The sequence below is a fragment of the Salarias fasciatus genome, chromosome 14 (assembly GCF_902148845.1).
Source record: "Salarias fasciatus chromosome 14, fSalaFa1.1, whole genome shotgun sequence".
NCBI lineage: Eukaryota > Metazoa > Chordata > Actinopteri > Blenniiformes > Blenniidae > Salarias > Salarias fasciatus.
The window spans coordinates 31866076-31938164 of NC_043758.1; the positions used below are offsets into that span (position 1 = coordinate 31866076).

Genomic DNA, 72089 nt, shown 5'->3' on the forward strand with positions numbered 1-72089 from the left:
GAGCACCTTGGCACCTGGACAGACCGGACCGTCTTTCCGCCGATCCTCCCGGGGCGCGGATCAGCCCAGACGGTCGACCCACACCTGCCAGCAAACATGCAAATAAAGGCCGTCAGGCCCGTTACATCTTCCAAAGAGCAGCAGTCCCTCCTCTCCCCCGTGTTAGCATGATCGAAAAGTGCAAAACCCGGCTGGGCCCTTCTCCCTCCCTCCTCCCGCTCCGCGATAAGGCGGCTGAGGATGGTGAGCGGAATGCGCACGGAACCGCCTCTTCACCGGCGCTTTCTTCGCGCTCTGGCCGCAATGCGGCTGCGGACGCGGGGCATAGCAGCGTGCTGGAGCCGCTAGCTTTCCCGCTGTGTGCGTCACGCAAGCGGTGCGCTGCTGATGTCTTTTCAGCGCCCCGCAAACGCTTCAGGCTGCACTCTCCACCGGCTTCGGCTCGAGTGAGCATTTTGAAGCGTCAGAGCGACGGCTCCGTCCCAGCCCGGCTCCCCGCCGTTGGGTATCCCAGCCCCGGCCGCACCCATAGCGCTCTCAGCAGCGTTTGTCCGCCGACCTCCGCTCGTGTTAGCATGACGAGGCGTCAGAGCGGCGGTGCCGTTACGCCCCGGGCTGCCGACATACAGCGCCCCAGCCCCGGCGCCACTCATGCCGCTCCCAGCGGAGTTTCTCCGCCGAGCGGCGGACTCACGCCAGCCCGGGTGTCCACCGTAAAGCGCCCCGATCCCGGCCTTATTCGTGTTGCTCCCGGCAGCGCTCCCTTGGCTTCCCCGTGTGTTGTCACGGCGGAGCCTCGGAGCAGCGGAGCTCTGCCGTCCCGGGCTCCCGCTATTGAGCGTCCCGGCTCCAGCTTCAGCATCACGGCCAGCGATCCGGAAGGCTCCGACATCAGCACCGAGGACAGCGACCCGGAAAACTCCGGGATCGCGCTGCCTCTGCTCGGGTTGTCCCCAGCAAAGCGCCGGTCCGCAGCCCCCTGGCGGCCGCCCGCTCTCATTCAGGGGACGCCTGCTCCACAGCCCTTTCGCTGGGGGCCCCTCGTCTCCCGAGGCTGGGAGGACGGGTGGGCCGTCCCCGCTGGCCGTGGTACAGCCACTCACGCTCCGGTTTCACACGTGGCGTGTTATGTTGGGACCGCTTTCTCCCTGGCTGTCCAGGACACTGAGAAATGGTTATGCCCTGCAGTTCGCCTGTCGTCCGCCTCTCTTCAACGGCATCCTTCGTACGCGGCTTGCATGCCCTGCGGGGACGGCCGCTCTCGAGGCAGAAGTAGCCTCACTCCTCCGCTGGGGTGCGGTCACGGAGCTGAGCGCGACAGAGGCACACTCAGGTTTTTATTCCCCCTACTTCTTGGTCCCCAAGAAAAGCGGGGGTGTAAGACCCATTCTGGACCTGAGGGTCCTCAACACTCACATAGCCACCAGGAGGTTCCGCATGCTGACGGTCAAACACCTCCTGGAGAGCATTCGACCTGGGGACTGGATGACTTCGATCGACCTGACGGACGCCTACTTCCACATCCCCATTCTCAGAAGGCACAGAGCCTTCCTCCGCTTTGCCGTGGGGACCAGGTATTTTCAATACAACCGGCTCCCCTTCGGCTACTCTCTCGCCCCTCGCACCTTTACCAAGTGTGTCGAAGCAGCGTTGGAGCCCCTCCGTCGTCATGGTCTGAGGATCCTCACTTACATCGACGACTGGCTCATACTGGCGTCCTCTCATCAGGAGGCTGTGCTGCACACGACCCAGGTCCTGCACCACATCGAGCTCCTGGGGTTCATGGTGAACCGACACAAGAGCGCGCTCACCCCAGCTCAGAGCATGGCTTATCTGGGGTTGGAGCTGGACTCGCTCTCTATGACTGCCCGCCTCTCCGAGGAGAGACGGACCTCCCTTCTCTCGACCCTGAGGTCTGCAGTGACCACACCCCTGGTCGGGGTTCGTCTGATCAGGACCGTCCTGGGTTTAATGGCCGCGGCCCACCCAGTGGTCCGGCTGGGACTTCTACACATGCGCAGGCTGCAACGGTGGTTTGCACGCCTCCGCTGCGTGGGGAAGTGGGACGGATGCAAACGGTTCCCGATCCCGCCCCAAGCACGCCAGGATCTCCTTTATTGGATGGATCCTGCTCTCCTAATGCAAGGAGTTCCCCTGGGCTGCGTGTCGCATCACGTCGAAGTGTTCACCGATGCGTCTCTCGTGGGATGGGGAGGCACCCTAGACCACCACGCGGTGGGCGGTGCTTGGGATTTGACTCCCACTCACATCAATGTGCTGGAAATGACGGCGGTGCAGAGGGTCATGCTCCATTTCCAAGCCAGGCTGAAGGACAGCCATGTGCTCATCAGGACGGACAACACTACGGTGGTCGCGTACCTGAACAGGCAGGGGGGGACCCGGTCTCCCCATCTTCATCGCATAGCGGCGGAGATCCTCCAGTGGGCGGACCGGCACCTCGCGTCTCTCAGAGCGCGTCACGTGCCCGGAGTCCTCAACGTCGGTGCAGACAAAATGTCCCGGGGACAGGGCCGGCCCGGGCTTCAGAGGCGCCCTAGGCGAGCCCGAGACGACCGCCCCCAAGTTTTTCGAGCGGTCCCGACATTTGTTGAGCGGGGGGGGGGGGTGGGGGGGGGGGGGGGGGGGGGTGTGTGGGGGGGGGGGGGGGGGGGGGTGCGCTGAGGAGTGATGCCGAACAACACCGATCAGTGCCGGGCAGCGCCGAGGACGAGGAGCGCGGTGCGTCGGACCGCTGCACAGCGGGGCACACGGAACACAAAGCGTCGTGGCGCCCCTTGTACGACCGCGGCGCCCCCCTCGGGACGTGGCGCCCTAGGCCCGGCCCACTCCACGATGAGTGGGGCTTGTCCCTGTGGGTCGCAGCCCGACTCTGGCGCAGGTTCGGATGCCCAGTGGCAGACCTTTTCGCCAGTGCAGGGAACGCACAGTGCCCACTCTGGTTCTCGCTCAGGTCAACAGACGCCCCCCCTCTAGGGGTAGACGCCTTCGCACACAGGAGCTGGCCGTCGGGCATCCTGTACGCGTTCCCTCCAGTCCACCTCTTGACCCCGCTGCTGCGCAGAGTGAGGTTGCACAATCTTCACGTGATCGTGGTGGCTCCGGACACCCTGAGTGCGCGGTGGTTCCCGGACCTGGTTCAGTTGGCAGTCGGGGACCCGTGGCCGATTCCCGACGGGCCCGACGCACTGCAGCAGGCAGGAGGCGCCCTTCGGTCCCGGCCCTTCCTGGGCGGGAGGCTCCTGGCTTGGAGGCTGAGCGGGTGAGGCTGGTGGAACTAGACCTCCCCCCAGCGGTGGTGTCCACCATCCAGAGTGCCAGGGCCCCCTCTACTGTGAAGGCCTACAGGTCTCGGTGGAAGCTCTTCACGTCGTGGTGCTCGGAGAGGGGCTTGGACCCGGTCTCCTGCACCATTGGTGGAGTTTTGGAGTTCCTCCAGGCCCTGCTGGACAGCGGTCGCGCTGCATCCACCCTGGCGATGTTTGCATCGGCCATCACAGCGGGCCACGGCGGTTTCGGCCGCTTTTCTGCACGCAGCCACCCACTTGTGAAGCGGTTTCTGCGCGGGGCGTGTCGGTTGCGACCGCCCCCCAGGCATGTGGTCTCTCCATGGGACCTCCATGTGGTGTTGGAGGGCCTTAAGGGACCTCCTTTCGAGCCTTTGGAGCAGGCGGAGGACCGCTTTCTCTCCTTTAAGGCCGCCATCTTGTTGGCGCTAGCATCCGCCAAGAGAGTTGGGGATCTCTGCGCATTGTCAGTCCACCCATCCTGCATGGTGTTCAGCCAGGATGGGGGACTCGTGCACCTCTGGCCTAACCCGGCCTTTCATCCCAAGGTGATCACTTCGGACTTCTGGTCGCGAGTGATCCGGATCAGGACGCTTGACTCCATGCCTGGTTCGTCTGGGGACGACCCACGCCTGCGGTCACTGTGCCCGGTCAGGGCTCTGCGTCTTTATGTCCAGCGCACAGCTGGCTTTCGCACCACGGACCAGCTGTTTGTGAGGTTTGGAGCCCGGGGGCGTGGTTCCCCGCTGACCTCTTAGCGTCTCGCCCACTGGGTGGGGGGCGCTATTGCAGCTGCCTACGAGGCACAGAATCTCTCGCCACCAGCAGTGATTCGTGCTCATTCCACACGACGTGTGGCTGCCTCTGCGGCCCTGTGCAGAGGGGTCACGGTGAGTGACATCTGCCAGGCTGCCTCCTGGGCCTCTGCGTCCACCTTCGTGCGTTCATATCTGTTGGATATGTGCACTGACTCTGTGGCCATGTCGGTTTTCGGCGAGAACAGGAGTTCGGTCGTCTAACCGTTTCGGTCCTTCTGGCCCGGCTGCCGCGTCCCGGGTGGCCTCGCGGACCAGGGGTTCCCCGCCTGCCGCTCGGCTCTGCCGCGGTCTACGGATGTTGTTTACGGTGTTGCAGGGGCAGGAGTTCTGCCGCTTGCCGTTTTTGGGTTCGCTGCCGCTCCCCGTGCGTGGAACGCGGGCCAAGGGTCCCCCCCTTCACCGCCTGCCGCTGTGGTTTCCCGGCCGGCGTGTGTGTGTGTGTCGCTGTGGCGATGCTTTGTACGTCGTGGGCCGCACTACGTCGCCAGGTGCCCGCCTCATCCTTCGGGAGTTCTACGGCCGTTCTGGACGTACGGTTTGTTTACTTCCATCTTACGCACCAATCCCGTCAGCAGGCCAGCTGGGAGTACATTCATCGACCTACAGCCTTCGCCTTGGTGAGTACCACTAGCGAAGCCCGTAGGCGGGCTAAGCACTTACGAAGTAGAATTAGTAGTTACTGGATGTAACTCCAGTTCTACGAGTAAGTGCCTACCTGCTGGCCCAGCTGTCTGCTTTCCTTGTTTTTGCTACGTCAGAAGAAGGGTTTGCTTAGCGCCATCCGAGGTTATGTACCCTCGGTGTGGGGCGTGGCGCTGCGCCATCGCGTGCGGGGGATTGGTGCGTCGAGCTTTGTATAGTCTCAGTGGATTGGACAGAGATTGGAGGTGTGCCACTAGCGAAGCCCGTAGGCGGGCATGCACTTACTCGTAGAACTGGAGTTACATCCAGTAACTACTAATTATTGTTATTTCCAGAAACTGATTTGTGATCACGGGCATCAAGAATAAACACATCTGAAGAGCCAAACCTCTGCCTCCTCCTGTGTTCTGACCGACACTCATCTTGAATGCTGGATCAACCCAAAGAACGGCGCCTCACCCTTATCTCACTTACAATATTTGTATATGAATTAATGAGCTATGGGGTCCTTTTTGAAGGATTCTCCGTGAGGTGAAAGTAATGAGGAGCATGCAGTCCACTGCCAGAGTAAAGTACACATTTATTTTATCAGAAATAAACAACAGCTAAGAACCATAATGTTGTAATCACTTCCAGATGATCCAGAATCGCCTCTTGACTCCAGCGTCTTGAGATCAAGACGCACAGTGCAGCATCGGAGAAGCTCCAGCTGTCTTCTCTGGTGGCAGATCACGTTGGACCCGGTCTGAAAAAATAAAAACAGGTATGTTAGAAATATATCAGGACGGTATTATTAGCTCCAAAACAGCCCTCGTCTGAATCGGGGTGAAAACGGCGACTGGCGAAGCCTTCCGCTGAAGCCCATGGGTCCTCTCGAATAAAACAAATATTTATTTCCTGGTCCCGGTCATTATATATCCTGGATTACACGGGATTAAATGATCCGTTTTCACATTGAGAGTTTGAAGTTTGCTTCTCCGATCGCTTTGTAAAAGGCTGTGGGGAAAAGCCAAATTCCAAGCGGCATGTGTGACGTCATGCTGCGGTCGTCCTGCACCGAGCGCGAGCGACTGGAGGAAAACAATCGGAGCAACAAACCATCAAACTCTCAACACGACAAATTATCATTTCATTCCACGAACATCATATGTGTAATTCAGAACATACCTGGACCGGGAAATAAATGTTTCGCTCTCTTTCTGTCACCACCCTAAGCGGATAAGCCGACAGCGTTACCTAGGCAACGGGAAACGCCAGTGTTTTTCAGATTTTAAAAAAAGAACATTTTACTCATTGAATTAGAAAATGAAAATTCAATGTTGAAAACAAAAAGGACCAAGGGAATATGATAAAAGCTTAATTTTTTTGTTTTGTTTTTTTTTTTAACTGCTGGTGGACCAATCAGACACGTTGCTGTTAAACATGAGGATTATGGGTATTGTAGTCCTTCTCCGTGATGTTACATTGACAATAAAACGTGTTTTCTTAAAATAGAGTTGATATTTCACGGTGCTTTTTGACTCAGCAGAAGCACATACCACTGCTACACAGTCTGCCTCGGATGGCTGCACTGGTTTGGATAATAATCACATCTTTCTTCAGAATATCGATCAGTCTACATTTGCACTTCCGGGATCTCTGAAACGACACCCACGGAGCGACATCGTTGAAGCTGAGAATGCGTGTCTCCACCACGCCACAGATTCTAAATGACTTTTAGTGGAGACTGTTTGCGTGGTGACAGCACGCAATTTCAGCACTTTTCGTGAAATGAGCACGCAATCTGGGACCCTCTGGTTCTGACAATGCGTGCTCATTTCACGCATTTCTGTGAGATCAGGTTGGAAGATAAACTTATTTCGCCTAACCCAGTACTTAAATCAAGTAAGCTCCTGCACTTAAAGCAATGTCATTTTATGTAAATAGAGACAACAACAAAGGAAAAGAAAAATACAACAGAAGGAGAAAAAAAGTGAAGATTTTACAACATTATCAATATGTATAAGTATGCTATTATTTAGCTGAGCGTCTTAAATTTTTAATGACTCTGAAACAGGGTTACAGAGATAAGTATTTTCCAAGTACAAATACTTTATACTGCTGTTTAAATGTGTAACCGAGTGGGTTACTGAACTGTTCTGTGAGCGGAGGGGCCTTGAACGCACCGCCCGGTCCCCTCCCTTGATTCACGCTACTTAGGCTGAATCCCATTTCACCCCTTAGCCCTTCCCCTTGGCCCTTCCCCTTAGCCCTCCGCCTATGAAACGGAGTGCTAAGGGGTAGGGGAGAAAGTCAACCCCTCCGAATTGGGACACCCCTCCGACAATCGCGTACGTCATCAGTAGTCGCCGCTGCCGATGACGTAGGCAGATGCGACAATTATCTGCCGAAGAAGAATGTTTTTCTTACATTTTTAAACTTTATTAATTGACAAAATACTGACATTTATGAACGTCTTTCGTTGCGGACGCCGCCATCTTGCCGATCTTGGAAGGCTTTCTGAGAAATCTGTCATCCAGTGGCGATGGTGGCGAGGGGCGCTTGTTTTGTTCGCCTGGACCGTGGGGTTAGTTCACTTCCGCATTGGCGGGGGCGCTCGTTTCCCACCCGCGCATTCCAGGCGGGCCGTGTTGAAGAAACCAGTTTATTGAAAATAATCGTCTATCTGTTGTGTTTGGAATGCGCCTAGAATGCGCGGGTGTGGAAACGATCACTCCAGTCAATGCGGAAGTGAATTAACCCCGCCCGCCAGGCATGATCTAGGCTGAAAGAACAAGCGCCCCTCGCCATCGGCCGATACCCCTCCGTTTGGAGTGTGCCTCTCGAGAATCTCCTTTTGGAGGGGTGACTGGCCCTCTTTCTTGGCCCTACCCCTCCGTCATAATGACAATTGGGACACTCCTACCCCTCCACGTGAACGCGCAAAACGAGGGGTAGGGCCAAGGGGAAGGGCTAAGGGGTGAAATGGGATTCAGCCTTAATCAGCTGATTGACCACTGGTGGGTTAGGTTCGGCTTCTGAGAGCTCGGGTGCAGGGTGCTGTCATGTTGAGCTGAACGTAAGTTTGCTTATAAACAAATTAAATTTACAAAAACACGGATGTTTAGGCAATCGGCTGGTTTTTCATAAACATTTTTCTGTTTATAGCTGGCCGCTGCTGTTCTTTAAGCTCTATAGGCTGTATGATTTCATTAAGCTCTCTAATTCCAGTACTGTCCTAAGAAAGTATCTTTTTTTTAAAAAAAAAAAGATATGTCTAAATTTAATTGCCTCCTCCCCCTTAACACTGTTAGCTTGTCCCAATTATGTAGTGTTTAGTGTTTTCTTTGAGTTAATAAAGGGATTGCTTTTGGGTTTTGTGGTTTAGTGTTTATTTCACCAACTACCTCAAACTAAAAGCACTTTACCCTTTGCCCATTTGCACAGCAATTGCACTTTACACACAAAGCACTTCTCAAGCACTTTAAGCACTACAGCACTTTAAAATCAAAGAAGATATGGGTTTTGGAAGTCTTTTGGTTTGCCATTACTAATTGTTTGATTTGGAATTTCTTCACTAATTTTGTGTATTAAATGTTTAACTTCTGAATTGCATATTTACATTTCGATTATTGGGCTACTGTGTTTACTAAAAGATTTTATCTCAATTGTTAAACTTCAGCAAAAGTCTAAAATAAAAGTACTATATTTTGCCATCACTGCCTTGGTTTTTTTAATGCCGGATCATGTACCTGTGCATGTGAAATGTAATACGGGGTTTACTGCTCGGTCATTGTACTACAAATGTTTTTAATGTTTTACATGTTTTAATTTCCTCATTCAGATTATTCCACAATGTTACGCCTTTTATAGAGATACATCTCCTTTTTGTATGTGTCCTTGCATGGCTTGTTTTAAATAGACAAATTCCACGTAGGTTACACCTGCTGACTTGATGGCTAAATATTTTTTGAAGATAGGATGGTAGACTATATTTATTGGCTTTATACATCACTGTTAGAGTGTTAAGATTAACAATGTCATGAATTTTTAGTAATTTCAGAGAGGCAAAGATAGGATTAGTTGATGCATAGAATGATGCTTGATTAATGATTCGGATGGCTTTTTCTTGAAGCAAGAATATTGGATCAACAATTGTTTTATAGTTGTTTCCCCATAATTCAGTTCCATAGCTCAGATAAGGAAGGACTAGAGAATTGTATAGCAATCTAAGTGAGTTATTTGTGAGTACTGACCTCATTTTCCCTAATACCCCAAAATTTTTAGCCAATTTAGACTTGATAGTATTTATGTGTGGCTTCCAACAAAGTTTTTCATCAACTGCGACACCTACAAATTTACACGTTTGTACTCGTTCAATTACTTCATTAATTTTGAGGTTGTTTTGATAATGACCTTTTCTATTTCCAAAGATAATGTATTTTGTTTTTGTTAAATTCTTTGACAATTTATTTATATCAAACCATCCCTTTAAATGCGTGAGCTCTTTTTCAACAGTGTTCATGAGTTTATGCAGGTCACATCCAGAGCAATAGATGCTTGTGTCATCTACATAAAGTAAACAATTGAGTTTTTTAACATTTTGTGCAATGTCATGCATATACATAATGAACAGTTTGGGCCCCAATATGGAGCCTTGGGGAATCCCATGCATCATTGAACGTTTCTCAGAATTGTGATTATTGTAGTGGACGTATTGTTCTCTATGACTTAAATAGCTTTCAAGCCAAGCATAGGCTATACCCCTGACTCCATATCACTGAAGCTTTTTTAACAATCGCTTGTGATCGATTGTGTCAAAAGCCTTACTTAAATCTATGAAAACGCCAACTGAAAACTCTTTATTATCGATTGCTCTTGCAATATCCTCGCTAAATTTAATCTACCAGTATTTTCAGGGTAACCTCAATGCTAATCAGTCAAAGCAAAAACAATCTAAACTTGTCCCTTTGTAGAGAAGGGTTTTTGTTTTATGATAACCAAATACACTTTGATAGATTGGCACAAATGAACCTTGTATTTTACCTTGGCGCTGCAGCTGATAGCAGAATCTTACCTGAAAGTGTTGGAGTTCATGAGTCTTTTCAGACCTCCCGGTAGGGTTCCTCCAGACGACTTCACATGGGTGACGTAGGCCCGTGGAGTCGGGTCCAACAATCTGTTCTGCACCACCACCTTAAAGGCAACCAGTCCATCTGCAGAAAGAGAGACATCCCAGGAAATAGAGCAGAGACCAGAGTGCTGGCAGGGAGTGAGTGTGGATCTTACCATCGGTCAGAGTTGCAGGAAGCAGCAGCAGCAGCAGAGCTGCAGACAGGAGAGCAGGTGGAGTCATGGTGGCAGCTTTACCTGAAGTCTCTGGACACTCCTCGGGTTTTATTCCTCTGAGCACTGATGACACAGCACTGTGGGTGTTGATCTTGGCTTCAAACAATGCATGAAAAGCCAGATATTCGGGCCTGTACACTTATGGAAACTTTCCTTGTTTCCATCAGTGTATGGGCGTTTCCAGGTTGTGCTCTCCACATGTGCCTGTCCCACATATTGGCAGCAACGGACCCAATTCGTGTGGAGGAGGGGTCGTGCAGGTGGGGGGAGCGGGCTGGGAAGAAAAATCACAACATTCATTTAGCATGCACAAGAATAACTATGGAGTTTTTTAAGTTATTTACAAAGTTCTTAAGTTGCAGACACAATCTAAACAGTCTCACCTTTGTTCCAGCTCATAGTGTGTTTTCTTTAGAGTTGTGCAGTCTGCGAACCGTTTCCTGAAAGAATAAAAAGTCATGTTGAACAGCACAGATGGAGGACGACACGATATCACTGCATTCTGCTAAAATTCACTAAAATATCCTTCAAACGGAATTAATACTTACCGCAGTGCTGGGACTGTCTGTTGCCTTTAGCTTTGTGCCACTGAAGAAGCTCTTAAATTCACTTTCCAGGGTCCGTTTCTCAGAGGAAGTCAGTTAACCGGAGCCTTGACTCCTGCAGCCTCTGCTCTCTCCGGTCGGAGCGGCTACATCCACAGCCTCCCGTCCAGCCTCGCTGTCTGTGGCGGGACTGGCTGGAACAAGTCGGCCAGGCTGTCCCACATGAGAGTCCATGCTCAGTAGGAGAGGAAGCAGCTCCGTGTTATTCAATTAAGTTTTAACTATACAAAGCAGCTCAGAAAACAATATAATATAATATAAATTAAACCAACAATCGAACCAATGATCACATGATCTATTCTCATTTTTTTTTTGTTCCGGCCCACTCCATAGACCTACGGACAGCCTACAAGTAAAACATGAAAATGTTTTATTTTGGGGGGTTTTCACTTTGCTGTTTTAAAAATGTTTGAATTGAGAGAGAGGGGTGAAAGTTTTGGTAAGACCAACATTACATGTTGCTGGGTATTTACAAAAATGGTTATTTGCCCCTCTATGTTTTAAAGGTATCTTCCGTCACACAGACCTTCAAAACCTTTAAGAGCAGAATGGATCAATACATGAAATAGAGACTGAATTCATATATATATATATATATATATATACGTAGGCAGGAATTACAGCAAAAACTGGTTAACAAAATCCTTTGAGGGTCTTTTTGAGTAATTAATCCCGGAACTAGTCATGGTTACAATGGATCGACAACTAAAACTAGTCAATCAAGTGGCCACGCCCCCTCATTGTGAAAACTGTAACGCTCTATATAAGATTCAATATATTTTCAGATGGACCACCTGATCTCTCTTCCAATGAAAAAAACAACTCTGAACTGTAGAAACTCAGCCGATCCAGTTTTAGTGATGTTTCATTTTGAATTGGAGTCAATGGAGTCACAGCCTTTTTGGAGCCAGCCCCTGGTGGACACTGTGATATTGCAAGTTTTTGACACTTCGGGCTTCATGTTTTGAGCCACATGTTCCGTCCACTTCTTTATTTACAGTCTATGTGTAAAACCCATCCTGTCTATTTGTTCTTAATAGAAGAAACCAAGAAGAATAACTGTTTGAACCAAATTGTGAAATGGTCTAGCAAGCTGACTGGTGAGTCTCAGCTTCACTCAGAAGCCCTGAACACCAAACAGCTACATCGGCTAGCTAACTCCACTGTGAGAGACGGCTCCCGTCCTCTTAATGGTGACTTTCAGCCGCTGGCATCTGGTCAGAGGTTTATGTTACCGGATTGTAAAAGTAAACTCTTCAAAAACAGCTTTGTGCCGGAGGCCATTCCTGCCATTAACAAATGTCAGAAGCAATTTAACTAATGTATCGACTTATCTGTTACTGTTTGTGTCATCCTGTTTTATGAATGTCACATCTTTATCATTAGCTTGGTTTTTACATATTTTTAGCCCCTTATTTTGTCTCCTGACTTTTTTTTTTTTTACTTCTCCCACTTCTTGTCTTGGGGACATTCTTTATGTTCTTTTAGCCTAAGCACTGTTGTCACTTTGGTCTTGACTTGTGTTGTTCTGTCTACGTACAATAGGAGAAAAACTCACTCACTGTGAACCGGATTTACCCAAGGGTATTGGGTGGAGTCTGATGTGCTCCTGTTTGGTTGGAACCAAACCCTAACCCTCGAACCAAACAGGAGCAACAAACAGGTTGGAATCTAACCAAACAGGAGCACATCAGACTCCACCCATGTCCTCAAGTGAGTCCACCTGTAGACTTGGTGATAGGTGGAGTCTGGTGTGCTCTTGCTTGGTTGGAACAAAGACCAGCAGCCACAGCGGCTCATTCTGGACTGGCTGGAGGACCACTGGTTTAAACCATCCTGGAATGTCATTTATAAACAACCTTTGACAAAAAATGTTGGAGATTTTCTCACCAAGCATTATTTTAAGCTTAACATTAGTCTTAATCCTTATTCCAAGCCTAACATTATCCTTTATCCTAAACTTAACCTGAGGCTCCTGCCATGTGGAACCAGCTCTCAGTTTCAGTTCGGGAGGCTGTCTTCTCTCCTTTGTCACTCGGCATGTTTCACTGCTCCATGTCATTAATTATTGTCTCTCTTCTCGTCCATGAGCTCTCTCCCTCCTGTAGTCTGTCTCTCTTTCTGTCTCTCTCTCTCTCTCTCTCCCTCCTCAGGATCCCCGAGTTGGTCATCTGACACCTCCTGTATTGATCCACCTGCAGCGAGGGAGCAATGCTTACCTGATTCAGAGAATTACCGTAATCTGTCTGTCCTATCCTTTTCTCTCTTTCTATCCTTTCACCTCAACTGGAATGGCAGAAAGCCGCCACCTCTGAGCCTGGTTCTGCAAAGGTTTCTTCCTTTTTAAGCAGAACTATGCAACTGTTGCTCTCGCCCTCCCCCTACTGGTGTCCTGTGAAAGCTCACTGTCGTAAACATCCTCGTGGCCGTCCCCCCGCCCCCGCGTGTTTCTTTTTTTTCTGCTCGTCAGACAAAGGTTTTTTCTGTCTTTTTCGTTCTGCCATCCGTGAACACCTAAGGGTGGCGTTGCTAACGCCAGCGAGGGTTTCATGTTTGTTTTACACGCTTTTATACTTCTACTTCCATATGAGTGCCATAAAGCAGGTTTGTCCTTGCAAGATTTACTCGGGTCCGATCCTCTGAAAGTTGCAAATGCAGCTTTTAGCACACAGACACCGGGGGGAGGGGAAGAACCGATGAATCACCGCGCCAAGTCTTTGTTTACCCCCACAGGGATTCTGAAAAACATTTATTGAGGTAAAAATGTTACTTAGATCTGCTTTAATGTTAGTTTTTTTCTCTCTACATAAGCTTATGCTTGCTTATGTGAAATTGTGGAATTTTGGGTCTGACAGCAAGAAGGTCCCAGGTTCACATACCAGCCGGGACCTGGGGCCTTTCTGTGTGGAGTTTGCATGTTCTCCCATATGTGGGTGGGTTCCCTCTGGGCACTCCAGCTTCCTCCCACAGTCCAAAAACACACGTCAGATTAATTGTTCACCCTAAATTGCCCCAAGGTGTGAATGTGAAAGAGAATGGTTGTCTGTCCCGATGTGTTGGCCCTGCGACAGACTGGTGAACTGTCCAGGGTGTACCCGTGCAAAGTCGTTGGGACTGGTTCCAGCCCCATGTGGCCCCGAAAAGGCCAAGCAGCTTGGGAAATCAATGAATGAATGTCTAATTGTCATTTTTTTTCCTCTGGAAAATAGCCGAGAAATGACTGTGTTGTAATTGGCGGTACAAAAATAAAGCTGTATTGAAAGCTGACACTCATCTCACAGGAATTCCCAAGAAATAAAACATGTGATCCACCTGTCAGCTTGGATCAGTCAACAACAGGCTGTGTGGTAAGCAAATGCTCAGGGAGGAATCTGGAGCATTCACCAGAAAAAAAAATAAGGTCATTAACAATGGACATTGAGTTATTTGATGAAGTTCTCATCGCCAAAACATCCACCTGTCAACTTTGATCAGTCAACAAATGGCTGTGGTAAGCAAATGCTCAGGGAGGAGTCTGGAGCTTTCACCAGAAACAAAAATAAAGTCATTAACAATGGACATTGAGTTATTTGATGGTGTTCTCATTGCCAAAACATGCAAAGCAATACCACGTCCATTGCATGACGAGGTCAAAAATCACATCCAGGACTTTTTAAACAAAGATTTGACACCCTCTGGTAATTTGTGAATTACCCACTCATGTCTGTGTGTCTCGCAGTGCATTAGCGTGGAATAAGCGATCGCTGTGTTTTACCTGAATTTACTGACATTACAGTCAGATATGATGTGAAGTCTGCCCACATCCCAACATCTGCTGTTGTCACACATATATGCAAAATTCTGCTATGTACACAAAAAAATCCCAAGAAGAAAAAAAAAACCAGAATACACCGGCCCTGTGAAGAGACATTAAATGTAACTGAGCCGTGGTATCACAGGCTTCTTGACGACATGGTACACAATAACACCACTTGGAAAGGTTTATGGAAAACGTGTAGTTCGGGTTAAATGATCCCTTTTGACGTGGTATATAGTTGTGATGGCAACAGTAAACATGTCAGAACAGCAATGCGACTTGAGAACAGTGAGTGGCGTGTCATAATGGTGTTTGTATCAAACCTGTTGAAAAATGTTTCTTACTGCATGCTACTATGCATTTCATCCATCTCAATATCCTACAAGGAATTACACACACACACAGACACACACACACACAAAGGGTTGCAATATGCATGTGCACATTAATTAAAACAAAATACTAAAGCACCCAACAGGCACTGAGGTGCAGATTCAGATGGGACTAGTATTATCAGTGAATGCTGGTGTCTGGTGAAATATGGTTGCCAATTTTTGGTGGAATTTTGACTTTACAGATTACAGACATGGCACGTTCACACGGGATTAAGATCACAGACATCCTTTGTAATTATTACAAATTATCAGAGGTCCTGAAGTAACACTTATCCTGGGCTTAAAACTCTGCAGGGGGCTTAACAATAAGACAGTCCCAGATAGACACCCCATACTGCACCTCCAGTAAATGGGCTACACTTGTATAGCACTTTTTACCCTGCACTGACAGAGCCCAAAGCACTTCACACTGCAATATCACATCAACCCATTCACACCATACTGGGTGGAGCAGGGGTGGAGCAGGGGATCGAACCACCAACCTTTCAGTTATAAGACCATCTCTACCATCTGAGCTATTGTCACCAGTATGTGAAACTCCTGAAGTTTGAGGATGACACCACCCTAATCGGGCTCATCAGTGATGGAGATGAGTCTGCCTACAGGAGGGAGATAGACCACTTGGAGTGCTGGTGCAGGCTGAACAGCCTTGAGATGATTGTGGACTTTTAGGAGAAACACAGTCCCACTCACCCCCATCAGCCTGAGAAACCCCCCAGTCGATAGAGATAAACGGATTGTGGTTGCACCCGCGGAGCCCATGGATAACCGCAGATCGGGTGGATGACATGTTGAAAAATTAAGATTTTAATTACATTTGGGCGGGTTGCGGTTGAAGCACTCAAATTTAAAAAAAAAGCTGCATTTTAATAGCCAAGGCATCTTCAATACACCTGAAAACTATTCTGCAGATGGCGGGCGAGTTCGGTTTTGAAAAATGATAAAAAATTGTTCATATGGGCGGATAGCGGGTGGGTGGAGATTTTAAGAAGCGGTTGTGAATGGAAAAATGAGCCATCAGTGCATCTCTACCAGTCGACACTGTGGAGTCCTTCTGTTTCCTGGGCACCACCAATGACGTATAGAACTCATTAATTGTTGCCTCACCTTTAGACTAGTAAACTCCAGCTAAAATAGCAGGCCAATGTGGGCTTCCAAGTGTACCACATCAAGTCTTCCCAAGTGTTCCCATAGACATGATTCCCCTCTAGATTCGTCATCACAAGAACAATTGTTGAACTGGTGGCGTTATGAAGAGCTCAAATGAGGACTTGATGTCATCAACAAAACCGGCAGCGTGTCAAGTTGGGCCTGGAGCCATCTCTATAACATTGGCTGCACTTCTGTTCAGGTGGACAAAGGGACCATAATATTTTCCCATTTTTGGAGGGGATCACTTGTGCTGTTTCAGTGCCAACAGGAGGGTCAACACTCTTATCAGATGAGAATGACTCCAAATCAGGGTCTTCCTCGACACAATCCTCTGTCTCAGACACGTTCTCCTCTATGTCACTCTCACTTTCAAAGAGCTGCTCGAAAACTTCACTTACAGTAAACTCTTTCCAGAGGCCATTATCAAATAAAGACAGACAGATATCTTGCTCTGTGTTTACAGCAATCTTGCTGTATACACAGAGCACACCGAGGAATTATTTGGATAGAGAGCAAGCTTTTGTATGTTTGCTCCTTCCTTATTTTGCATGAACTACCACAGCGTGGGAAATATCAGTTCTGCTTTGGCAGGTGTGAGTGCTAACCTGCAGGTGTGGGAATACTAGGTCACATACACACAGACAAACACACAGACACACCCCATGTAATGTGCCAACTCAGAAGTATCAATACTGTGCCTGAAGGTGTGGCAATATTAGGTCAAAGCAGCGTCACACACAGGCAGACCAGTTTTACACAGTTGAAAAAGTTTGGGGTCAAACTGACCCCAGAGGAACACCAATGCGTGTAATATGTCTCTAGCACATTGTAAAAATACCATCATAGAAATATTATGCTTAATCAGTTGCACTTATGAAATTAGGAAAAGTCATGAAATATGAAGCAAAAATAAAAAAGTAAACTTTTTTTTTTTTTTAATGATAAACACTGAATGGGGTCAAATTGACTCCAAGGATAACAGGAAGGTTAACATCAAGGAAGTGAGAACTCAAAGAAATTCACAGCCTTTACAACCACATGGAGGCTGTACGAATGGAACAGAATTCTTTTTGGATGCACAAATGCATCATAAGCCTTCCAGCGTACTATGGGAGAGGCCTAGAAGGCCTGAGAGGCAAAATATGCATCAAATATGTAGGTGATGTCTTAGTATACAGTAAAACTTAAAAAGTTAATGTGTTCAATCCGCAACCTTCCTGTTTGTAGTTTTCCTGTTCTCCCTGAATGTGTGGCTTTTCTCCAGGTACTCTGGTTTCCTCCCACAGTCCTGATCATTTGAGCTTCATTGATGACTGTCAGTTGCTCCTAGGTGTGACTGTGTGAAATAAATAATTAACAAAAGGCTTTGAGCTAATTTCAATGATATCCTTGTTCCTCAGTCAGTTTAAAACTGGGGATTGAAGATTGTCATATGTGTCACCACCAAGCAGAGCACCAAGAGAAAGATGAACCAAGACCTAGAGACGGACCCCCACATCAAGACCTGTCCCCTGGTCCGTCCTCGTCTGAGCAGACAAAGTTTAAAGAAAATGTTTAAAATAAACATCATATAACAGACATTTCAGAACATTTCAGACAGGCAGCTCTGAGCTCAGATTATACACTCTCATATGCTCATGTAGGGCCACAGTGACTGGATTAGTGATGTTCTTCAGGTAGTCTGGGTTTATCACGGTACCATCCACAAAGTGGTTCTGTACTGCCCACACTGGAACTCCTCCACCCACCAAAGGCTTATCTGGTGACAGCAGGCTGACGCACAGCGCTCTCTGCTCAGCTTGAAAGGACTTCGATGACAGAACAGCACTGAGACTCACTGGTCCCTGGTCCATCGAGACGATCAGGCCTCTGCTTGGTGCTGTGGTCTGGTATCTTTGCAGGTGGTCTGGTATACAGGCCACACTGATGTTAAAAGTTTTCAGTGATCTGAAGATACATTTGGAGCCTTTCACCTCCCTTAAATGTGTCTGGAATTGAAAAAAAATTTGGCTCTATCCTTGGATCTAACATTGTCTTTTTTCAGTTGCGATGTTCAAGGGTTGTCAACCCAAACAAACACAAGTTAGCTCATTGATGTTTCTCACACATTTCACTCTGAATAAAACAAACCTTTGTGATAAAAGAAAATGAAGTGGATTTTCATTCCACAAAAAGAAAACAAAACAAAACAAAACAAAGCATAAACTGAATTTTCCTGGTGATTCTTGAGATTCTAAAACTATTTGATTCTCTTCTGATTTGTATATTCCGTTGTTGTGTTAATGTAGTTTAACTTTCAAGTGTGTCAGTCGGTGTTATTACTGATAAGTCATCTTTAAATTGTTACTGCCTCTTCCTCAGTGATGAAACATTTCTCTTGCAAGGATTTCAGGACTTTTTTATTAAACTCAAACAGTTTTTCTGAGATTTGCACAGATCTGGGATAGTTCAGCCATCTTTAGTATCATGACTATGCACAGTTAAGAAAAAAGTGTCTGAACCCTTTGGGATTATCGGGAATTCTGCAACAAATTGATCATAAAAACTGTTCTGATCTTCACCTAAGTCACAAGAATAGACAAACACTCTGCTTAGATTAATACTGCACAAATAATTATGTTCATTACTATGCTTTTATTGAATACAACAGGTGAGTATTGACAGTGCAACTTTTCCTGTGATTGCAGATCAGACCCACACAAAGGTCAGGAGGGATTTTGAACTGACTGTTTCTGAGCAGCAATATTCTTGGTATGTTTGGTGTGAATCTCTCTTTTGGGGTCATGCCACATTCTCAGCTGGGTGGAGGTCAGGATTCTGACTGGGCCTCTCCAGAGGGTGTACTTACTTCTGTCAAGGCCATTCTTTAATTGATTGACTTCTGTGCTTTGGGATGTTGTCCTGTTCGCCCATCCTCTGTTGAGCTTCAGTTGGTCTTAAGGGTTCTTGACTCCTGGTTTCCATGGCATGTCGTGCCTTTTTTCCTCCACATAGCGTTGCGTGTTCCTTCCAAGCATGTTGATGTTGGCTTCAATCGCCCACACAATATTTTTCCAGTTATGCTGCAGAACATCCAGGTCCTCTTTCTTCAAACATGCAGCACTGTGTGTTTTTCAGGAACAGCAGGGGCTTCGTCCAGGGTGTCCTCCCTTCAACTCCAGTCGTGTTTAATGACTGGAGTTGAAGGGAGGACACTGACTGTAGATTTGTCAGCAGAAATGTTAGCATGTGCCAGAGATTTTGATGTCTTTAGCTGACGCTCGATGATTATTCATCTCATTGAGCATTCTTTTTCCACCCAGTGCTGTGGATGTTTATATGATGTATTCAATCACAGCATGACAACATACCATTTTTTTTTAATTTATGTAATATTAGTTTAACCACACACACACACACACACACACACACACACACATACACACGCACACATACACACACACTCAGAGCCCTCTAAGACCCTTCAGGGATGACTGGTGATGGCAAATAAAACAAACAACAACAACAAAAAAAAAAGAAAAACATGATGATGAACACTATTTCTCTGAGATCTCAGGGAAATGTGAAATTGAATTGTTGGACAACAACAACAACAAAAAAAAAAACATATTTTCATAGATGTGTCCTTCAAATCCAAACAGATGGAGATTTAAACTGAGAAATATGCTGCTTTTGAGGGAAAAAAAAGTTCTGTTTCCTAAGAAAACATAAAATACATCCAATTATCTTCTTTTCTGCTTAACCCCATTAACAAATGGGGCTGTGTTAATAATAAAGACAGTAAACAGGCCTCTTTAACCTCATTCATGTGCTGGGAATCCAACAGATGGGGTGGACCTGGTACATGGCAGAAGCATAAGGTTAATTTTTTGTATATGAGTTCTGCTACTTTTGTACTTTTATCTTCGTGTTTTATGCTGAATCCCATTTCACCTCTTAGCCCTCCCCCTTGGCCCTACCCCTCCGTTTTCCGCATTCACGTGGAGGGGTAGGGTGTCCCAATTGTCATTTTGACGTAGGGGGAGGGCCAAGGGGGAGGGCTATTCACCCCTCTAAACGGAGAGTCTCCCGAGGCACACTTCAAACGGAGGGGTATGATCCAGTGGCGGCTGGTGGCGAGTGACGCTTGTTTTATCCACCTACACCGCGACTAGCAGACAAGGTGAGTTCACTTCCGCATTGGCGGGAGCGATCGTTTCCACACCCGCGCATTCCAGGCGCATTCCAAACACAACAGATGGACGATTATTTTCTATAAACTGGTTTCTTCAACACTGCCCGCCTGGAATGCGCGGGTGGGAAAGGAACGCTCCCGCCAATGTGGAAGTGAACTAACCCCGCCCGACAGTCGCAGTGTAGGCAGACAAAACAAGCGCTCCTACCGCCGCCCCTCGCAGATTTCCCAGAAAGTCTTGCAAGATCGGCAAGATAGTGGCGTCCGCAACGAAAGAAGTTCATAAATGTAAGTATTTTCTCAATTACTAAAGTTTTAAATTGTAAGAAAAACATTCCTCTTCGGCAAACAATTGTCGCATCTGCCTACATCATCGGCAGCGGCGACTACTGATGACGTACGCAATTGTCGAAGGGGTGTTCCAATTTGGAGGGGTTTACTTTTGGCCCTACCCCTTAGCACTCCGTTTCAAAGGGGTAGGGGCAAGGGATAGGGCAAAGGGGGAGGGCTAGAAAGAGAAATGGGATTGGGCCTTATTCTGCTTTAGGGACTTCAGAGACTCAAGGGCGTAGGTGAACATAGGGCGAGCATAGGGTGGGTGTAGGCCAGGCATAGAGGAAGTGTAGGGCGGGTCTAAGGAGAGCACAAGGCAGGTGTAGGGTGGGCGTAGGGAGAGCATAGGGTTCGTCTAGGGAGAGTGTAGGGTGAGGGTATGGCTAGCGAGTAGAAAGAAGAACAGCTAGCAGGGCTCATTTCTTTGTGCCATATTGAGAAACCGCCCTTCAGCCCTGTTTGATCAGGACCTGAATTCACTTTGTAGGAAAGTCCCCCTGAACTTTCCCCTGAATCCAGATCAAACAAGTGAATGCTGGCCCCCTTGAACCCGTGGGTCTTGACTCCCCTGCAAGCAGAATTTTCTGTGGGTGTAGCTAGAGAACGTGACATTGAGCGCAATGCATGGGTAACAACAAAAACAAAGCCAACGGCGCGAGTCAAAAGAAGCAGACACATGAAGAAAGAGTTGGAAAATGTCTTGTGGGCAGACGTGTTGCGTTGAGACAGTGCAGACGCTCATTGATAGATGGTCAGAAGACTACATATTGGGTGCCTGTGGTGAGCTGCTACATGGCCTCTAGGGTCAGTGAGCCAAGTTTCTTCTTCATTAGGTTTTGTTGCCTCTCTGGTCAGAGTTTGTTTCAGGCAACAGCGCCCAAAAAATGAGCAGCTGTTGTAATTGCATCACATTGTCAAGGCGTTTGGTCCCTTCTCAAAAGTGCAGTGTGAAAGCAAATCAAATACAATGAAGGTGTAAAAAAAATCCCTCCTCCCCACGCCCCCTCCCACCCCACCCTACTCCTCCCAGATAAAGAACCCTTGACTGTGGCTGAGGTGTGCATGCGCAGTAGCAACATTTCTGCCACTAATAAGGAGATGTTACCAGACCGTTTCCAACAGGGGTAGGGGCAAGCTTTTTTGAAAAGTTCCACCTTGCGAGCTGCTTTCAAAAAGCTGTGCTTTCAGAGGCTCTGAGCACCATTGCTCTGTAAGCGGAAACCCAAATTTCAACGAATGTTCAGCATGTTCATTTGAACCTTTGTCGTGTAAACAGACCTTGACTGTCTCTCTTGAGTGGTTTTTGAGCTGTTTGGTGTTGTAGCACTCTGTTCACTTTTCTGGTTACTTGCTGACTCAAGCCTAAAGGGAATCCCTGTAAAACACTATAAACAACTTTTTGAAGCCAAAATCAACACAGACAGTGCTGTGTGTCAACAGTGCTGAGAGGAATAAAACCCGCAGAGGGCCCAGAGACTTCAGGTAAAGCTTCCACCATGGCTCCACCTGCTCTCCTGTCTGCAGCTCTGCTGCTGCTGCTGCTTCCTCTGACTCTGATCTCTGCTCAATTTTCTGGGGTCGCTCTTTCTCCAGATAACGTAGTTCCCTTTGAGGTGGTGGTGAAGAATGAACTGTTGCAGTCCCCTCAAATGAACTACACCATTTATGTGAAGTTCAGAGGAATCCTGCTGGGAGGTATGACCAGACTCATGGAGTCCAGCGACTCCTTCAGGTAAGATTCTGGCATCAACTGCAGCTCCGTGGAAAAATACAAGGTTAATTTGCTTAAAAAAAAGAAAAAAGAAAAACCCTCTATAAATGGACAAGTTTAGGTTGTTAAACTTTGAAGTATCTAAAACCTTTCAAACCTGAAGGGAGTTTTCAAATGAATGCCGAGAAACTTGGAAAATTTCCTTTTTGTTTCAGTCAGTAGTGAGTAGAATAATTTGATGGCAGTTTGAGGAAGATTGTTGAAACTCTGCCTTCTTGACATCTGCATCTCTCTGAAATGCTCCTCTTCATTCCTTCGTTTTGTATGTTAATCTTTACTTTACTAACCAACCCAACACACCAACGACAACCTCATACATGCAACACAAATCAGTCACATAGACTGATCCAGAAATTGGCTTTCAACGGAGTTTCACAGAAAGAAGTGGGTTTTACATCTCGTCTTCTCTCCTCCATTGTCTTACCTGCCACATGTGAAGATAACTCTGCTCTGATCCGCCATTTTGTTGTGGTCTTTTGGTTGTCCGCCATGTTGGGATTTGAATTTGTAGTTCTTCCATCTCATTCCTCTCTCAGAGGCAGTGGTGTATGGTAACTAAGTACAAATACTTTCTTACTGGACTTAAGTACATCTTTCATGTATCTGCTCTTATAACTAGAGTAAATAATATATAGCACACTTTTACTTTTACTCTCATACGTTTTGAAACTATTACCTGTACTTTCTACTCCACTGCTGTTTGCAAATAAAGTGAAGTAGAAAGTAGTCGCCCAGGGATCTGCTCTTCAGGAGAGGAAGTTCAGACTGAGCGCCACACCCTTCTTCGTTTTTTTCCCAGACTGTTTTCCAAACCAAGCCACAGCGCCATCTATAGTCCGTATTGGAATAACACCAACTGTTCACTGATGGCTGCTCTGATTAGTAAGAAAGAGATTTATAGCTCCAAAAAAATTAAAATTATGTGGTGGAGAGTGTTTATAAAAAAATTGGTGAGAGATTTAGATCTGTGTTTATAAAAATATTCTTTGGTCTCAGGAAGGGAAACATTCAAGAGATGAAACAGCTTGTAGCAGCCAAGCGTTCATAACATTGTCGCTTTTTGATTCTTCATGATCAACTCTTCCTATCACTGTGAAGCAGAATTCTCAAAGACTTGGATTGTTCACCCACTAAAAGGGAACATAAGCTGGTTTAATAGCGCCAGTGAGAGAAAAAAAATAGCAATGTATGTCTTTGTACATATTTTTACTTTGATACTTAAGAACATTTCATATGAGGCACTTTAAGATTTTTGCTCAAGTAAATATTTTACAGGTGACTTTTGCCTGTACCACAGCAGATTTCAAGCCAAGTATTTGTACTTTTACCCAAGTATGACTTTCAAATACTTTATACAACACTGATCACAGGCATAGTCACACACACACGTACACACACCGGTCTGCCCTGAGGTTATCTCTTAAATATGAGATTCAAATTCTTTCAATTATCAATAAATACCTTTGGTAATCATTAATTATGATCAATAGCCAAATAGACCCAACACAATGGCACTTCGGCTACTCCCTGTCAGTAGTTTCAGAGCAGCTAGGGATCAGTGACTTCCTGTTCCGTCCTGCAGGTTCAGCTACACACAGGACCCAGACTACGGTCCTTTCCTGGAGAGTGTGAACGGCCTGGCTGGTAGCTCTGAGGAACACACCTACTGGGAGCTGCTGGTGAAACTGGTGAACGGAACAACTGTGAGACCAGATGTTGGTGAGTCTACTGTGACAATCTGTCCTTTATACGAACTCACCGTCCTCTCAGTGACGAAGCACTTCCTGTGTGCAGGTATCGGATGTTACATTCCCAGTCACAATGAACAGATCATCCTGAACTTCACCAGGTGGTGAAGAGCGTTCAGGACCAGGACTCTCTGAGCTCTTTGATCATCACCATTAAACCTCTCTGAAAGCTCAGCAGGCTGCAGTGGAAATAAAACAGCTCACAGATGAACGGACAGTGTTGCTGATGTGTCAATTTTATCTTACAGAGCTGAAATTCATTGAAGAACGTTTGAGGAACCAGTGGAGAAACCTGCATGAACTGCGGGAGGAGAAACATCCAATTCTGCTACTGATTCTCATTTTTACAAATATTGGTACACAGAAGAAATGACTGTTTCAGTCACAGTTTAATCACGTCTAACACTGCTTTTGTGTGTATGGCAAGCCATTTGAGCCTTTATTAGAGATCATTGATATTCAACTTCAGGTCGATGTGTCAGTAAACTCTTTAGCAAGGCATTTCAGTGCAGACTCATGAGGACCATTTTGGGCCTCCTAGTGAATAATCGAACCTTACTAGTAACACTACTCAGCCCAACTTGTAGGCATGTGTCACACACTAGAACGAGAAGAAAGAGACGGAGCGAGTTTCTTAAAAAAAAGAAAGCATTGTTTATCACGGTCGATACGTCAGACTGATCAGTACCCATGACATTGCACAATACAAAGGCATGAAAAAAATGAAACATTAAAATAGGTATTGCATCTTCCAAAAGCTAACTTTCCATTCATAAATATTGTCTTGCGATTTGGGGTTCACTGCAGTTTCTTACAACAGAATCACAGAGTTTCTCTCTAAATAGGCAGAAATCATCTCTACGAATCGAACGAGCGCGACGCAACACCGAGAAATGACAATCAGCAGACATTCTGCGGAGTCCACAGCTGGGCTCCTTTTTTTTTTCTTCTTTTTTTAAAGTACAGTACAACACTGAAGGCCCGGAGGAGGAGGGGGGGGGGCTGCCGTCACATGACCTCTGAGACCTGCCGAGGTCACACACACCACATGGCGAGATGAGTGAATGAATGTCCGTGATGCTCCACCGCAGCCTGCTCCTGCACGCACACGCACACACACACACACACACACACACACACACACACACAGAAAAAACAGAACACAGAAGGGTTTCAGTGTCTCAAACTTTCAATCACCTTTGTTTACCAAAACAGTGGAACAGCGGGTAGTGGTTTGTGTGCTCCCAGTGTGTGTGTGTGTGTATTTCCTCCCACAGCACCAAAAGCATGCATTGCATCTGTAGTTTACATGTCAGGTCAGTAGAGGGTGCTGTGTTTCTGCACTGCACCAGTCCAGCCCTCCTCTCAGGTCCTGCACTACCTGATTGACCAGATTACACCCTTCCATATTTTACTGCATTACAAACAAGGATTAATCATTCTTTCGCATTTTGAATTTTGCATACTTTACTTCAAAACTGCATTAAAAAAGCAGGAAGTGAACCAAACAGTACATCAGCCTCGCTACAGGAGGCAGCAATTGGCTGATACGCTTCTCTTGGGTTAAATTATAGGACCATGCACGAAATCAAGACAATGTGTTCCAAGTCAAATCATTCTATCAAATACGGACATACACTGCTCACACAATATTCAGGATATTAGGCTTTGGGGTGAAATGTCACACTGATTTTATTTCACGAACATAGAAGCATCAGTGTTGATTTTGTCATGTTAAACAATTCATAGAAACTAAAGCCAACCACACTGGAGGATATAACACAGCTTGTCATGTGACTAGTCTACAGCGTCTGAGGTGTCGTGTCCTACTGCTCCTCAGCTCTGGGTTCAGAGTTCTGAGCCTCCATGAGCCACTCAGCTGATCCCAGAGCTTCTGTGCCTTTCTGTGGCTCTTCCAGTCTCTCTCCGTCTCTGCTCCACCTGCTGAACACACTGGTGTGTTCAAAGCCTTCAGTCTTGGTCTCAAGATGTCAAAATGGGAACAGCATGATGAGGAGGACTGTGTGAATAAATCCCTATTCTGACTTATTCATGTCATTTATTGGTCCACTCACGGAACAAACACTTGTTAGAGTACAAAATGCAGAAACATTGAACAGTTGGTCGTGTACCTTCAAAAGTTTGGAGAAGATCACATCAAGTTCACCTGGAAAGGCGAGACTGCATTTTAGATTCATCCTCAAATTTCACCCCAAAGTACTGGGCTGGATAAGGCACTCTTTTCCTCTGGAGGCCTCCACTTATACACACACTGCACCTGGGTGTTTCAGGAAATCTCACGAAATGGCTTTAAAATGAACATGAAGAGCAACAGCTGGAACTGACTCAATGCATCAAGTAAAACAATTATATATGTGGCCACCAGAGGGCGCCGACACTGCAGAGTAGATCTGAGCATCAGTTTGTGTAGATCAGCTGGTGTGTTAAAACTGCCCATGTGAGGTTAGGTGGAGGAATCATCATGCTGCGGGGCTGTGTCCATACTGGGAATCTGCTGCTAGGTTGCCTGGACTCCACTTAATATCAGCAAAGTCTAGAAAGTAATTTCAAGAATCAGTCACAAAAACGAAGCTATGCCGGATATTTCAACAGGAAAACAAGCCCAGCTGAACTGGAGAGGTTTTGTTTGGAAGAATGGAAGAATCTAGAACTCAGACCATCGTTACAGGCTACAGGAAGCATCTAGTGGCTGTTATTTTGGCTAAAGGAGGCTCTACTAACTACTAAATATTGATATGACTTTTCTATTTGGATGGCTGATTAACCCACTTGTCTCATTTGTTTGATTGCTGAAAATGAAGGTGCTGATTCGATCTCCAATGACCTGTACAAGAAAACAATGGAAATGCCCAAACGTTTTCATATGACGGTAATGAAGGCTGAGCTTACAAGAGAATGAATACTGCCTGCAGTAACAGAGCCGATACCTGATACAGGTATCGGTACTGGTGAATCCCTATTTATTTTCCATAAATGCAGTGCTGGTCCCAGACGGTACACACTCTACATTTTGATGTATGAGTCGCACAAGCAGTCGGGCAACTAAAAAGAAGAGCGACTTATAGTCTAGGAAAGTTCCTGTGTGAGGATTTCATCAGATACACAGCATGTAAGAACAGGGAAGGTCAAAGGGTTAATAGGTGAAAAATACCTGCTGTACATTATATTCTTTGAGGACAAAAAGAGTAGTGAATTACATAGAAATACAGTCTGTACCAAAAACTCATTAGAAAAAGCCACATGTGCATATTTATATTTATTTTTATTAATCAGAAGGTTCAACGCTGTAATGCTACAGCATTGTACTTTCATAATATTGCACTACTGTGACAGGCTGTTACATTGTAACAAAGTATGTCTTTGGACAAGGGGAAATTCAGCACCCGTGTTAAAAAGGATGATTTAGGAAAAAGTCTCTGTCAGAAAAGACCCAAACATCGTCTGACACGCTGTGACAGCAGTCGGGTATAGAGGATATCTACCTGGAGACGAGCTGCTGGCGCTCCTAACTGGGGTTGGGTCTCTCTGCAGACTTCTGCATCTGTGGAGGAAGAGTGGACAGGTCAGCTTCTGCCAGCTCCGGACAAACGGACAAACACAGAGAGCGAGTGAAGGCGTTTCAAGCATGGAGGAAACAGGTGCACGTTCTTCTAACTACCAGCAGGAGGCAGAGGTGCTCTTCAAGCCAACTGAAACCCAGAGAACACAAAAAGGAGACTAAAAACAAAATAACCAGCTGAAGGCCGGAGACATGGAGGCAGCCGAGAAGCTGAGAAGGGCCGAGAGGCTGTGCTGCACGGCCGCAAACTCAGGAGAGAACACAAAAGGAGACGATGGAAACCTGAAGCATGATCATCCACCGCATCGACCCATGGGTCAACTCAAATCACACACCAGAAAAATGTGGAAAAAAATAAAGCGGATAAAAAAAAAAAAAAAAAAAAAAGCTCAATAACAGGCAGAGGTGTTACTGTACCTGTGATTGTTCTTTTAGGAAATCAGGTAGCTGAAATTCCCCCTTAAAGACCTGGAAAAACAAAGGGCCAGCTTTAGAGGTTTGAACCTTCAGGGAAGCAGCAGGAGGTCAAGTCTGCATCGCCGTGAACAACGAGTCCAGAAACCTCAGCGGGGGGGGGGAGGGGAACCTGCACCAGACCCAGAACACCAGAGCTTCAGACGCAGCTGAGGGGAGGCAGGGGTGGGAGAAAAATACAGTCAGACCGGGGAGAGGGGTTTGGGGTTGGGGTTGGGGTTGGAGTCCTGCAGGAGGCATGAGAAGAGGGTGTGTTTCTTAGAATTTCTTTCAAGGAAAGACCTCTAGGAAAAAGAACAATCCACTAACGGTATCTATTCATTGTTTGGATTTGGAAGCTTTTCTTGTCTTTAAAGTAAACCGATGGAGCTTTCGGTCCTTTTGTAGTGAAGTTTCCACTAAATTAGATGGCGATAAACATTCGATCTTACACGGATTTCATTTACCTCACTGCCCAAAGCCACAAATTTCTTATTTGACTGATTGGGCTCACGTCTAGTGCAGACAACTCTATGAGAAAGTTGATTTCAACATGAAAATGCTCAACAGGTTTATTCACGCCAGTCTGACCAAGCGAGGACGATGATTCACGGACTTAATGAACTTCAGTCTAAAGATCCGATTTTCCAACAACTGTTTCTCACTTTAAGAACAAAGGGCCATAGTCACACTTTCCTTAGCTGTTTGACTTGTGCTATTAATACATCAAAACATACTTGTAAAAACCTCGTGCGGCCACTAGAGGCCACTGCATGACAGCAGAAAGCTGCTACACCCCCACAGAAAGACCTCCATTATTGCTGTATCTACCTGACAACCAATCAAAAATGTTAGTGGAATATTGTTAAGCTGCATTAAAACAGACGATTTAGTAATAATATGAATAAGTAATTAAAATTTAATAAAAGTAATCACAGGTAGGAAGAGGCTGTAAACTACAACGTGAATCTAAAAAAACAATCTGAAGTTTGCTGTGTGCCGATCGCTGAATGGCAGCCTGTGATGTATGTAAGCAGGCATAAAACAGAAGTTATCGCCATCATCTGTTCACGGAAAAGAAACTAGCAGTATGCAGTGTGGTATTTATGTGTTCGGAGAGAAATCTCTAAAAAGGGAGGAAAAAGGGAATATGGCCGTGGTCGCGGCTCGGAAAGAGAGGGTAACTTGTCGACACAGAGCATCTTTAGCTGTAGCCGCTCAGCACATGCACCGCGCTGATCAGTGCATCATTTCAGATCTTCAGTTCCTGTTGGAGCTGAGCGGGTGTGTATCGAGGTGCTTTACTCTGCAGAATGTGAGGAGAGAGAGTTCCTGCTCCCCTCAGACCGGAGTTATTAAAACTTCCCCCACAGAAATAAACTCATTCCGTAATCCTCGTGCGTGCCTGCTCGCTCGCTCGTTAGCCCAAAATCAGCACGGGGCCAAAAGCGGAACGTGATCTGGAATGATTTCCAAAGCCAGAGACGTGTTTCTGATTTTCTCCTGAGTGTTGCTTCACGGAGGCTACAGGACACACGGAGCAGTGTGAACTCTAACAGCAGGCCACACACACTCACACACACACACACACACACACACACACACACACATCATAAATCCGTCCGCTCTTCAATCTACAAGTCAGTGTGTCACCTGAAAATGATCCGCTGAAAAGTTCAAAATATGGAGATGAACTGAAGCACTGCTCAGCAGCACGGGGTGATACAACTAATCAGATCATCCAGTCAGCTGATCTGATCAGCAGGACGACTGCATGCCTGATGAAAGCTGGCTCCATTCACGGGGAAAAGACCACTCTTACTTTTTTACTTTTGGAATTCCTGAAGAAATGTGGCTTCTTTTTTCTGTTCATCAGTTCATCCAGTAGGGGGCAGTGCACATCGTTAATCCAATCATCTATTAAACAGGATGAAACTATAAATTCACCAATCAGTGAGTCCAATACTATATGGAGTAAACATACCCGACATTACGCCCTCTTTCCCGCCATCGTCTGGCCACTGGGCGACCGACAGCGGTTCTCTGAAGCTAACACACATTGGCCTCCTTCCTCTTTATCTGGGACATGCTTTCTAATTACAGCTACGGTGACTCAGCACCTCTGCCCATGGTTTACTTTTTCATTAGTGGTGCAATTACACACTACGACCCACACCGAGTCTGTTCTGAGTCCACCTGTGGCCAAACCACTGGTCCATCCGGCAGCGCCGGGCTTCTCACGGTCGCAGCCGTCTCTCATTTCAAAGCACGGGAGTTTACAGAAGGTTAAAACACTGCGCCAGCTCCAGAAAGGGTGGGACGTTGAGTAAAAGGTAAACCAAGCCAGTGAAAAACACACTTTGTTTTCTCAATAGATAAGATTATTTGACATTTTGAAAACGATCAGGAATAAATAAAAAAAAAAAACACATCTTGCTCCACACAACCCGACTATACACTTCAGACCACAGACCACCACTTATTACTGAACACACGCTTCTGTTTTAGCTAATAACAGTAAACACACCACTAACGAAGATTACTTTTACATTCTTCTTACTGCTGTTTAACAAACTATCAGCTACAACTGCTAAACACAGAAAGACATGCTACTCAACGCATTATATTGATGAATGGATTTCGTGATTCATGTTTTCAGTCCCACATTTTGGAGCCATGAACGACTTCTCCAAACCGCCGCGTGAATGAATATGAAGGGAAATAAGTGAACTCATCCCGGGTCAGCCGGGGTTCCTGCTGGAACGGGCCGCAGGTCGGAGTGCAGCTCCAGCTTAACGACTGCAGCCCCCTGAGTCCCAGGAGGGGGGGAGGGGCCGGGTTACTGCCCATTAGCAAGGGAGGGGGTCTCCTTCCTCTCTCTGAGGAGGAAGCTTTAATGGGAGACACTTTCCTCTAACAAAACGCCTTTATCTCAGCTGCGCTGTGAAGTTACTGTACCAGATATTGGCTGAACTCACAACTCCTGCATTTAGGCGTGAAACTACGAATGGGATGGCTTTTAAACTTCCTTTTTTTATTTAAACACCCTCAACACTCACTACAGCAGTGTTTCTCAGCCTTTTTCATAAGGGATCAAACTTTTTGGCATTGTGAACTCGGGTAACCTCCCCACCTCCAACACACAAAAAAACAAAAATAATGAAGGAACCTTAAAAGATACTTTACGCGAAATGAAGTTACTTCATTGTATTTTGTAACAATGACTTCCTCTTTGGATTTTACACTTTGTTTCGGGGAGTTTGGTGTCTCTACTGAGCCACATTCTACATAACAGTCTTGATACTCAATTTATGTTTTACTGTGGCTTCATCTTTCTCTTTGGCCCATTGTTTTCTTGCCGTTTACCGTTGGGAATCCCACACATGGGATGTTCTGGCACAACAGACCTGTGTATCAGAACCACCTGCAGGCTCCTGGTAATCTGGTTTAGATAATGGTTGAAATAAATGATCCTTTGTGTTCCATATGCAGCACTCCTCCTCTCATGCTGGAGTCTGTCTCCGTGACAGCTGAACCTCTCTGGAAAAAACGATGTAAAATAAGAAAATGAAATAAAACTTACAGACCTCGTCATGAAAAAATGTCACAGTCAGAACAGGCTTGCCAGACCCTGTCTGTTTTAAGCATAACAAGCTTAAAGTTGATTTATTAGACCAGGGCACGAGGCCATGGTGAGTTAAGTATCACAGAAAGTCCACAACAAATCATAGATGATTACACAGATTAGACGAGGCTGAAACAGTTTGGTCTGAGCTGAGAAGGCCAGTAAACTTTGTTTAAGTTCTCATTAATGGATCTTTCCAGAGTTTTATCTTGCAGATGGTTTCATGTACAAAACTCTGTCGAGGTCTGAGAAATGAATCCTACCACGACATCGGTCAACTCAGAATAATGTGATATTATTAGCAACGCCGGAGAGCAACTCCACTGACATTTGTGTATCGTCGCTCCACTAACTCATCTTATTATTGTTAGTGTAGAGAAACCGAGAACTTATTGATCTTAATATCCATTTCTCACCAGGGATCAGAACAACTGCAAAGCCACTTAAAAGCTATTGATTGCGGCTTCAGGAGCTGGGCCCGATGAGCCTCATTTACAGCAGGCTGGAGCGATCTCTGCGGCCACAGCGTCGGAGAACGGAGGGTGAAGCAGGCAGACGGGACTTTGGAAATGAGTCATTAGTGGACAGGTTCAGTTCAGGGTCAATGCAATTTGTAGTTTTGTAGTATAATGAGCTGGAATCCCAGGACGGAGCTCTGCAACCTCGTTTTTTTTTAATGACTTCCTCACTGCAATAACAAACTGACTACTCTAACAATTCATCAATACATTGATCGGCTGACTAACAATTAAACTGATGTCTCTCTTTTCTTCTTCTCAAAACTGAATACTGACTTCCATCTCCTCGCTAGATCAAAGTTATGAGAGCAATCTATCCACGTTCCACGATGTGCCATGGAAAAACATATTTGTTACTTTCTCAAGTGATAGTTCTTCACGTAGGTTCAAGGAGCAAAAAAGATCATTGACCTTAATCTCCAAACCGGACTGATGGTGTGGAACCGATCCAACACATCTTGTTGATATCAGAAGTCAGAGGAGAACAGACTGCCTGGTTTGAGATGATCAAAAGACAACAGGAACTCAAAGAACTTCTGATTCCAACCTGTCTGAGGAGTCTGCACCAGGACTGGACCACAGAAGGTCTGAGGAGTCTCCATTTCTACGGAACTTGGTATAAACATCAAGAGGACTTGGACCAATCCTGCCTGGTATCAACAGTTCAGCTGCTGCTGCTGCTGGTTTGATGGTCACAGTGGACCATCTTTGATGGAGACCTCCAGTTTTGGCTGGAATAAGAACTGGCTGAGGATTACATCTAATGGAGCAAGAGCTTCATTCACACCAAAAACAACAAAGGCCAGCTGAGATAAAGCTGCTTTCGGCAGGTCAAGCCTCCTTAATCTCTCACGTCTCTCATCACAGCCGGTGGTGAAACCTGGGCTGCCGAGGAGACGGAGCGCAGGGGTAAATGCTGGGATGAGGCTGAGCCAGCGAGCATTTCCACATGTGGTGAGCCCAGGGCTGCCTGCCAGATGTCTTATGCAACGCGGTGGAGGATTTGAAGGGGCGCTTGCACTCAGGGAGCATGGCCTTGGTTTCTTTGAACTCTGATAATATTTTGAGTGGCCAGAGAAGAATTCAAAGAAACAGTCGCAGGAGCATGAATGAATCTCAGAGGGGGGAAAAGAGCAGGGAAACTGAAGAAAAATGGAGAGAGAGAAAAGAAAGATGGCGCTGAGGAGATCAATAAAAGCAAAGTCCAAACAGTGAGTTCTTACATAAACACTGAGGCTGCCAGTAAGATTCCCCTGGAAACCCATCCAGCAGCACAAACACAGCTACAACAACATTTTGTTTGTGCCTCCCCATTTGAAATAAAAAGAGGATTTCTCACAAGAGAAAGAAGAATAGACAAAGGCCTTAGGTTTATTGTTGATTTATATCCAATACATAAACATGAGTTAACCCAGAACATCAGTATTTTCCAGGATTTTAACAACTTTTTTACATACATACATACACAGTAGGCCAGTGGGTGACATGGAAGTCATGTTTTCACCCGTTTACACAACGACAGAGACGGAGTGTTGTCAAAAAGTGGTTGGGTCTCAGTTCTCCTCTGCGGGAGGAAACAGAGACGCCAGGCCTGCAGCTGAGATGAAGCAGAGGAATCTAATCAGAAAAACACCTGAAATCTGACAAATTGAACTCAAACACACACACGCTGTCAACAAGGCACGCAGGTCTGGTCAGGATTGGGAAATGGTTATATTCTGAAAGCATCGCCATGGTGAGAAGTTTGGCATCTGAGCAGGACGGATGCAGAAGATTGCTTCAAAATCTCAAGCATGAATCTTTTGGATCTCAGATGATCAGTCCAGATTCTGAGGCAATGAAAACCAGTGCCACATTTTTTTCCCCCTGCAGTTCTTCTTACCAGGAAATAGTTTTAATTGCAGTAAACGGCGGCTTCCTGATGTTTCCACTGTGTATTTTCTCCCAATGCATCGTGTGCAATTCGTCATCTCCTTTAGAGAGGATTATGAGTTTCAAATACTTTAGGAGGTGAAGTCAGGTCAACTGGAGAAAAAATATTGAGGAGTAGCCAACCGAATGCAGACAGACCTGATTCACTTCCTCAAATCTCTCATTCGTGTGTGTTCCAACCTGTGCTGAAGTCCAATTATATGTCGTACTGAATTTACTCAGTTGTTTTGACGTGACAAACATCTGTGAAAAATTAAATTTCAGTTAGGTCATCATGTCGATTATATCAAGAAACCACTTATATATGAACATATACCACCTGGAACCACTAGAGGTCCCTACATGACGACAGAAAGCTGCTAACGGACCACAGAAAAATCTGTCATTACTCGATCTGACTGACAGAGCAAGAAAAACACCTTCTACCAGGAAAGGTCTCCACAGAGAAAGAGATCTCCAAAAAGAAAAATGTCCACAGTTGATTTTTAAGTCGAGCTCGAGAGCAGAAAGAGTTCACAGTGTGAGGGAAACTGGAGAAACCGTGATGAAGAAAACAAAGATAGTTTAGGAACTGAAGGCTAAAAAGGTGAGGAACAATCCACAGAAGGTTCTGGAACAGCAGCTGATGGATCTGGATTATCAACACTCACATCTGGACATGGAGGATCAATGTCCTGATACACCAGAGAGGCTTCCAAATGTTTTTTCAGACGCAATTCATACTTAATCTGGTAAAAGACTGAAATACTTACATGCACGAATGTCATTTTAACGATGTTTAGTGAATGTTTGATTATTTTACAGTAAATTCACAGTCAAATCTCACCATGCTGTTTTCATCATGTCACTGATGGTAACTTCCATACGGTCGTTTAAAAAATAAAGTTACACAACTGGAGCGAAGCCAGATGATGAGGCCCACAGTTTTTCCTCTCATGTCAGCAGCATCTTTGAACTTCTCTGGTTTGTATGCAGGAAGCATCAACGTCTTGTAAGCTGAGGTGACACCCCGAGCTCTGATTTACTGCAGAGGAGAGACACTTTGTTAGAACAGTAACAATCTCTCCTTGAACTGGCACCACAGGCCACCTCGGCTTGGTGGTAAATGGTTTTCTTGTATTGAAATGACAGAGCAGACGGCCGTCCTGACTCTGTTTGCAAAGAGCTGCTCGACTTTTTTTAGGGAGCACGGTTGTGTGTGCTGAGCTGACAATAAATCACTGTTGTGTTAGAAACAGTTCACTTTTACACAATGGAGCTTCAGATGAACAACAGCTGTTTGCAATGACTGCAGCCCCGAGGGCCGATGCAGTAAGCTGCATGTCCAGCTCAAACTCAGTCTGTGCGCACACACACTTTCTCTGTGGTCCAAAGTGTGTGTCTGCGTCACCTGTCTACACAATCACACCGACTTCCTCCGGTGAGCCCAGCTTAAATTAATGAACTCCATCAGGCTCAAAGGATACAGAAACGGAAACAGAGTATTGATATAAGTATTTATTAAATACCATTAGGCCTCCTGGTTGCTGCTAAACACCATGTAGCATCACTACTGTGTGAGCTCTAAAACTCTTCAGCATGTTGCAGTAATGACTAGTGAGGAGGCTGTTTAACCAAGCAGTTGTATGCATTATTAGTTTAAAAAATAAATAGTGAAGATGTGGAGGGTCTCAGATGTATGATCCAACTGATGGGGATTAACAATGGATTAAGTGTAAAATCAGGGCTGTGACATTCCACAAACTACAGAAAAAGGGTTTGAATTCGACTACTTTATCCACAGTTTCTATGTTTGTGCATATTTTCTTTTCCAGCAACGTTCCCCAGTCTCTAAAGTCTTGAAATGTTTTCCACTGGAGTCATAATGCTCCCGACAACGTGACAAAGTGCAGCGACTTCACTCTCTATGCATTCCTGCTTCCCCTCACACCGACGGAAAAACAGACCCGACGAAGCACCGTCAGGTCGACGGTCAGCTTTTCCACAGAGCGAAAATCAAAGTGGAAATCCCTCCCCCACCGAGCAACGGAGCAGATGCTCATGCTCCAAATGAGATGAAACACAAGCAGAAGACAGAATGTGACTGTTGCATCCCTTTTACCGAACGTGCACTGTCTCTCCCGTGCATGTATTGATACAGTCCTGATGTAAAAATGACAGAGTGATGCTTTCTACTGAGACGGCCCCTCCTCCGGGTCTCTGGCGACCCCCTCACTGGGTCCAGGACCCCAAGTGGAGAAACATGAATCTCTGAGATCATCAGAGCTTTAAGTTTCAGGAGGTACGCCGACGTTCTTCGTGGAAGTCTGTTTCCCCGAGCAGCGGGGCTGCAGCAGATGTGAAAAAGTTATATGGACTTTAGTGTTTCCGGAGGGAGCTGTAGAAAATCTGAATTACTGTCTCATGGCATGAATCGACCAAATTTAACACAGCGCCGGTTGGATCAGAAGGGAAAAGCGGAAACATGTGCAGGAGGCCTGCTGGACAGCTGATCTGGAGGTAATGCAGGCTATGTAGATTATTTTTGTAATATTTCTTTAGTGTTCAATTTGGCTGTTAAAAATGAACTTTTTAGAAAGACTTAATAACGTTTATCTCTTTCATTCATTTCATGACCAAAAAATGTACACTTTTACTCTAAATTAACTGCTAATGAGGATTTGATCCTGTATTGAGATTAAAATCCCATTTAGACAACAATGATTTCAAGTGAAAACACAAACTTCCGACTGGTCCTTGGAGCAGAAAGGTGGGACTTTTTGAAAATGCTCTGACTCCATCACCATGGAGATTAGTGAAAAGACGTGCGGGATCAGTCCCATCAGCACTGCTACTGCTCATGAGCACTATGGACGGAGTAAACTGTCCTGCACATGCATGAATAGATGGACAATAACAACAATGGCAGCCTCCGGATTACTACAAACACACATGAGGAAACATATCAAAAGTCAACATTTTTGATTCGATAAGTTAAATGTGGAGAATGAATAAAAGAAATAAAGTCCCAAAAATAAGAACTCCTTTGAAGGATTTTTTTTTTAATGAGTTTCATGAGTTACACTGTTATTACGAGTAACACTGAACACGTGGAAAAAGACACAATACTGACTTTCAGGATGCAGCAGCTCTAATCTATTAGCAGCTGGATGACCCTGAACTTTGTCTGCACACTTGTGATGATATGAAACGAGCAGAGTGCAGCTGTGTGGAGCAACTAGAGTGAGCAGGTCATTTCCTCCATTAGACTGTGTCGTTTCCACACTAATAAGAACTAATCCCAGCTAAGAATGAGCAGAGAAACTTAACCATAGATGTTTACTGGTCCATCATAGGACAGACAGAGACAGACTGTCACACACTCTCACACCTACAGCAGTCAGAGTCTCCGACTAACCCTTCAGGCATGTTTCTGGACTGTAGGAAGAAACTGGAGCACTCTGAGAAAACCCAAAGTCACACAGAGAAGCTGACCCTGGGCTCACACCCACAACCTCCTGGCTATAGAACAAGAGTCCTAATTGGGACACAACTCTGTGTCCCAAGCTGCAATCCAGATATCTTATCCTTCGTGAACCTCTGCAAATGTTTACTCTTCATGTACCCACAAGTCCATGAACAAAGCTGGCAAACTGCCCCTGCAGTGTCCATTCAGGTCCTCCAGTCCGACTGGGAGATGAGGAAGCAGAGAAGCGCTCACTGATGTTTTGGCTGACCAAAGGGACGCCTGGATACATGAGCTCAGTCTAGACTGGAGGGGGGGGGGGGGGGGGGCGCAGCGTGAGGAGACCTCTCCAGATCCAGCCTGGCTTTCATTTACCTCAGATGTTGTTTGTGACGGCAGCTGCTGTCGCTGCTGCTCAGCTGTGTCGGCTGGCAGTCACAGTGAAGTACAGAGCATCACCTGCTGGATACACATTGTGAACCCAACTGCATCATTCTGGTGTTCAGTGCTGTCACAGTTCATTGTGGATCATCTCTGCAGCAATGGGATCTCAGCCAGCCTGAACACTTATATGGTCACATAGTATCTGATCACCCAGTTCAAGTTAAATTTGTCTGCAGTAGGCGGTGCATGAGGCCTGGACATCTTCCCAGAATGCCCTTCTTTTCTCAGGATACTGTCAATACAGCACTGTCTCTACTTTTGGATCCTTCTGAACAACTTAGTCCGGGAGAAGTCACGACTTTTCACTTTTTATAGCCCTAAGAACAACTGAAAAGTACAGTTCCTGCTGTTTCTGCTGATGCCTCCAGATCTTATTGAGCCTTTTGAAGTTTGAGCTCCCAGCGCTGCCCTCTTTTCCCTGTCCAGTTGTTCCCCTGTCTTTCGTCCCTTTGCCCCCCAGGTAAGTGAAACTGTCTGCTTCCTGTCCCGCTGCCCTCTCTCTGTCAGTATCTCATTGTTCCTGCCGTTGATCTCATGATGTGATCACCCGTATCACATTCCCCTCCCACACGAGAAAGAGAATCTTGGACACTCAGCAACTTTAAAGATTGCAATTGCATGAGAACAGAGATCTACTACTATGTTTGTTTGGGAAAAAGATGTATTTGGGAAAGTATTTGACTCAGGCACAAGCAGTCAAGACGTATCAGGAAACCTCTCAGACACCTGGAAAAGCTCCAAACCTGATCTCAGAAGCACTGAAACAGCTCCGAGTGTTTAGACAGCAGACGAGAGGTCAGGCACACGAAACACAACTAAACAAAGTTTGGTTTGCAGCACAGCAGAACCACTAATCCTCCAGTGAACAGCACTTCACCATTTCTGAAAACGACTTCCAATGAGACCATCACAAGAAACATACGCCGTTAAAACAACACTCATTGTTCAGCTAAAGAACCTCACGCAGATGGAGACTTTTCTTCCTTAAATGCCACAATTAATCTTAACATCTTCTTCATGTGAAGTGATCTACTAACGTTGTAATTGTTGTCTGGAGGGCCCAGTTCAACATGCAGGGATTTCAGGTACCTTAACAGCACTCGGACCTCGAAAGCTCAGTTTCTGCAGCCCTGAAGAAATGAAAATAAAGCAGACTTCCAGCCCAAAGCTGAGCTGCAGAGCAGGTCACTTGATCGCTCAGCTGGAGGGAGAGGGTTTAATAAAACATATTCTCCTCCAAAAATAGCCTCAACTTGAAGAAGGTTAGACATCTGGGAAGGACATTACTGTAAAGGCAGAAGAGGATCACAAAAATGCACCAGCGCAGAGGTTATGTAATAACAGGAGCAGGTCAGCCAATAGCCAGATGGCTCCGTTTCTCACTGTTTGCACCGAAGACACTGGAAACCAAATGTATATGCATGGAAAGAAAGTGCAAACTACCATGAACAGAAGCGCTTCCTTCATAAACGTCACATAATGCAAAGCGATACCAGTAGTGAGGAGCAGCAGAGTCCACTGTGTGAAAATCACTGTTTAAAGAGAGACGCATAAAAAGTAGGGATGCATCAGAGTCGTGAAAGTTCCCCGATACAACCTGACGAATATTACGTTTAGTCATCTGTCAACAACGTCAGCAGCAAGTAGGCAAGAGAGCATCAACAACGGTATCGGCAAATAGCTAAAGGTTAGGATTCATAATTTACTCATCCTTTAAAAAAAGAGATATTGGTGCATCTCTAATAAAGGGTTTCAAAACTCACAGTATCTGAAGTGCTCAAAGTCAATTCAAAGTCAAGAGCATGTAAAAAAAAAAAAAACTTACTATATAAAATACCGACTTTAATATACTATGATTGTTGTCTCTTTCCAAAATTAATTAAAATCAACATATAATGATTTCTTTAATTTAGTACACTTTTAACCATGAATTGGACAGTCTGAATGATGATGTAAGAAAGCTACTCTCCAGCTAACACCTATGGTGGAAATGCTACTGTGCTAATTTCCTTAGCAGTTAAGATAAAGAGACAATAGATGTCGAGTTTCAGCTGCAGAAGAAGAAATAAAGGCGATCTCAAGTCAAACATTGTTTGGGGAAAAAAAACACTCAAATGAAGCCTTTTCTCACAACTCAAACATATACATACTGATTTGATTTGTGACTCCATGTTGGTCGTGTGTGTGTGTGTGTGTGTGTGTGTGTTATATGGTGTAAAGGTCTTCTGTTGTGTGGTGATTGGAGTAGTCTCCAAGCCCCAGGCCCCTGCTGTGTGTGGGGTACTGGAAGGCTAGATGGATGGATGGCTAAATAAATGGCTGGACAACCCTGCTGGATGCTAATTTTGTTTATCTTGGGAAACCCAGAGCCATTTCAAATCCAAGTGAGAAATCTAATCTCAATAAGTGGGTCTTGAGGCCTCCTTAGCGCCTGATGCCAGCTGGCCGTGCCTGGTTTATTCCAGATCCACTGCCCTCTCTCCAAGAAAATCCAATTCCCTGAGCAGCTCTTTGGGACATGAACAACTGAATTCTTCCCCCTAAGCTGCATGAAGGGGACACCTTCCTTCAGTCTGGTCGATGACCAACTGTGGGACAGCAAGATGGAGACTCCAAGTCGGAACTCCAACACAATGAATTCCACCAAATCAAAGAGAAACAAACCTTTGATTTTTCCACAGTTGGCTTCTAAGGCTTAAAAAATGCCTGATCGTGATTCAGACTGTTTGACAAAGCAGTCAAAGCCTTAAGTACTGACTCCAGCTCCATCTTTTCCATTGGCGTAACATTCCATATTTGTAAAGCCAGTTTTCTAGGAAACTGTAGCCACTGCTGAATCTTAAACACTGCATCCAGTTTCAACACTGGACCTCAATGGAAGGGAAACATATTACAATATGTTGTATTTTCAGGCAGAGCCAGTCCAGCTTATGGGTGCTGCCCAGCTACCAAGCACGAACACATGTTATCTTCAACATTCCTACACACATCTGTAACTTCCATTGCACTCAATCAATGTCTGTTTAAAGCCGCAGCATTAGAATGATGGACGGGCTGGTTTTGTACTCACCCGTCTGGTGTTGTTCCAGCACTTGGGGTCAGGGCGACCGTAGTTGGGGGGGTTGGCGTGCGGGTCGTAGCCCAGCCTGGAGAGCATGGTGCGATGACGGCCATGTCCCTCACCACGTCAGCTGGAATCTTTCCCACCCACTTGGACAAGGCCTCCACGTTGACTGGTTTGATGACCTGATCTGTGGACCTCTCCACCCTGACAGGACACAGACATGAGGGTTTCAGTGGTGAGATCAATGAGAAACCAACTTCTGACACAGATGAGAAACGACTCTTAGATCAGTGGCTTCCAACCAGAAACACTGTCATGCAAACAGTTGACGCGTTGAACACTGAAGACCACACTGTGGAACTGGCCGCAGTCTCTGTTTGCTCAGCTTGTCCCCACATGCCCCGACCTGCCATCCCTAACTCCTGTTCACTGGGAGCATCTAATTGGCTGTAATTGGACCATAAAGCATTATTAAAGATGGCTTCCAAACCTCCATTTCTCAGCAGGTCCCCATTAAACATGCTGAATAAATGATCTCCTGCTCTGTCTGGTCGATGTCCAGACTGCATGCATCACAGTTGATATGATTTAGCATTGCTGACCTGCCTGTCTCTGCAGCAGCAGTCACACACAACTCAGGAGGAGTCTGTTTGATGTGAATCGCACCGACGATGTCAAAAGTCTGCAGAATCAATGTGACTCGAACGCATCACGCGAACGAGTAGATATCGCTAAATATACAGAAATGGCGGCTTCTTCTTCTTCTTCTTCATGCACCTGAGGCCAGTGCTGCTTCTGTTTGAGACAGACGCATCTGTCGTCTTCATCATCCCACTGCTAACCTCGTAAGCCACGTTAATTATTCATCATCTGGAATCAAATATTCATCCAGGGAGGGAACTGCAGCTTTTGTTTTCTGGAAGAAGCAGACAGAGATGTCACTGATGACCACTCTCTTTAAGCTGATAACAAAGCAGGGAGCATCCTGATAGATTCCTATAATTGACAGAGTGGAATCCCATTAGCATCGGCCCTCTCAGCGGCTGACAAGGGCGAGTCTGACAGACATCAGCTCAAACGCATTCGGATAATCAACTGAGCTGCAAGTAACACAATGCATTAATGTCACTGAGTGAGTGGAGGCTGCATCCACACTGCGCAGAGATGAGAGAATGGCAGCATGTCTGCTTCTATTCCTCGTACAAACCGGGTGATATAAACTCTATTTCACAATATTAGATTGAAAAATTCTCAACAACACAACACTCAATGTTAAATTAGTTCCAAAACCCAAACAGTTATATTGTCACTGTCCGGCAGGCGTTTAGTAACAATGACAAAGTCTACTGGATACATGTAAGGCTCATAATATGACAATGCCTCAGGTGATAATACTTTGCTTTATTTTTATTAAAGAAAGCTTTGGTGTTTACAAGGCAACGTTCTGAAAATGATGTCTGTTTACAAGGCAACGGCAGAAAGCTTTAACTTTTGAGAAGAAATGCTTAAAACAAAAGGCTTGATGGGATAAAGCTCTATAATCATTGTTTTAAGACACACGTCTGTGAACTGAGTGGCTGTTAAATGTGACAGACAAAACTATATGCAAGCTGCAGAACAAAAACAAAAGAGAAACAGTTTTTGATGTATTGATTAACGGTGCTGTAGGCAGGATTTTTGCTAGTCAATGCTAATTTTTCTGAGTTTTCTTTGGATTAAATGTTAGAGTATTCCATTGATAATCCTTAGGAGTGTAGTATAATTGCACTACCGCGAGGGCGCAGCGCTTCCATCTGTGTCTGTTCTGAGCTGAAAAGGATTCTTGACCACTCCAGGTATTTTTGACCAATCAGAAGAGCCCCTGAGGCTCTGTCCTGATTGGTCGAGGGGCGGCACTTCAAAGCTCTGCTTCTCGTGAACGCGCATGAGGAAGTCCAGGCCGGCATATTTACCTGCCTCGTCGGACATAACATCATCAAAACACCACGGAGGACACCGTCTGTCTCTACTGTAATTCTTAAAAAAAAGGCTTTGACCCCAGGCCCGCCGTGAAAAGGTCACAGGCGAATCAACCCGCCGGCGCAGGCGGCCATGACACTGCCGGCCCCGCTGGCACCCCGAGGTGGGCACGACTCGGGTTTCAAATCACCATATTGGATGGGTCAAATCGCCATCTTGCGAAGGTAATCCTGCCTACGGCACCATTAAATAGAATTTATTGACAATAATGGCAGAAATAGCTGATCTTCATTTGCTCATGGGCACAAGATCTGTACAGACATCACATTAGCTTCTTTAAGTTTTTTTTTAAATGTTCATGCTTTCCAGAGAGAATATCTCAGCCTAATAGTCTTCAGATGTATGACTGTCATATACAGAAAGATGACATTTCTGTTTAAAAGCTGTAATCCTCCAGTCCAGTTTGTTCAAAGATCAATCCTCCTTTATCTTCTTGATCTCAGCAACAACCTGAGCTTGGAACAATGTGGCACTGGGAAAAGTGGAAGATTGGCCTCCCTATCGATTAACTGAACAGTATCTAACAAGGTCAGTGGTCCATTTCTCCCAGTGCACATCTGGAATTCTGATCAGAACGATCAATGTGAGGTCAAGTGTGGGGAGCGATCAATACCGTTTTACACCCTTTTACTGTCATCTGGCCAAATGTGGCACAGAGCCGGTAGAACACACTGTGTCCATTAGTCCAAAGCACCACACACAGACTGCAGAGGCCGCTTCCTGCTGGTAAAGCCCCCTTTATTCTGCTGGGCGCTACATTTTAACAGCAGCCTTACACATAAGTAAATTGTTTTTTTTTTAATTTATTGATTGATTTAAATCTCAATTAAACATGAAAACAATAAAATACATGATTTACTACTGCCAGGGTAACAGTGTTTTATCGTTTGTTAAAGGTGATCAAGTTACTTCAGAGACCAGAACCCCCATCAAAATACTGCACTGGTCTGAGTTAAGACTTTTTCTAGGAAATAGGTTGGAAATACATTACTGTGTCACATTCCAGGGCCTTGTAATTAGCTCCAGGGGGACGGTTCTGGCAGAATCTGCAGTTAGCCTGTGTAGGGACGAGAAGCTTCCTGGGCTGAGTAATTTTTTTAAAGGCTTTTATGTAACCAGAAAACATCTGAGAAGTTTGGTAAATTTTGTTGATGCATCCCGTTGCCAAATATAAAAATAATGCCTTCATAGAAACAAGATTTTAGTGCGAAGAGCCGAAAACTCTATATATTTTTCTTCCTCAATAAGTTTTTGCAACTACAACTATTTATTGTATTATTTACATATAAATAATACACACAATTATTTATTATTTATGTTTAATGCAAAATAAACATGTGAATTGTGAAAAAGTGACATGCATTTAAGAAAAATGAAAAAAAATCCATGTTTGTAGGGTGTCAGCTGTGTCCATCTCACTTCAGTTCAGGGAGAAACTAGAGGGTGAAAAATAAGTGAAATGACAGTAATGCACAGACATCAGCAATTCCAAGTGTTTTTGTGCGAATGAATAGAATATATACATGAAAATGTAATATCATCACAATAAGTAGAATTTCAACACCTTGCCAATTTTAGACTTTGTCTCCTGGTGTTAAGGTGTCTTTTTAAATCCTGCTGCAGCTAAAAATGTAACAATGGCTCAAGTATTTGCACAGGCATCACACAAGCCAGACTCGACCCTTTGGCGTCCCGAGTTTGGCCCACGGATCATATGTCTGACATCACACATTGTAAAACTGCCATCCTTTTTATATTGTTGTTTATGAGCTCTACAGCCATTTAAGTCCCGCCCTTCAAATGCCCTCATTGGTCGAGATGCTCGATATCCCAACCTCTCCTGTTAATATGCGTATTCAGAGCTTTAAATTAATGGTGTTAAAATGCAATACAATTATTGACTACATTAATCAATGTGTCAACCTACCCAGCTCTAAACATTAAATTCTTTTGAGTTTTGGAAGTTAAAATCCAGTTGGGTCCACTCAGACCTCAGATCTCTGCTGATTATTAAGGTCAACAAAGTTCCCAGTCCGTCACAGAGAAACACAAATACCACAGAGTCAATGAGCATGACTGGGTTTTGATCCTGGCCAGGCCACTCCGGTGACCAGCATCTCATTCATGCTCAGATAAAAGGCTCTTGTGGCGCAGTGCAGCCAAAAGCCACTCCGTTTTCGCCCCGCTTGATGTTACAGGTTCGTTCAGGTCTCTCTGTTCCACCATACACGCCCGTTTACCATCTGAAACCGAGCCTACCATCCCTGTGTCTCCTCTCAGACTCTATACTTCAATATGGCAATTCACTTTGCTCTAATCCATTTACTTTGCAATTGAATCTTTACACTGTATGGGTATAGCCTCCTGCAAGATTAATAGACTGAGCTGGTTTTGTCTTCTCAGGAGGACGGTGGAGATGGTTTCTGAGAGGTGGGCCCCGATCCAAACATCCACTCTGCAACAAATGGCTGGGGAATCACTTCAGGCAGCTCCATCAAGACCCGGGAGGCTGCTAAGTGTTGACGTAGTGCATAAACGGATAAAGACGGAGCGTGGTGAATGCAGCACGGCTTTACTACCGTCTCACACACACACGCACGCACTAAAATATACCAGTGTGTCACACTTCACAAATGAGTCACTTCCTTGTTTAGCGGTCCTGACAGATAAAGCGTGGACCTCATTGTCTAATCAATAAAATATCATTAGTACCAAACTACAGCCACATGGTGGAGGGGCAGTCAGCCTTCCTGCCTTAAAGGAATAAAGTGTGTAGAGTCTGCAAGTTCTTCCACACTCTGCAGGAGCAGAAAGAGTTGAGATTGTGGGAAACCTTTAACCCTTTCCCACTGGCCAAAAAACCCGCTTAAACCCTCCAATAATCAGCTCCTCATGGCAGTGGGAAAGGGTTTAAACGGCATTTCGACCCAGGTCGATCGACCCTGCAAGCAACGCGGGTGTCAATCAGCTCGCCTCCGATCAGCTTCAGTGTGAAAGGCAGACCTGGGTCAACGCGGTAATTTACCTGATGACGCCGATGTAGCGTGCCTACATTAGCGTGCTTATTGTTTTTGAAAACAGTGTGAGATATCCTTCGGTAAGATGACCCAACATTGGCAAGATAGCGAGATCAGAGAGCTTCTCTTGATCCGTGGGGAAGAGGAGGTTCGTCTACAGGTAACAGAGACTGTGCTCCGTTCCATTGTTTACCCTCGGTGCTCCGTCGCACTGATGATGTCATCAACGTGGGACACCATCAGAGAGGGAAAACGCAACCACTCACTTGCCTGCAGGCGATTAGACTCGGTCTGCAGGCAGTAGGAAAGAAGTCATTGCCGATTGTTAACTGGTCGACATCCTAGTTTCCGTGGGAAAGTGGTTTTAGTGCGATAAAAAAAACAAAAAAAAACAAAGGATACTCATTTAAAAACTGAGGAAGAAATTCGAACAGCAGCTGATGGCCTTCCAGCTGGACATGGAGGATAAATGTTCTTATACACCAGTGAGACTTTCAGTTTCTTTCCTCTTCATGATATATTTTTGATAGATGCCACTTATATTCCAGTTCCACATATCATCCAGGAGGTACGGTACTCGTTAGGACTTTCAGGGATGGAACAATGTATCGGAAATTTAGTGTTATGATATTATCTGGAACAACTTACATTTTGCAAAAGACTATAATCATGCACAGTGCATGAGAAAGTACAAATACAAAAGGACAGCCTCCTCTGTCACCGCATCCGTCTGAACAGACGACAGAATAAACAGGGAATGTTTCAAATCAAAACTTTTTGAAGCAGGTTGCTGAACTAACAGTTACCACAGCTGTTGATTTCACTCCTTTCAACAGTTGCGTGTCACTAAAAGAAAAGTCAACCGTCCATTCAGTGTTTACTGGCGGAGCGGCCTGGATTTGTTATAAATCAAACCAGACATTGACAAAGTGAACCGGTCCTTGGGACTGTAAAAAAAAACCCTGGAGGATTCTGGTTTTTGCAGCAAACTGTCATTTTTTTCCCTCTGATACCATATATATATGACCACCACATCACTTTGCACTTGAACACAGTAGAACATCTGTTTAGTTTCTTTATCGGCTGAAATGTGTGTGCTTATCTTTTATTTTTTGTTTGGAACAAAATGCTTAACTCAAACTATTTTAATCACATTTCATTCGCATTTTGCAAACACTTTGCCTTCAAAGCTGAGCGTTAGAAACAGAAAAATGAACCAGTTCAGGACCTGAGAGAGTCTAACAGGAACTGGACTGATGGCTAGACGTCTGGGTCAGAGGACCTTTAAAAATGCAGCTCTTGTGGGCAGTTTCTGGTCTGCTGCGGTCATTTTCATTCAAAAGTGGTCCATGAAGAAAAAACAAACAGACAAGAGAGTCGTGGCCGTGCATGTGGGGAGTGGAGGCTGTTCTGTGGTCTGATTCAACAGGCGAGCTGCTGCAGAAGTGAACTCAGAGTTTGCTGTGCACGAGGCTGTAAAGAGGGTTTTCTCCACCGTGAGGCAGGCGGTTATAATGCCGCTGTTGTTATCGTTCATGTAAGTCTCAGGCCTGCTCGCTAAAGTGAAGTAGACGATTCAGAGATTTAATATCTGTCTGTTTGATTTACATTTCATAGCCATCTTAAATCATTCGCACTCCCGCTAATGAACAAGTGTTGCACGCCCACTCCTCTTCGTGGTTTTTTAAATGAGACGTGACAAAAAACCTTTCAGCCCGTCACATGACCACTTCCCTTCAGACTGGAGCTCCTAATGGCCTCCAGCTCGTCAATTATTCATCGCCGGGGCCCCCTCCACCCAAGGTGGTGTTCTGTATCACCCACGGCCGATGGGAGAGTCTGATAGAGACATCAAAGATGGTGGAACGGATGGAGCGCGGCTCCCAGCTCTGGGATAAGTAATGGAGCGAGTCTCTCAGTTAAGCAGGGCCTCCACTAAATCAAGGCCAGGTAATTGATGTTAATGCCGAGGCGAGGTCCCGCTGTGGGGCCTGCCAGCCCGCTGACTGAGATCTTCATGGAGATAGAGACCCGGGGATGCACGTTGGTGGGGAGCGCGGAGTGATGGTGGTTGGAGTGGGCGAGAGGCTTTCTCTGCCAGGTGTCAGGGGGGTTGACTTTAATGCACTGTGGGCGAAGTACTTGAGAGGAGGTGGGGCAAAATGTTTATGATGGTAAAAGGTAGTTGTGCTGCCCTGAAGGCTACTTGTGGCTGGCCTCCACTTTCACCAAATCGTATCAGAACCTATTAGAAGAGACTTGCGATGCTGGAACAAAGCCTGTACACACAGCGTAAAGCATCAAAACATTTTCATATTACAAATTATCAGCAGCAGTGATGCACCGATTTATTATTAGAATAACTACTGGTACTTTCAAGTCACATCAATGACCATGGACAAAATTTAACTGGCTGAAGGCAACAGAAAAAAAACACTTCATGTGATATGATAGATCTCATTTTACAGAATCCAACTGGTGCTCGTCGTCTCATGAAGTCTTTCCAAGCCGTTAATCATAACCTTCCAACGTCCACTGGACTATGATTTCTGCTGCAGTACGAATCACAAAGCAGCACAATGTATTCTCATTAAATATAACCCTTCATCTTCAACAAGGAAGTCATTGTGATAAGTTGCATTATATTCCCAGACAGGATGGAAAAAGCACTTATTCGAGATAAATTAAAAAAAAAAAAAAAAAAAACATCCAGCGAGCTTTCAGCATGGCTTGTTTTTATAAAAGAATAGAAAATCTGCAGCAATTTTGCATGAAATCCCTCAACATCTCTTCATTTCTCTTTATGACATTTTGAAGTGGCTTATTCATTGAACGCCGCTGCCTGATGGTTCTGTAGCTCAGACGAGTGGAGGACAACAGGTAGTCATTGACTTGTGCATGTATCACACCGACTGACTGATATTATCGGTGCCAGCTAGCAAAGAAGCCGACACTGTAATCATTTTGCCAACTAGTCACACACATCCCTCAATGAGTCTTCCACCATCATGGATCAGTCAGAAAATGTGTCTCCATATATGCCGATGACTGTGTGGCAAATGTTCCTATATGTATGACAACAGCTGTAAAATGCAGCATTTGCAGAGATTTGCAGTGCAGATGTGTGAATGATGCAGTGTAGATGCTTCAAAAGAGTACAGTTTTTACTAGAAAGTCCTATAAATAGGGCTTCAGTGATTGTGATATAAACACAGATCTGAGAGCAAGGCCCAGTCTCTGGCTCATTAGTATTTCTGCTTCAATGACAACATCCAGATAAAAGAACAGCAGAACTCAGAGGAAAGACATAAAAGAAAAAGTCTATGAGCATCCTCTGGAGTTAGGGTAATGCATCACTGCAAACTGGGAGACGCATTGATGCAAAAAAGGTGGTAACAGCAGGTGAGTGGCTTTGGAAGTGGGAGATAAGCAAGCAAAGCAAAAACTCCTCTGACTCCTCTGTAGGAGTTCAAACCTGCAGCAAATGGGATGCACTCTGAGCTCTGATTAAAACTGGACCAATATTCAAGGTGCTGTAGGCAGGATTTTGCTAGTCAATGCTAATTCTTCTGTGTTTTCTTTGGATTAAATGTTAGAGTATCCATTGATAATCCTTTAGGAGTGTAGCATAACTGCACTACCATGAGGGTGCAGCGTTTCCATCTGTCTCTGTTCTGAGCTGAAAAGTAATCTCGACAGCTCCAGGTATCTTTGACCAATCAGAAGAGCCCCTGAGGTTCTAACCGTGATTGGTCGAGGGGCGTTAATCGCATGTTCTTGTGGGAGGGGCTTAACTTGTGTAAGGGCGTGATGTCAGAGAAAACAGGACAGGATTGGCTGTTCTGGGTTTCAAATCACCATCTTAGATGGGTCAAATCGCCATGTTGCTTAGGTAAACCTAAGCAACATGGCAGAGATGCTGAATCCAGCCTACAGCACCTTTAAGGTAAAAAAAACAACAAATACTGTAAAACAGTTCCTTGAAACTTTATGACCATGACTATGCCTCATAAAGTTCAAGTTGAAAATGAAGGCAACAATATAAAGAGGAGGCCGATAACCGATATTCATTTGAAGTAAAAAATGAAAATATTAGTGTCAAAGGTTTGACTTGTAAAAAGTCTCTCAGGCTTTTGTAGCTACATACTTGCTTGACTTTTGTAAGCAAACGGCACAGTTTTGATCATGGTTTGTCTTTACGCGACGAACTGAAATATCTGCCTGTTAGTATTGAAACAATTAGTGTTTTTGTTTTGTGTTTTAAAAGTGAAATGTTGCTCAGTTGAATTTGTTCTGGCAAGTTCCACAACTGTTGGGACAATGCTGATGGCTGAGCAGCGACTCCAGACAGAGAAAAGGCTGCATATGAGCCAAAACAAACCTGTTTCATATTGATCTCTTATTGGCCGTCAGATTAAAAAAAAAAAAAAAGGGCTGATGCCAATATGCATCAAAATGCTGATTATCAGTGTCGATTCATTGGCCCATCATTAAAGAGACATCCTGATTCAGTCTGAATGATATCTACGGTTTGCAGACAGATGCATCATCCATCAGGACAAAGATGAGAAAGAGACTGATGACTTCCTGTAAGTCCACATCCTCAATCTTCTTCGTAGTCTGAAGTTTTCAACCTGCCTCCAGCCTCATTATCTTGCTATTCTCACACATGTGAAGAACTGAGATAAACTGAACACTTGCACAAAGCAGAATAAGATAGAAGTACATAATATGGCCTCTTTCAGCGAGAAGTAATGAAGATGGTGAATCCATTTTAGGCTGTTGTACTTGCAGCTGTCATACTCCATTTCTGATTGTGCTTATTAACCATGAACAGGACAGAGACAGGCCTCCCTGCTCTGCTTCAGGTCCCTGTTCATTAATACTTGATGGGAATCAATTAGTGCAGGAGCAGTGTGAGCACTAAATGACCACAGATCTGCATGAGGAGCCCAAAGAGCTCTCTTCACTCTGCTTCTCTGCACAGACGTTTGTTGTGTTTCAAGCCCTGCAGCTTTCCACTCCGGTGCTCTGTTTAACCAAACTGATTTCCAGTGTTTGCACATGGCTGATAGCGGAAGTGTTTATGAGAGACAACGGCATGTGGCCTTTCTGAAGAAGGTACTTTTTAAGACTCAGCAGAGTGACTTTGTACCAGAACATCTGAAGAGCACTGGAGTCTCCATGGTATCTGGGCTTTAACCTGAAGAGCTTCTGAACATGTTTTAAGGCTTCGCTCAGACTAAGGAAACTTGTCTGGCTGCCACTTCTGCTTGTGTTATTTTCAACGATTCATTATAAAAGCAACTGTGTGATCAACACTTAGGCCCTGTCATGACAACGTTTCAATGAAAACGCATCATTTTCACATTTTCTTTGCAGGAAACAGTCCTGTTTACACAACAGTGTACTGGAAACAATGCCCGTTTAACACCGGCAACATCACCAATGTGGCCGGTACTCAAGATTGAAATGAATATTGTAACACAATCAGAGAGATCAACAGACTCTTCGACACACGTGGTTTCAATTCACAGCTCCTCAGGGTGTCTGGTTAATCTTACAATCTGATCCAACCATAAAAACTAAGACGTGACAGCTTTTCCCAGGTCAGAGTTCAATTCATAAACCATAAGAGGTCGACCACTTGCAATGACGCATGAAACACTGCGTCTCAGCTCCCCTGCTGCTGGGGTGACGGACAGCTCCCCGACTCCAGAGAGTCCTTCAGCCGCAGCGTGCAGGTTAAGGTCTGTGCTCTTCAGTGCAGAGGATCCCAGCTCTCTGACGTCAGCAGAGGAGGCCTGAAAAAACATACGTCTACCAGGATGAATTATTCACCACTGCAGCTGCGGATAGAGGTTAGCTGCTGTCAAGCTTCTCTGTGTTTTCAGAGTCCTCCATTCAGGCACTGCACATCCTCTACATCGTCTCAGGTGTTCAACAGCTCCCGTTTCACATTTCAGTTGACAGTGAATGTGCCCCATTGTGAAATGCAGCAATGAAAGCCTTTGGCTAAAACTGTGTTTAATGTTCCTGATGGTAAATCCTAATTTAAGTCATGATGTGATTGATCTAACATGTGGTGTCAAATCCAGGAACGTTCCAAGACTGCGTCTGTCATGTGACCAAAAGTTTCCTCTTCTAAATAAATAAACACAAATCCTGGTCAGGTTCATTATAAAGTGACAAATTCATCAATTGGTCATGCCAAATAATTATTGCATTTCCATTTACACAACGATTTCAAGTGAAAATGTTGCTTGGTTATAAATATACCTACAATATTTATGATTTTTTGTAGATCATGTCCTGGCCTTTCCAAAGTAACACAGAATAAAAAAAAAAACAAAACAATAAAAGGTATTTCTGATCTAATGTCTACTTTTATTCTGACACAGCCTCATGGTTCCTGCTTTTCCATTCCCTAGAATGCTCCACAGCTCCCATTAGTGGCAAGTTAAGCAACCTATGTGGCTACCATCAGACACTGGTGCTGGTCCAGATGTGCCATATTGGTTTGGTTTATTCCTTAAAGGAAAAATAAGTTGGAGAGTATAATTATTTTTTTTTGGGGGGGAAAAAACAGGTGTCAGCAAAACAAAATTAGGAATTGTGATTAATTCATTTTTTTATATTGACTGAAACCAATTTGACAGCAATACTAACATTTATCATTGGTATGTTCATGAAATAAACACCATCTACATGAACATCTACTGAAAGGAGGATCTGCTGTCATTTAAGCATTCAATTGATCCACAAAAACCTAGTTCATTAAGCATAACTGTAATTTTAAAATAAATAAATAAATACCTGTTCTACGGTCTTTGCTGATAAAATCACCAAATGTCACAAAATAAAACGGAAGTCACATTTTTGAGCTGCCTCCAACTCTTTTTTCCTTTTTCTGGAGAGGCAGCGGGGTGAAGTCATCAGACTGCTGCATGGATGCACAGCTCTTTAATGAAAACCAGGAGCGTTTCACCGCACACAATAACAGAGAATGTGGCCCCAGTGTCTCCAGAGGATATGAAGTGTATTCTGCTGCTACGTGGCAGGAAGAAGGTGGTAGAGGGGCTGGCGGGGGTGGGGGCCGGTGGAATGGGGAAATGGGGTTTCGGCCCTCCACTGTTTCTTCAACAGCTTCCAACCACCCGAATCATTGAAAGCCAAACAAGGCTGACGCCATCAGGAGAAGCCGCCCCCCCCCAGTAAAGCATTACTGCCATCATCTCATGAGTTCCTCTAATGAGTGGCTTCCCCACTGTGTGCAGCTGCAGGATGTTTCATGTCCGAGTGAAACCTATTGATGGGGGGACTGGGGGCTTTGTATAAACACGGGAAGGATCCGTTTCAAGGCCAGAAGTGCAAGCTTGGGTTTTACCTCTACGGGAAGTCATACTATGAGGAAAGTGATACTTCACTGCAGCCTGACGCACTGCTTACCTACCTGTCATTTTTCTCCAGGTCAATAGGCGATCCATACTTTCTCTCCCCTTCAGGCTGAGCAGTCACAGGCTAAGTACACGAGGACATGCCTGAGCTCATTTCTGCTGCACTGGAAATGTTAAGTACAAGGGGCCTGGCTCACCATGTGGAGCTTGTGGGCCTGACACACACTCCTTACAACAGCAAATATTTATTCTCCCGCTGTAATCTCAGCTATTTAACCAATCTGCAGCTGTATGTGGTGAAAGGGAGGCCTGTGCCACATGCACACTCTGTGTGTCATCGCAGAGACGGACGACATGTTCCAGAAACTGCATTCCTAATGGGTTGAGTGTCCGACATGTCCCAGAGGAGGCAGAGATGAAGAATGATTCAGAGAATGATTCAGAAACACAAGCAGAGAACAGCACCCGTAGACTAACATTACATTACAAGCCACAAGCAGCATTTTTCAAGCGGGTGTACTTGACTTGAATAGAACAAGAAACAAGCAGCACACAATGGAGCCACTTCGGTTCGAGCAGGAGTGTATTTCTGAAACATGTCACCAGCCTGCGTTGTAATTACTCCCAAAATTAAAGAGTTGAGTCTCAACATGGGCAAGTCTCTCCCACACACATCAACAAAAGACGATTAAAGAGAGTAACAATGGCATTCATGATGTGTAAAAAATGTAACCAAGGCTTGAAGTGACAGAAGGGAAAGAGAATTGAGTTTGTGTATCCAGTTGTGAGCTTGACTTACTTTGAGAGGGAGACTCCTCCAGCTTTACCGATGAGCTCCTCATGATGGAGGACAGCATCGTCCCAAGGAACGTCCAGGAACTTCAGCAGAGTCCTCATCCATTTCTCAGGATGGAGAACCAGCTGTTCATAGTGCACAGGTAAACATTTGTCTGCTGCCTCCAGGCACTGAGTGTACATGGTCTCTATTGCCCGATTCCACTTGGTCAGGCAGTCCCGGTAGCTGCCCAAGTCAAAGCCGGCGATGGTCACCTTCCGAGAGATCATGGAGTGGACAGAAGCCCGGCCATCGCGAATCATGAGCACAAACTTGGCACGAGGAAAGATCTTTGCCAGGTAAGACAGCGACTTCAGCGCAAAAGGGTCCTTGTTGCAGAGGAAGTTGGCGGGTTCGCCGTGCTTGACGATGATTTCCAGCAGGAAGGCCTGCATGGCGGCGTCCAGCACCTCATCGGTCACCCCGGCCTCGTCCAAGCGCATCTTCTCCCGGCCCGAGCGGCTCCACATCTGCTTCATGGCAAGGATACGCGGGATTACGCGGGTCTCTTCACACAGCGCACCTCTGGAGGGCGTCCAGCATGGCTCGCATCAGCGTGGTCCCACTGCGGGGCACCCGCCGATGAAAATCAGCGGCTGTCTTTGTTGTAAACAATGGCGTGCTGAGGTTCTGACCGGTCCGTAAAGTGGTCCGCATGCTTCCCCCCAGCGCCGAGCAGCAGGAGGATGCCCCGGGCTGGCTGCGCTCCTCGATGCGATGATGGCACCATGGCGTGGCGGCCCAGGTAGAAGACGGTGACGGAGCTGATGACCAGACAGGCCACCAGCAAGTTCTGCTTCAGCTTGCCGATCATGTTGCAGGCCACAGGCGGAGAGGAGAGTATCACACGAGGGCAAGTCAGGGGAGGGGGTGGGATAGAAGGAGCTGAAGGGCAATCAAGGTTCCAGCCTTTACGGATGCCTGCTGGGAACCGGGCATGGATCGAGCTCCTGGTACACAGTAGGTGTCGAGTCCCCAGCTCCATGAGGCCTGGATTGAACAAAAAACAGAAATAAGAAGATCTGATTAAACTGAGGCAGTTACAATACAAGCAAAGGCAAGATAATCTTAAAATAATTAAATCAGGCTGCTGGTTTTATCAATGTATCTTGCAGCTGAATGATGGAGTCGCCTTATTAGCAATGAGACGCCTTCAAAGACAAATCCAAGCCCAGCTGATCTGATTCAATTGCTTTGAGATGTTTGGGAGCAAAATCTGGTGTGATCCAAACAAAATCTGGTTCAGCAAGATGACTTCAAAGCACATTCTCCATGAAGTTCAGCAGTATGGCTTTACAGGAGAGAGATGTTATGAGATCCAAAAGGAAATCATGACAAAAGTAAAGTTTCCAGCATGACAGTTTAATATGACATTGATGCTGAAAATGCTCCAACTCTATGGAAACAGTGAAAGTCAGTGTCAGTGTTTCTGCCGTTGCCGTGTAAATAACCATCATTGTCTGAAAAGACAACTTGAAAGCAATGCGTTTTCTAGAGCTCGACCCAAAATCCGACTTTGTGGCAGTAACAGGATATTAATTTTGAACTCTGAATATTGCCTCCCCCCACTGCCACATGACAGCGCTCAACTTTAACTTCCACTTTACACTGAAAAAGCTGCCGCTACTTGATGGTGGAAACAAAACTCTGACCGCTACTGAAGCTGGCATGATCAGCCAAATACTGTGTTCGGCCACTTTCTCACCCCACACGATTTAAATATCAGATGATGTATTTGGGTATGATTATTCCTTATTGAATGCACAGCTGAAATTAGGCACAAATGTGGATAAACTGAATTTTTTTTTTTTAATGATCAATTTTTGCAAACTAGAGACTTGAGAGGATGCGCTGCTTGTGGCCTGCAGGCTGCCTGTCTGCAGAGAGCAGCAGAGTGCCAGACGAGGTCAGATATAAGTGGGTGCCTGCTGGTTGACTTTGTGCAACGATCCCATCCCCACTCTGTAAGAAGCTCCATTACTCTGCACTGCAGTAGAATCTCTGGGCCAGGTTGGGGCAAACCATTCAGGACAATGCATCACTCTACCATCTGTTTCCACTGTGGCACCCTGTCGTCGAGCTCTTCTCGGTGGGCTCCTAATGAGCCAATTGACTGTTTTTGCTTTTAAGCAAACACCCTCAGTTCTTAATTCTCACCCACACGAGTTAATGGCGTTTCACAACAGAACATTACCGCTAATTCCCGGCCTTAGCACCCATGTGTGAGGGAGTTCATGCCACAGCTAAGCTGCAGATAAAGGGGCTTCAGTCCCTCATGTGTGTTCAGACCCAGGAATGCAGAATAAAACTGCTTCAGTGTGTGGATTCCTTCCCTTCCTGTTGTCCAGCATTTTTTTCCAGCCCACCCACACATGCTCACATCTCTGTGTCTTCTCCTTGGTGATGCAAGTGTTGATGAGAGGGAGGGAGAGTCACACAGCATGCCGGGCTGCCAGTTTTTACTCTATTAGCAGGGACACAATAGAGGCCTGCGGTTTCCTCAGGGCTACCACAGCTGCAATTAAAAAGGAGCGTTCACCTTTCATGATCTGACAGCTTCGATATGGCCACATAGGTAACAGGGAGATAGTGTGAGAGTTCGGCTCCAGGATATTCACTGTACAGAAGCGCAGCAGATCTTATCCAACAAGAAGAGATGTTTCTGCAGTCATTTATGACTTGGAATTCTTGCACTGGCAAACCATAATGGAGACACTGATTGATGCACCAGCTCTGTGATGTTTCCTGAATCCTCTTGTTGAATCTTTTGTGATCTCCACCCCAGATCGGCAGCCTGCAGATATTTGTGGAATTAGTCATGTCTTTTATCACACTCCCGTCCTCCGGTATTACGTTTCCTAGACAGTGTGTGGTTTTGTCAGGGCTGGGTGCAGATGGAAATTGTTGATTTATGCCTCCGTCAGCAGCTGGCACTGGCTGCCAAAACTCTGTCTCTTACGACAGAGAAAAAAAGACCTCTCTAAACATAGGCATACAAAGACCTCTGCATGCCTGTGCATCTTCAGTCTTTAGCCCCACACTTTGTGTTGTAGAGGAGCGCCTCCAGGCATTGGAGTTAGAGAGATGACAGCATTGCTTCAACCAGATATAGATGGATCCCAGCAGCGGCGGGTCAGCTGCACATGCTGTGACTAGCAGTAGCCCGCCACGCTAGTGGTGTTAGCTTCACTGCTGACAGAGTCTGCGAACCATCACACTCGTGTGGTGAGGAATGTGTGTGAACAGTCAGCAGAGTATCTGAAATGACTCAATATCCCGTGGTTATGCCACATTCGCGTCTCCAACTGAGTGGCTGTTCGGTTCAACGTCTGCCCTTTCACCTGTGGGAACCAGCATCTAGGTTTTTCCTCATGTGTGAGGCATGTCTTAACTGTAATTCACTCACTTCTGAATTCAGGTTAGAGCTCAGATACCATGGGGATCCTCGAGTGCTCTTCAGATGTTCTTGGACAAACGTCTCCCTGCTGAGTCTCAAGTACCTTGAGGTCTCTAGAAAGACCACAGTGCCATTTTCTCTCATATAAACTTCCAGTGTCAGCCATGTGCAAACACTAGAAATCCCCTTCAGTAGTCAGGTTTGGTTAAAAAGAGCACCGGAGCGGAAAGCTGCAGGACTTCAAAGGAAACACCAGACTGAAACAGAACACTGTCTACTCGTCTTTTAAAAAGTGGTCAGTCCATCACTGATGTAGACAAAATATAAATCATATTCAAAGTTACTGCCCTTCAGTACCTTCAGAGACAATGCGGTCGTTCCTTCTTACAGCAAAGCTCTTAGTGTTGATTTGTCAGAAAAACAAAACATGGCAAAAAAAACAACAATGGCAAAAATGTTGTCATGTAAACGGGAACAAGACTCAACTTTACTCAACAATTTCAAGTGAAAAAACCAAAACAGAAAACTTTTGTCGTGTTTTGGTTTCCATTCACATGATAATGATTCCAAAACCAACAACAAAGTGGAACTTTTTTTTTAAATGTTCAGTCTTCATCTAGGTGTTAAAAGTGAGACGCTGGTACTGAACTGTTTATGACAGTCATAGTCAATCATTATGCAGAAGGATTCATTCATAACAATGAATGCAGTGTGTGTGTGTGTGTGTGTGTGTGTGTGTGTGTGTGTGTGTGTGTGCGCCTTCACTCTTGAACTTACATTCAATACACCATCACCTGGATCACATATGGAGACAGCTTTTTTTCTCTGACATATAGATTCTGAGTGGGCCAAAAGAACGAGGAGAGACAGTTTAAAGGAGATTTGATATTTACAGCGTCGTCTGAATGTAGACGTCTGTGGTTTTGTTACATAAAAATACTGCCAACTAGTGGCCCTGAAGGAAAACTGCACTGTTTTCAGAGTATCTGCCAAACCTGTGTAAACGGACATCGTTTTCAGAGCGTTGCCATGAAAACGTGAAAGTTTTCTGAAACTAAAATGCAGAAATTAAACGTCACGTGAACAATGAAAAAAAAAACTGACTTTTTTGGTCTCCTTTAGCTTCGACATTTAAAGACTTGTTGGGTAAGTTTGTGCAGTCTGCAGTATTAAATCCAACACAGAAAGGCCCTGACCGATTCTCTTGGCTGATTTCGTGTCATTTTGTCTTCCCTCACTGAGCATGCCAGGCCTGCCACGGCAATCCCAAACTCCCAGAGCAAAGCTCGGGGTTGGAGACAAAGTGCTCCGATGGCCAACTTGATAATAAACGGCGGTGGAGATTCCAGGCAGCATCGCGTTACACCTCACACCCAGGCTGAAACGTGTGGTGTTAAATTACTTGAGGCTCTTCTCTCCTGTCCTGTACGTATTTCATCCTCCTGGCGGCAGGTTTTCCCCATGATCTGTTAGGGGAGCGGCGCAGGCCGAGCCGCTCTCCATGGAGCCGCGCTGAAACCAAACCACATCAAACACTTAATAACCTCGCCGAGGCCCGGTGTGGAGGAGTGTGTGTGCGCGTGTGTGTGTGAGAGAAGGAAAGGCGACAGCAGGAAAGCGGGGTGCTTCTGCCTTCGCCAGTCGCTCTGCTGAGACGTGAAATGATAAGAACAGCATCCTGGTTAGAAGGTTTCTCCAATAAAATGAATGATCAATCCACCGCCATCCGTCAAATACTGTCAGGAGCTAAACAAAACGCCGCTAACGCTCTACAAACTGCTGCAACACAAAGCAACACATGGAAACCGTCTGTTTTCAAAAGTGGATGAAAAGGCCTTATTCTATTGTAGCCTTTGATGAGCGGCGTCACTGTGGTTGAAAAGCAAGGTTTTCATCAGCTGGTATCAAAGAGAGGAGGCCGCTTGTGCTCCGAATGAAACCTAATTCACATACATTAAAGTAGAAAAACCATCAGTATCCACATGTGAGTGTTTCTCATGTTCCGAAAGGCTGTAAAAGCTCTTTTTGAAAGTAGGCTGCACAATATGAGACGAGTACTGCGATCACGATATAATTTATGATGAATACAAACACTTTTGTAGAAGATAATGTGGGATTTGGAGAGCTGTTTCAGATGTGATGCATCGTGCAGCTGTAGTTCTGATGTTTCTAAGAGACAAGAACGTCCAATTAAATGATTTATTGAGCCGCTGAGCCAAAACAGCTGGAAATAAAGAATCTGCTGGAACAGTAGAAAACCGTCAGATCTGACCTTCAACCAAAACGTCTTATTCTAACCATTAATACTCGTATGTCTCTGACTGAATGTGAAGCAGGTTTCAGTGTGTCAGGAAGGAGAACAGGATGTCAAGGAAGGAAGGAGGAAAGGGAGATATGACAGTTCCTTTCCGATTTATCTTTGCAGCACTCAGCCGAGAAGCCAAATGTTTCCTCAAAGTGCCTCAATTCACTTCCTAAAATGATCATATCATCATATCCAATCTGGATCGGTGACATTAACCACATCATCTCATTTCAAAAGCTGTCCCTATCAGCTAACGGTTCAGTCTTCGACAGTCCTGGAGCTCAGGCATGCAGCTCATCATGGAGCTCAGACACTCAAAATATTAATAACACTAATCTTTAGCTACTTGCTGATAACAACTACAGATACACATTTAAGAAAAACAACCTCTTTAGCCCAAATGGAATGGATTCCAGAATGACCCCCTTGTTCCATTGGAAAGCCAAATGTAGCCTGTTAGTGATAATTAGAGGATATCCCAGAGAAGAACGAACCTCCCATCATATCTGTGATCTGACACATTCCCGCTGGAGCGATCAGCAGGACCCTGCTCCTCAGACTCCAACATCCATCACATGGTCAGAACTAACTCAATCATCTCCCGGCTGTGACGCAGAGAGGGTCGAGAGAGGAGCGAAGTCTGAATGTATGGCTGAATGTATGGCTGCCATCACGCCAGCATCCGCCTCTTGATCTGCAGGGATTACAGAGGGATGAGGGGAACATGCTCGTCCTCCTCCCCCACTATTATTTGCACAAACCTTGAGTCAACCTTGCGTTCCCGGAGGGATTTCATTTGCTTACACACCTGTCACACTGTTTATGACCTGCAGGGACCTTTTCTCTGCGTGTGCTCAGAATGAATGGAGGGCAATTAGAGCCGGGGCAACCTGACATTTCGTCAGACTGGGAAGAGAGAGAGAGAAAAAAAAAAAAGACTGCCCTGTGGCAAAGCGGAGGACGCTTTAATGTCTGAGAAATCACTGAGCCTGAGGCAACAGATAAATATTTGTCTGCAGTCGCTATAAAATAATGAGCTTTTCACAATTTATATCACACTTTTTCCATCTAAATAGATCCAAGAAACAAGCAGTAAAAGAACAAAGACAAACCACTTTCTGTGATGTACATTGTTTCAGTGTTAGAAAAGACATTAAATTGTATGAAAACGGCTAAAAACCTGAAAATCTTGCACACTTACAAGGTGAACAGGAACTTCTGCTGCACAGTAAAGTCAAATGATACCCAGTTATACTGAGAAAAAAAAAAAGCATCAATGGTTGAGAAAATACTACAACCAACATATGCACTGCCTCTGATGCAGATCGCGGTGAAAATAAACCTCAGCAGACACCTTCCCTTCACCTGGGATTTTAGGGTCAAAGCCGAGAGAAAGTAAAATATTGAATGTCCAACCTCTCAGTAGTCAGCACAGGACTATTAGTACGTAATTGCTTCATCGGCGTAAAGGCACATCTTCACTGTTATTCGCTGCCACGCCAACCCAAGACTTTACGTATTAATCTGCACCCACAATCAGGCTGGTTTCACATGCTAAACCTCTAATCCGGCCCACTCTGAGAAGATAGCGCAGCTCGTCACCACAATGAGCTAATGAGATCTGGATCTGCCGTACGCTGCAGGGACGTGTTAATCCACACGCAGCAAAGAGTTTCATTTCAAATCGAACGCAGTTATTGAACTGCCTTCATTGATGATGTTTAAAATACTTAACTTCCTATTTTGGTTACAGAGAAAGGAGTGGTAGAGAACTTAGCAGAAGTTTGGGGGTTTTTTTAACTTGACTGCCAGAGCTAAGAGCAGTACTGTGTTTTAGAGCCTGTATTGAGAAAAAGAATCCAAATACACAAATGATTTTGTGCATTGACAACATCAGAAAGGCGTGCTATAAGGAGGATGCGTAGCTATCTGGCATTTGTACAGCATCGTGTCCTGCATTAGACTGGCTTTGTCCAGGGAGACGGTGTAATTCTGTGGAAGTGCTGTAGTTTAAATGACTTAAGCACAGTGAGCCAAATAAGACTTGTGTTGAAAAAACTAGCATAAGATGTCTGTGCCACATTTGCTCTCTGTTCTAACTGAAGTCGCACCATCACCTGCACATCTGCAGTTTCCAGCAGTTCAGAGGAGGAGCCGTTTGTTGACTGTGATGATTTCCGTGTTTCTGACTTCTGTCCTGAGATTCACTGTAGGATCAAATACACTGACATGCAGAGCATGAAGACAGTATAGTGCAGGTCATTCACTCTTATTTAACGAGAATATTTCAAATGTTTACAGTGAGATTGTGAAAAACGTGCCCGATATGGAGCGGCTCTAGTCGGTGGTCTATTTGTTGGAAGGCCGTTACACAGCATCCATTCATACCAGACCTGCTTTATCCAGATTTGGATTGCGTGCGACTGGAGTATCAGCTCACACGCAGTGCGAGCAGTGCGTGCGCCTGATTTCTTATTTGACCTGAGATCTGACAGTGCAGCACCAGTCGCCACACTGCATCTGCAAACCTGTCGCTGCCTGCGTCCTCTGAGCCAGTGTCACAGTTCACACAGGAAGTGGTCACACGTCGTGCTGCAGCTCTCCCGCCTTCCATATTCTCTCTTAAAGCGATGCATCACTCAGGTAAATTAAACGTGGCTGACAGTTTGACACATGCCACAATTCACAGGTTATAAACAAAGAATGGCACATCGCTAATCAGGGAAGTGACTCACTGGGGAGTAAATCTGCCCATGTCAAGACTGTGTGTGTGTGTGTGTGTTTGTGTAGAAAGAATACAATTCTTAAAGCATTGAGACACAATCTGGGCTGTCAGCGTGGGAGTGTTGCTCTGGAGATTGTTAGAATTTCTCCAGGACCGTAATGATGTTTTTAGCCGACTGTGCTATCAACAAATTCTCCCTATCTATCTGTTGTTTTTACATCCAGCTGAAATGGGAAGCCTTGCTGTCATTTCTGTTCACTTGCTTGTGTACTGCAGCGTGGGACATGGGATTTGGTTCAGGCGTCATCATTGTTGAGTGGTAATGCATCTGGAAAGTGCTCAAACACAGCACGGCATTTTTTTGTGTTTGATTAGTTACAATCTGGTTCCAGTTGTTACTCAGGTCTCCAGCGGGGTGGTCATGTTCGCCCGCCTACACCATCACAGAGTCAGTTTGTTTCTTTCCCCCTCTGAAGTCCCAGGAGAATATGGCCCTGGAGTCGCACGGACACTCCGGAAGCCGTCGTTGTTGTTGTTATTGTTCATCTATGGCGCATGTGCAGAAGAAACATTTACTATGGCCGTGGTGAGCGTGAGCAGTGTTTCCACCATCTGCACACAGACGGAGCCCGAGCAGTTTCACAAAGTGCTGTTTTCACCTGTTTCCATGACAACAGAGTTGAAGTATTTTAGAAAAGGTCCCCTTTAGGTGCCAGTCTCAAAAAGTTGCTCAGTTAATATATAAACAAGACACACAAAACAGAATGAAAATTACAGTCATAATAATTCACATTACAACATTTTCCTGGGAATCTCCACCCACAGAACCAGAAGTTAATGTACTATGTTTCAGTCTTTCAATGTACTACGAACATCATGTTGATGAGGAAAACAAAAAAAAAATCTAATAAAATGAGAGTTTAGTGCTGTAAAGGGCCACATGTGTTTCAACGGACTTCCAACCTCTGAGAAGGAAAGATGTCTGGATTTGTTTCATTTAAGCCTGTATGTATGTTTCTACCATTTATCATCAGACTGTTTCTTCCACCAAGCTCAGAACAACTCAGGACATCCAGACTTCACCTCAGTCCAGATGGAACTGTTCAAACATGAGGATGGAGCTGTCAGCAGTTTAATGCCCTGGATTTATTTTGACTCTTATCAACATGCCAACAGAAATCTAAAGGATATATATATATTTCCACCAATGAATTAGCAGTTCGAGAATATGTCAAAGCACAGATCAGATTTTGGAGCATTTCCCCATTATAATGAGCCTTTAGCAACAATCTTCAACCACTGAGTCAGGTTTTAAAAATTGCTGAAGCTTTTTAATTGAGGCTCAAAGCCTCAAGACTTTACCTTCAACAAAGTGAAAGCAGAATCTTGCTGGGCCAATGTTGGGATGCGCCAAATTCTCTTTTCAAATCGAGCAGGATAAGAGCTTAAGCAGCATTAACCAAGCCTGCTTGTGACTCGCCGGGCACAACAGCATCAGCAGCTGTTGTTTGGTACATAAAGAGGCTCTGTTTTCACAAACAACGCTTGGAGCCATTGAAAATACAACTTCGATAGTGGTTTCCAAGGTGGAACTTTTTGAAAACTTTCCAACTCTGTCACCATGTAGACGGATAAAAACGAATCTTTCTGGAAACGCTCGGGGCCCCGTCTCCATGGAGATGGCTGAAATGCTGCTACAGCACATACATGTCAAGGCTGTGTTTTACTTGTGTGAGTTTACAACTTAACAGTCACCGAATTAGCAATTCAACTTCTTCATCTGTTGATACGAATGTCCATGTGCTCGCCATGGTTAATGTTAATACAGCGTATTATTCTCTGTGTACATGTGTGTATGGCTTCATTCTAAAAATAACCAAAAACATCAACTAGTGGTCCAAGAGGAAAACAATAAATACAAGTTAAATGATTCACATAATCTTTTTTTCTTGCAATAAAGACTATTAAAAACAGGGTCTCCAAGCGGTGGTCCCTGGAAGTCCTGCTTGTCCCTGTCCCTGCTCCGACTGACATGACTCAAATGAAAGATATGCAGAGCCTCATGATGACCGTTCAGTTCAACACAGTGTGATAAAGCAGAGAGACATCTGGGTCTGTGGCAGATTGGTTGGATGGGAAGCATCTCTGCTGTGCTGTGGTTAAAATGGGAAAGCCCCACACAGCGAGGATGTCAAAACAGATGAAACACAGAATATGACAGGTGTCGAAACCCCTGCTTTGACTCTTTTAAATCCTTCAAGCTCTTGGCGAGTTGGAGGAAAACACAACCACAATAACCTGCTGTGTGCACAACACTGGCTATAGAAGTACTCGCTATGTAGTCTGAAGTCACAGCCAAATGAAAGCAAGGTTTAGTCTGAGGAAGGAAATTACTACACAGCAGTGAAGACAGACTAGAAGAGTTGGGAAACGCTCATTCTGTCAAATAATGTTCCCTCAGCTCAGAAAGAGAAAACATCGCAATTGTTTGCTCAGATCAAAAAAAACACTGACAGCTGACCAGCTGCGCTAAACATCAAGGGACGAGAGATCTCAGAATTATTGTGTTTGGGTATTTTAACTAATGAATCAAGAATCAAACATGCCAATAAATTCCTGACAATTGACAAAGAGATTAAATAAATTATTAACCGATTGCTTCAGTGCCCAGCACTTGATTTGAGAGGGCCGGCAGAGAAGGTCACAAGAAGCATGATGTCTGCGGAAATAGAGAAAGTATGATGAGGATGGGGTCCGAGAGAGACTGTGGTACAGTAGAGGGACTCGGGATGAGGGCAGTAAGACAGTGGTCAAAGAGACAAATGGTTGAGGGCAGAAATATATCAAGGATCAGAAAAGACAAGTGAGACACAGGAAGGTGGGAGGAACATGCAAGAACAGAGGTTGTGAAGGTGCATGATGAGTTCAAGTGCCTGGGTTTGACCATCCACAGCCATGGACAGAGCACAAATGAAGTGAAGCGGAGACCCCAGGCAGGATGGGGGGATGGAAACGAGTGTCAGAGCTGATCTGTGACACTCGAGCAAAAAGAGCAAAAAGACGGACAGTAAATGTTCTGGTACGGTAACGTTCAGCTTTTTATTAGGAGTGAGCAGGATGGACAAAATTAAAAATGAACTCTGGAGCTGCTTGGAGAAGTATCTAAGTCAAAATAGGTTCCAGATGGAGATGGTCTGGACATGTGCTGAGAAGAGACAGTGGATATATTGGACACATATTGGAAATGGAAGGGTCAGGGAGGAGGAGGAGATGATGAAGACCTCAGAGACGATTCATGGAGGTGGAGAAGAACATGGACCTGGATGGTGGAGTGGGATAGCAGAATCACTAACATATGAAGTAATTTATTTCTACACACACACTGCAGAGCCTTAGAGGAATTACAAGCCCAGAAAATATGCGGTGAATCTACCAAGTGGCTTACTGAAAATCATGTTACTGGATAATCACAAAGTCCAGTCCAAAAACAGTGTAACGAGTACAGTAAGGTTTTACAGTGAAGAGAAAACAAACAGCCACAACAAAGTCCTTCCTTTCTTTTGGGTATATTGTTAACTAAGACAGAGTGGTAGAACTTTATTAAAAACACTCAATACTGGGCTGTTTCTGGGTAATCCCACTACATTTACACAGTAAAATGACCACAGGGTTCTGAAGTTACCAGGGAAACCTGATTGAACAGTGGGTGGTCAGCCGCTGTAAACTGCAGCAGACCCATCCATCAACTACCTCTGATTCATCAATCCAGCCAGCAGAGCAGGAGATCCAGCCACGTCTCCAGCATTACTATTCCTGGAAATTTGACGGGTGGGTGCCCCCCCCTTACATCACCCTGTCCTTGAGCGGCGGGGACTCTTTGGGAGGAACTTTATAAAAATGGGCTGTGCGCAGCAGCGGTCAGACAGCTGCTTGACTTAATATAATAGTTGTTCTAGAGCAATGGGAGTTCTCTTCATGCAAGGAAATGAGAGTCAAACTAAGCTGGAATCCAAGTGATCTCTCTGCAGCTGTGGAGCCCGACACGCCAAAAGCCGCCAAGCTCCAACAAATGCTCTGAATTCAAATAGACTTCAGTGTTTAGACTCCAGCCCCCACCTTAAAAAACAGTCGCCGGCACCCGAGAGACCACCTGCACACAGCAGATGTGCCCCTGGACACTGACACACTGGAACATCACACACTAACAGACTGAAGAGATTCTTTCTTATCATTCTGCAGGATATGTTTGTTTTCATTAATTTGCACCTCTGATCCATAATCCATGCAGCAGTGTGTGTTTGATCTGGTATATAGTGTTGGTCAGAATCAAAGATGATTTAAAAGACCATCATTGCTAATATTGTAATGAAGATTTATATAACCAACTCTACATGATAAAAGCTAGTATCATCAACATATTATCTAAATTATGACATTTCAAACTCGTTGAGCTAAAACTATGAATGTTCAGACAGAAATTGTCTTCCATTAACAGATACTAAAACGCAGCAACACAGACTAGGTAATGGAGAGGAGCGCTGGATTGTCAGTGGAAATAACTGTTCAGTCAGTAATGTGGAGCATAGCTGGGCCACACAATAACCCTAATGTCTTAACAAGATGGAAAAGTAGCACATCATCATCTTGTCTGAGATCCACATCCAAGCTACATCTTTCCTGAAATAGATTTCAGATCAGGTTGGGAACGTGACTTCATACAGAGCGTTACCAATACGATTCCCTCAGGCAGCAGCAGCTCTTTCCAGGACTGGTGTATTATGGAAAAGCATCTCTTCATCCCATTGGTGTCACTGAGTTGGCTAATTTCATGTTTCTTTCTATTGGAAAAACTGATGAAGAATTCTGACAGTGTAATCGAATAACAGCACGCAATACACAAGTGTCAACAAGCACTTGAGGCACGTTTAGTAATAATTTCAAAAAATAACATGTGGGGACAGTTGTACTGAATTAGGTGTTTTGTCAAGATGTTATGATTTCTCACAGAAGTTCTGTGTGAACTATATCCATGGCTCTAGGTTTTAATGAAAACAGCATGTAAATAATCAGTCAAAAAAATTAAAAGTAGCTAAAATTGGGAGAAAAGAAAAGAAAGACCGAGTCAAAGAAAAAGTTGTTCAATAATGCTTCCTCAAAGATGATTATGCCCAAATGCACCGAGTGTCTGTCCATGATTATTAACAGATAAGCCAAAGAGTTGCAGGGTTAGAAAAATAAAACATGCACGTGTGACTATTATATCATCCATCCATCTATCCAGTTAATCACAAGACAAACAGAGAAACAGATAAGCAAACACACACTCACATCACACAGATTCACATCTACGAACACTTTAGGATCGCAAAATAGCCTTTCGGGTGTTTTTAGGAAACCAGGGAACTCAAAGAAGATCCAGCCATGCACAAGGAGAAGGGGAAAACTCCACACACATTTGTCTCACTTGGATATGAAGCAACACTGCACTCGCTATGAGGCTGGATTAACTGGAGTGCTCCACCGTTGTGAAACGCAGCATGTGGAATGTATTTGACTGTATTATGCTACAGGCCTCTTTCAGAAGGAATGTTGAAAATGACACAATGTTGCCACTGCACTAATTCTCTCTAAATTCTCTTGGGTTTCACACATCGGTATGTTGACAAATGCAGAGTTTTATAAAAGCCCGCATCTATCCTCTATACTGCTCTTTCCTACCCAGGCTTATCTGGCACTGGAGTCGATTCCAGCTGTGAGTGAAGGCAGAGTGCACCCTGGACAGACTGGCCAAACGTTACGAAGCAAACACAGAAAAGTACATACACTCCAAATCTATAGGCTTTAAACTCACGTGCATGTTTTTGGACTGTGGGATTAAACTGGAGTCCTGAGAAAAAAACCATGCACGCATGATGAGAACATGCAAATTCCACACTGAAAAGCCAGCTGGTATTTGTACCCAGCCAGGTTATTTCACACATTATGAGACCAAGAGTTGTAACTGCTGCTGCATGCAGCATGCAAAATGCTGCTCATGAGTTTCATCTTTCTGGTTTCTGCAACAGGAGGCAAATGAAAACTGGTATGATAACGAAACAGCATGGTTTCTCTCTAACTTGTTGACAGAAGAAACATTCAAACTACTTAAAAACAAATGTAACAATGAGACTGAGTGTGTATCCATGGAGTTATTATTCTACTTTGTGTTGGCTGGGCCCACTCAAGGTCAAATAGTTCTTTATGTGGCCATCTGAACCAGAACCCAGTTACACAAGCATTTCAAGTCAATCTTGGATGTCTATTTACACAACAATAGTGCTTGAAGCTACTGAAAATGCAACTTTTTAAAAATACGCCGACTCTGTCAAATACTCAGGCTCAAGTAGATAAACGGTAACAACAATGACAGCATCCAGAGTGGCATGACTCCCTGTCCATATTCTCTTGGAGTTAGTAGTTTTTAATCTGACAGTCACCCAGAATAGCAATCCAACTTTATCACTTGTCCATATGAATGTCTGTGCACTCACTATTGTTTGTTCATAGCACACATGTGTTTGTGTGTGGTTTCAATAAAACAAACAACCAACAGCATCAGTCTGTGGCCTGGCATGCTGTCTACATCGTTTTCAGTGTTCCTGCTGTTCCCCTGTCAACCAACATCGTTTTCAGAAGGTTTCCTCTGTAAAGACGAAACCAAAACACAAAAAAGATGGGTTTTCACTCTCTATGTCTTGTAAAGGGGGCCTCAGAGCCCCTAAAGTACAGGGTTGAGGTTCCATCGGGGTCACATGAAGTCTGAATCAGCAGGCTCTGGCGGGTTGTGGTCTTTTCCCTGGGGAGGATGACAGACGATGCCTGCTGACCCGGCCGTGTGCACAGTGGACGACTTACATCCTAATGTCTTCAATGTGCTGTCCAAGTGTGGAACCTCAGCATGTTGGCTCGGTTCTCAACCGAGAGCCTTGATTCTAAACCTAGAGCCTTGGTTCTCCCGCATACAGAGGCTTGGTTCTCAACTTAGAGCTCGGTTCTCCCCCATATAAAGACTCAGTTCTCCCCCATATACAACCTTGGTTATCAACCTAGAGCTCGGGTCTCCCCCATGAAAGAGACCCCCCCCCCCCCCCCCCCCCCCCCCCCCCCCCCCCCCCCAAATGGAAGAGACTTGGTTCTCCCCCATATAGAGCTTTGGTTCGAAACACAGAGTCTCGGTTCTACTCTATGGAAGAGGCTCGGTTCACCCCCACGGGGGATACTCGGTTCCCCCCATAGAAGAGGCTCGGTTCTCCCCCACGGAGAGGGGGACTCACCCGCCAACACACGAGCCGGACTGCGTACATGTATGTTGACACGGGCTTCATTAGTATGCAATTATAGCAGCCTGCTCACAGCAGCAATTATGTAAGCCGCAGTAAAGAGAGGCAGCGGTGAAATGCGGCGGTCCGGAGCCCCTCGACAGAGAATGTGAGTTTCACTGTCGCAGGGGAGAGAACGACATTACAACAACACTACACAGAGCACAAAATAACACCCACCTAATGCTGCGGGTACGGCGCGGGAGACGAGCCCGAGTCCGGGAGAAAGCCTCCGACCGACCCAGCAGATTATATCCAGCCGATCGCGCCGTCCACCGGAGTCACTCTGCGGGCATTTTCCGGGCACGTACGCCGTGCGAGAGGCACTGCTGACGGGCTTCAGGTGGACTGAGGGCGAGCCGCACGGAGCTGACTGCTACAAGCACGGAGGATGAAACAGGCGCGCTGATTGGTTCATATTTCAAATACGGCATGTGTCAAAGCTTCCAATTGGTTAAAATCTGAGAAGGCGGGACTACAGATGGTTTAAAGCCACAGTACACTCTCATGGACTTCATGTGAAGGTTCATTGGACGGAGTGACAGACGAACTTCAGCATTGAGATTATTGACAAAACACGAGATAACAATGTATCATTTATTCATTTGTTACAAGAAATGCACCAAATTAAGAAATTACACATTGTTATTTACAAAGTAAATAATACCTATAAGCAAATTTCACACTATTTATCACCACAGCCTAAACAAGCTCATTAAGTTAGGCCTACAATTGGTCCACTGACTTGTTTGTTCTAACAGATTTTTTTTTTTTAAATGTCGAGTTTGTTATCTGTAAAAATGATCATATTTTACTTTCTAGAATTATGAAAGCTAAATTCCCCATTTCTTTGTCCCTGTTAAAAGTTGAGCAGCAACAGTTTGTACCTGCTGGAGCCAAAGAAGCATCTGATCATCAGACCAACCTAGATATTATAAAGTCATAAAAAGCAGATGCATTTAAATCCCACCCATTGAAATGACATAATGAAATGTGATGTACATATCACAGTATGACCATAACTTTGATCTGACATTGATTCAGTCATTAACTTCTTAAATCACATCAGCTAGTGGGAGAAAGATACTGTATAATCTGGATGTTTATAGTAGATTCCTTCATTTTTGACATCTTCCATGTAAGCAGCATGTGCATTACAGTTATTTACCACTGTGCGGTAGCAGCATTTCTGCCATCTCCTTGGAGACAGCTCGTTTTCAAAAAGTTTCTCTATGGAAGCTGTTTTCAAAAAGTTGCATTTTCAGTGGCTCCAAACACCACTGTGTAAACGGACATGTAAAAAGCAAGGAATGCTTTGCGTTTCCACTTTAAATCGTTGTCGTCCATCGTCTGACTGAGCAACTATTTCCTTCACTCAAACAGAAAGGATATCTTTATCTCAGAAAAAGACGAATATCAAGTTGGAAGCAGCTGCTGTGTCCTGTCCAGGAGACAGCACCCGGCGGAAGAAGAGAGTCAGAGGTCGCAGAGGGTCACGGATGGAGCACGTCGTGCCCCTCACCCTGATAGAAATGGCTTTTCCTCTGTCTGAAATCTTTCTCACGACACTTTGAAGGCAGATTCTGAGAAAGAAGCACGATGTCTAGTGATCAATGATGCCATTATTGTGGACGCTCTGGTTTCAGTCATAGTGAAAGCTCAGCAGAGGCGAGCACTCAGCATCTCCTGTTGGGTTCAAAAGTGCACGTTAACTGATCCGAGGCAGAGGAAGCTGAGGGACAATCGTCCATTCTGAAAGCTGCGATGACCAACTCCTTCAGGACCAGTTTCCCTTTTAATCTGATTTATTTGGATTTTTTCCAATTCCATAAAAGCCCCCAATGATAAGACGTATATCTTTGTAGAATGATGGAGAGTCTCTGTATTAACTGTCTTCATACTTTATTG

At 45.1% G+C, this 72089-nt stretch overlaps 1 pseudogene; it reads right to left on the reverse strand.

Moving 5' to 3' along the window:
- Window positions 1-24474: 24474 nt before the first annotated feature.
- On the reverse strand, window positions 24475-55254 carry LOC115400933 (protein-tyrosine sulfotransferase 1-like; annotated as a pseudogene).
- Window positions 55255-72089: the final 16835 nt, after the last annotated feature.